The sequence below is a fragment of the Babylonia areolata genome, chromosome 1, assembly GCF_041734735.1.
Source record: "Babylonia areolata isolate BAREFJ2019XMU chromosome 1, ASM4173473v1, whole genome shotgun sequence".
Taxonomy (NCBI): domain Eukaryota; kingdom Metazoa; phylum Mollusca; class Gastropoda; order Neogastropoda; family Buccinidae; genus Babylonia; species Babylonia areolata.
The window spans coordinates 25353752-25413751 of record NC_134876.1 but is presented as its reverse complement, the minus strand read 5'-3'; the positions used below and the strand labels follow the sequence as shown (position 1 = coordinate 25413751).

At 42.5% G+C, this 60000-nt stretch overlaps 1 protein-coding gene across 2 annotated transcripts; it reads left to right on the top strand.

Moving 5' to 3' along the window:
* The first annotated feature begins 23232 nt into the window (after positions 1-23232).
* LOC143281038 (innexin unc-9-like) lies at positions 23233-55064 on the top strand. 2 transcript variants are annotated; one of them, XM_076585945.1, is made up of 5 exons: positions 23233-23413; positions 47490-47670; positions 48082-48237; positions 49722-50012; positions 50796-55064. In XM_076585945.1, coding segments are annotated over exons 1-5 (1239 nt in total). In that variant the 5' UTR covers positions 23233-23411; the 3' UTR covers positions 51405-55064. The 2 variants fall into 2 exon arrangements, with proteins under 2 accessions (XP_076442060.1, XP_076442068.1); XM_076585953.1 differs by lacking the exon at positions 23233-23413 and adding an exon at positions 46636-46829.
* Positions 55065-60000: the final 4936 nt, after the last annotated feature.

The window sequence follows — 60000 nt, the reverse complement described above, 5'->3', positions numbered from 1 at the left end:
AAAACGATCTGCACGTGTAAGTGGAGTGGCTCTTTGACAGCAGCTTTCCACTCCACAGTCTTTCGCGGAGTGACATAACATCATCCCTGTTCCAGTTGCGAGCGCATGCACAAACCGTCCGCTGTGATTATGCAAAATGAACCGTCACTTATAGCCTGGACTCTGACAAATGTCACTGCAACCTGGCCCACATGGAGAAGGGAGGAGGGGGGGGGGGAGAGAGATGGGGGGGGGAGAGGGTGGAGGGAGGGCCAGGGGGAGGAGGGGCAGGGGATGGAGGAGGACAGGAGAGGGGGGGGGGCAGCACGGGGGGGTGGGGGTGGGGAGGAGGAGGGGAAGTATTGCAGCAAGCCACCGCCGCTGAAATTGACACCATTGAGGTCCATCGTGCTTGCTCGTATTGTATTTTCAAAGTATATCACTGTTATTTATTTAGTTAGTTAGTTGTTTTATTTTATATTTCATGTTAATGTCTAACGAAGGAAAGCTAGGGTAGGCTGTAACGGCTTAAACATTGGGTTGATGCGGTGGTCAGTCCTGTTGTCAGTTGTTTTTTTTTGTTTTTTTTTTTCAAAGCCTGTGTTGTGCATCGTGTGGGTTAAACTGTCCACTCGCTTTGACGTCCCCGTGACACTGAAATAGCTGTGGACAAGTTGCAATGAAACCTCAGCAATGCATGACCTGCACACTGCTAGACATGTCACTGTGACCCAGCCTGCATGGCCCTGAAGACACGGGGGAGGGGGGGAGGGGGGGAAGGGAGAACAGGTGTGAGGAGGGTGGTGGCGGGGGGGGGGGGGGGGGAGTAGGATGGAGGAGAGGGAGAAGAAGTAATGGAACGAGACACCGCTGAAATGTGCACCAGGATAGTCCAGCGAGCTTGCCATAAATACACGTAACATGGGGGCCAGGGAGAGGAAGGGAGGGGGGGGGGGGGGCTCGGGGGAGGGAGGGGGCGGAGGCGGTTAGGTGAAGGGGGCGGATGGACGAGGGATCGGGGGGGATGAGGGGAAAGGGGGGCGAGCAGCTTGCTCAACAACATTTCGCGTTTGTTTTCAAGCGCGTGCATGTGAACCGGACATGTTAGTGCAACTGCCGTTGTCGGCTCACTTTTATGTCTGTCCCTTGCATGTTTGACTGCTGTTGTGTCTCTGTCTGTTTGTCTGTCTGTCTGTGTGTCTCTGTCTGTCTGTCTGTCGGTCAGTCTCTCTCTCTCTCTCTCACTACCTCCCTCCTGCCGTTGGCTGTGAATATGTGTGTTGACCTATTGGGTGGGTGTGCGTGTATTTCTGAATTGATTGTCACTTCACCAAGACGTTGTTTTTGGATTTTGACTGAAGTTTGTACGTGACAATGCGGTTTTTTTTTGTTTTCGTTTTTTGTTGCTGTGTGTGTGTGTGTGTGTGTGTGTGTGTGTGTGTGTGTGTGTGTGTGTGTTTAAATCACTTTGACACAACACCTTAAGCACGATAGTACTCAGGTTCACCTTGCTTCAGCAGGAATGAAACAATCACCTTCCCTGTCTTTCACACTGATGGCAACAACAATCACTGATCCTCGTTTAAAAAAAAAAAAAAATTCAAAAAAGGAAGAAAAAATGCTGATTCAGCTCAGCTTCTTCCTTCGCGCAGCGCCCTTTTAACTTTTTAATCCCTGTGCCCTCCCTCTCCTCTCCGCCCCCTCCCGCCCCCCCCCCCTGCCTTTGATCCCTCTTCCCTTCAGGTCACATCCCAGGTCAACGCCCAGCATTTCCTTTCTGTTTGTTCCCCCCCCCCCACCACCCTGACTGCAACACCCCCCACCCCACCCCACCCCCCTTCACACCCGCAAAAAAAAAAAAAAAAGGAGAGATGCTCGTGAATACACACCGCTATCAATTCAACGTGGATGGCTATATAATACAGGTTTCTGAAAGATGCTGTGTGTGTGTGTGTGTGTGTGTTGGGATGAGCGTAGAGGGATGGGGGGGTGAGGGGCGGGTAGAGGCCGGAGGGGAGGTTGGGGGGGGAGGGAGAGGGGACGGAGGTGGGGAATGAAGCCTTTCTGCTTTCTGACAGCGGTTGATGGGCGACAGTATACAGCCCTTTCAACTTTCTGCCCAGTGTGTCTGTACTGTTCCCAACAACGTGACAGGTCTGATGCGATTGGCGATGCTTCCGTGTTTCTGTACTGAGGCACAGGGGATCGAAAAAAGGGGAGAGACAAGAAATGGAAATGAAGAAAGAAACGAAAAATAAGGGGGTGGGGGTGGGGGGTGGGAGAAAGAATGAACGGGTGGGAGAGGGAAAAAGGGGTATGAACTCCAGTGTCCTTGGGTAAAAGAAAGATCCTACTATGCCGTGGGAACTTCATTTAGTTTGGTACTTGTGACCCCGAATGCTGTCGGGGGGGGGGGGGGGGGGGGGGGGGGGGGGGGGGGGGGCTGGGGGGGGGGGGGGGAGGCCGTATTGGGCATGGAGGTGTAAAGAGATAGACAGATAGACAAACACAGACAGACAGAGACAGACAGACAGACAGAGAGTAGATGGAATCCCTATGAAAGAAAAATTGTTTTTATTTGCTTTGGTCATTCTTTAATAATAAAACGGCATATATCTTCTTTTTTTTAATCTGTCTTTTCAGTTTTATCGTTTTGATCATATGGAGTTATTCTTCACATTTTGTTTTCTTTTTGAATATTTACGAAGATCAGAAGTTCATACAGGAACGTAATCAAACCGTGCCCATTTCGTATTCACATACGAAAACGATTTCCTATGTTCCAATATTATTTTTAAAATTTTAATTAACTGTTCATCATGAAACACTGATTTCTAGCTTCTTTTTCTTCCAAAAGAACAGTTGGTGTTTGTAGAGATACAGGGAAAGGGGGGGTGTGAGGGAACAGGCACACAACATACAGACAGACAGACAGACAGACAGACAAGAGAGAACTGAAAATTCAGTTTATCACATGCCTTCCTGACGATCGCTTTGAAGAGGCCTGAAGGGTTGTCTTTGTGGATGACTGTGTGTACCGTGCTCCCCGCAGGCACAGTAAACCTAAAAAAATATAATAAAAATAAAATAAAAAGAGAAGACCCCCCCCCCCAACCCCCCGCTCATCCCCGCACGTAAAGTCCCTCCTCCCTCGCCAGAACAAACTTCATCACTCTGCCCTTTTCACCTTTGAACCCGGGGTCGCAAGGAGGTAAAAGGTTAACGACCTTGCATGCGACGAAGACGGCCATCCGTCGCAGGTATTTAACCCCTTGGCTGTTGAATCATGGTGAAACGAGGTTCAGTGTGCCATGAGTTTGAAATGTAGTTACTACTTTTGTGTGCTTGTCCATGGTGTGACTTATCCATGGTGTGACTGATGTGTGTGACTTATCCATGGTGTGACTGATGTGTGTGACTTATCCATGGTGTGACTTATCCATGGTGTGACTGATGTGTGTGACTTATCCATGGTGTGACTGATGTGTGTGTGTGTGTGTGTGTGTGTGTGTGACTTATCCATGGTGTGACTTATCCATGGTGTGACTGATGTGTGTGACCTATCCATGGTGTGATTGATGTGTACTTATCCATGGTGTGACTTATCCATGGTGTGACTTATCCATGGTGTGACTGATGTGTGTGACTTATCCATGGTGTGACTGATGTGTGTGCTTATCCATGGTGTGACGGATGTGTGTGACTTTTCCATGGTGTGAATTATCCATGGTGTGACGGATGTGTGTGCTTATCCATGGTGTGACGGATGTGTGTGACTTATCCATGGTGTGACTGATGTGTGTACTTACCCATGGTGTGACTTATCCATGGTGTGGCTGATGTGTGTGACTTATCCATGGTGTGACTTATCCATGGTGTGACTGATGTGTGTGACTTATCCATGGTGTGACTTATCCATGGTGTGACTGATGTGTGTGCTTATCCATGGTGTGACTGATGTGTGTACTTACCCATGGTGTGACTGATGTGTGTACTTACCTATGGTGTGACTGATGTGTGTGACTTATCCATGGTGTGACTGATGTGTGTGCTTATCCACGGTGTGACTGATGTGTGTGACTTATCCATGGTGTGACTGATGTGTGTACTTACCCATGGTGTGACTTATCCATGGTGTGGCTGATGTGTGTGACTTATCCATGGTGTGACTGATGTGTGTGACTTATCCATGGTGTGACTGATGTGTGTGACTTATCCATGGTGTGACTTATCCATGGTGTGACTGATGTGTGTGACCTATCCATGGTGTGACTGATATGTGTACTTACCTATGGTGTGACTGATGTGTGTACTTACCTATGGTGTGACTGATGTGTGTGACTTATCCATGGTGTGACTGATGTGTGTGCTTATCCACGGTGTGACTGATGTGTGTGACTTATCCATGGTGTGACTGATGTGTGTACTTACCCATGGTGTGACTTATCCATGGTGTGGCTGATGTGTGTGACTTATCCATGGTGTGACTGATGTGTGTGACTTATCCATGGTGTGACTGATGTGTGTACTTACCTATGGTGTGACTTATCCATGGTGTGACTGATGTGTGTGACCTATCCATGGTGTGACTGATATGTGTACTTACCTATGGTGTGATTGATGTGTGTACTTACCTATGGTGTGACTGATGTGTGTGACTTATCCATGGTGTGACTGATGTGTGTGCTTATCCCTGGTGTGACTTATCCATGGTGTGACCTATCCATGGTGTGACTGATGTGTGTGACTTATCCATGGTGTGACTGATGTGTGTGCTTATCCACGGTGTGACTGATGTGTGTGACTTTTCCATGGTGTGACTGATGTGTGTGACTTATCCATGGTGTGACTGATGTGTGTGACTTATCCATGGTGTGACTTATCCACGGTGTGACTGATGTGTGTGACTTATCCATGGTGTGACTGATGTGTGTGACTTATCCATGGTGTGACTGATTTGTTGAACAAAAGTAATGCACGTCCCACGAGAAAGAAGTCCAATAACAAAATGGCTACTGACATTCATGGCCCCGACCTATACGCTCTTGAATTATCACTGAGGTGACGATCCTTCGCGAAAAAAAAAAAAAAGCATACTCGTAAGCAGCATAAAAAGGGTTAAGTGAATACTTGTTCAGGCAGGCCCGGTGTGGCGCTGAGTCCGCTCACGTGACGTGTGTGACGCGATATTGAGGGACCAGCTGAACGTGCGAATGATGGCTGCGGTCACAGTACTAAGAATGATTCGACTAACATTTATAGCGATTGTACTTATCACCACTCAATTGTAGTTATCACAATCATTGATTGACAGGATGAATAACAGCTTGCTGTCGTCGTCGTCGTCGTCATCGTCATCGTCGTCGTAGTAGTAGTTGTTGTTGTTGTTGCTGTTTTTCTGCATAAACCTGCTGATTTTTAGTGAGTGAATGAGTGAGTGAGTTAGCAGAGCTGTAATTCATTCTGTCACACACACACACACACACGCCCACACACATATATAGATAGATAGATAGATACACACACAGAGACACACACACACACACAGATTTATACATATATATATATATATATATATATATATATATTAGTTACTTTTTTCTTCTCTCTCTCTCTCTCTCTCTCTCTCTCTCTGTGTGTGTGTGTGTGTGTGTGTGTGTGCATTTTTGTTTCTTTTTGCTGCTGTTGCTGTTTTCCTGTCTTGTTCTTGCACGGACAGTAGTAAATCAATGTGCAGCCTGGAAGACTGCCAGGGTCACATGGTCACAGGCGGGGTCAGGTCAGGTCAGGGGGCAGACGGGAAGAAGGGGGACAACATGACTGTTCTTTGTCACACAGTGCGCCATGTGGATTGTTCTTTGTCACACAGTGCGCCATGTGGATTGTTCTTTGTCACACAGTGCGCCATGTGGGTTGTTCTTTGTCACACAGTGCGCCATGTGGATTGTTCTTGGTCACACAGTGCGCCATGTGGGTTGTTCTTTGTCACACAGTGCGCCATGTGGATTGTTCTTTGTCACACTGCGCGCCATGTGGATTGTTCTTTGTCACACAGTGCGCCATGTGGGTTGTTCTTTGTCACACAGTGCGCCATGTGGATTGTTCTTTGTCACACAGTGCGCCATGTGGATTGTTCTTTGTCACACAGTGTGCGCCATGTGGATTGTTCTTTGTCACACTGCGCGCCATGTGGGTTGTTCTTTGTCACACAGTGCGCCATGTGGGTTGTTCTTTGTCACACAGTGCGCCATGTGGGTTGTTCTTTGTCACACAGTGCGCCATGTGGATTGTACTTTGTTCTTTGTCACACTGCGCGCCCTGTGGGTTGTTCTTTGTCACACAGTGCGCCATGTGGGTTGTTCTTTGTTCTTTGTCACACAGTGCGCCATGTGGATTGTTCTTTGTCACACAGTGCGCCATGTGGATTGTTCTTTGTCACACAGTGCGCCATGTGGGTTGTTCTTTGTCATACAGTGCGCCATGTGGATTGTTCTTTGTTCTTTGTCACACTGCGCGCCCTGTGGGTTGTTCTTTGTCACACAGTGCGCCATGTGGCTTGTTCTTTGTTCTTTGTCACACAGTGCGCCATGTGGGTTGTTCGTTGTCACACAGTGCGCCATGCGGGTTGTTCTTCGTCATACAGTGCGCCATGTGGATTTTCTTTGTCACACAGTGCGCCATGTGGGTTGTTCTTTGTCACACAGTGCGCCATGTGGATTGTTCTTTGTCACACAGAGCGCCATGAGGTTGTTCTTTGTCACACAGTGCGCCATATGGATTGTTCTTTGTCACACAGTGCGCCATGTGGGTTGTTCTTTGTCACACAGAGCGCCATGTAGGTTGTTCTTTGTCACACAGTGCGCCATATGGATTGTTCTTTGTCACACAGTGCGCTATGTGGGTTGTTCTTTGTCACACAGTGCGCCATGTGGATTGTTCTTTGTCACACAGTGCGCCATGTGGATTGTTCTTTGTCACACAGTGCGCCATGCGGGTTGTTCTTTGTCACACAGTGCGCCATGTGGATTGTTCTTTGTCACACAGTGCGCCATGTGGATTGTTCTTTGTCACACAGTGCGCCATGTGGGTTGTTCTTTGTCATACAGTGCGCCATGTGGATTGTTCTTTGTTCTTTGTCACACTGCGCGCCCTGTGGGTTGTTCTTTGTCACACCGTGCGCCATGTGGCTTGTTCTTTGTTCTTTGTCACACAGTGCGCCATGTGGGTTGTTCGTTGTCACACAGTGCGCCATGCGGGTTGTTCTTCGTCATACAGTGCGCCATGTGGATTTTCTTTGTCACACAGTGCGCCATGTGGATTGTTCTTTGTCACACAGTGCGCCATGTGGATTGTTCTTTGTCACACAGAGCGCCATGAGGTTGTTCTTTGTCACACAGTGCGCCATGTGGATTGTTCTTTGTCACACAGAGCGCCATGTAGGTTGTTCTTTGTCACACAGAGCGCCATGTAGGTTGTTCTTTGTCACACAGTGCGCCATATGGATTGTTCTTTGTCACACAGTGCGCTATGTGGGTTGTTCTTTGTCACACAGTGCGCCATGTGGATTGTTCTTTGTCACACAGTGCGCCATGTGGATTGTTCTTTGTCACACAGTGCGCCATGCGGGTTGTTCTTTGTCACACAGTGCGCCATGTGGATTGTTCTTTGTCACACAGTGCGCCATGTGGATTGTTCTTTGTCACACAGTGCGCCATGTGGATTGTTCTTTGTCACACAGTGCGCCATGTGGGAGGGAGTGTGCCCGTGTGTCCACGGCTGTGTCTGTCCGTCCATCTGTCTGTCTGTCTGTCTGTCCGTCAACCTGTCTGTCTGTCTGTCCGTCCGTCCATCTGTCTGTTTGTCTGTGTCTGTGTGTCTGTCCATCCATCTGTCTGTCTGTCCGTCTGTCTGTCTGTGTCTGTGTGTCTGTCCACCCATCTGTCTGTCTGTCCGTCTGTCTGTCTGTCTGTGTCTGTATGTGCGTCCATCCATCTGTCTGTCTGTCCGTCCGTCTATCTGTCTGTCCGTCCATCCATCTGTCTGTCTGTCCGTCGGTCTGTCTGTCTGTCTGTGTCTGTATGTGCGTCCAACCATCTGTCTGTCTGTCTGTCTGTCTGTGTCTGTCTGTCTGTCCGTCAACCTGTCTGTCTGTCTGTCCGTCCGTCCGTCCGACTGTCTGTCCGTCCGTCTGTCTGTGCGTCTGTCTGTCTGTCTGTCCGTCCGTCCGTCCGTCCGTACATCCGCCTGTCTGTCTCTCTGTCTGTCTCCCTGTGTATCTCTGTCTCTCTTTCTGTCTTTCTCTCTCTGTGTCTGTTTGTCCGCTTGTCTGTCTGTCTGTTTCTCTATTGTGCGCACGCGCGTGTGTCTGTATCTATGTGTGTGCACGTGTGTGCATGCGCGCATCTGTGTAGTTGTGTATATTATGTGATTGTGTACGCGTTTTGGGTGTTAAAAATTCATGTGTCTCCGGCTTCCTTTAATGAGGTTGGCAGTTGAACCTGTGTGTAAAACCTGTCTGCTTTTCTGTCTGCACAGCTGGCTGTCACCTTTCGACTCATTGTTATTCATTCCTGTGTCTTCGTCACTCTCTCCTGCCTCACACACACACACACACACACACACACGCGCGCGCGCGCGCACGCACGCACGCTCACACACACACACACGCACGTACGCACGCTCACACACACACAAACCCGCAGGCATGCACGTACGCACGCTCACACACACACACACACACACACACGCGCGCGCACACACACACACACACACACACATAAACACAGAGACTTACACACACAGACACAGACACACACAGAGACACACACACAGACACACCCACACCCACACACACACACACACACACCCTCCCATACAACCCCTCCCTCCCCCGTAACCCCCCTCCCCTCCTCCATCACCAAACCAATTAAGACAGATCACCATGCCCTAGCAGCAGACAACAGACCATTAAAGCACGCATTAAACCGAACCCACTACCTTCCTTTTCTGTTTTTTTTTTTTAAAATCATTATTTTGATATATGCAAGCCACTTTCCCTTTCCTGAAATAAACTCTGTATAGCCTAGCCCAGCCTAGTTTAGCCTAGCTAACCGTTGGTGTGTAGATCTTTTTGCACTGGTGTGTTGTCAGTGGAGGTATGTTTTGGGAGTCAGTACACACGTGTCATTATGGAGGTGTGTTTGGGGAGTCAGTACACACGTGTCATTATGGAGGTGTGTTTGGGGAGTCATTACACACGTGTCATAATGGAGGTGTGTTTTGGGAGTCAGTACACACGTGTCATTATGGAGGTGTGTTTGGGGAGTCAGTACACACGTGTCATTATGGAGGTGTGTTTTGGGAGTCAGTACACACGTGTCATTATGGAGGTGTGTTTGGGGAGTCAGTACACACGTGTCATTATGGAGGTGTGTTTGGGGAGTCAGTACACACGTGTCATTATGGAGGTGTGTTTGGGGAGTCAGTACACACGTGTCATTATGGAGGTGTGTTTGGGGAGTCATTACACACGTGTCATAATGGAGGTGTGTTTTGGGAGTCAGTACACACGTGTCATTAAGGAGGTGTGTTTGGGGAGTCATTACACACGTGTCATAATGGAGGTGTGTTTTGGGAGTCAGTACACACGTGTCATTATGGAGGTGTGTTTGGGGAGTCAGTACACACGTGTCATTATGGAGGTGTGTTTGGGGAGTCAGTACACACGTGTCATTATGGAGGTGTGTTTGGGGAGTCAGTACACACGTGTCATTACTGCCAGCGTGTCCCCCCGTCCTTGGCAAGGCGACAGGTGACGTGATGATGACCTGTCTGTGTTGCGGTGTGCATGTCACCAGGGCGGCATGTTTGTGAAGGGCGTTTGACTGGGGTCGTCTGTCCGGGATTGTGTTGGAGAGAGAGAGAGAATGAATTAATGGTTTATTCATGTAGGCCCATGCCCCTCATGAAAGCGTGTCAGAAAAAAAATTTGAGAAGAAGAAGGGGGGGGGGGGGAGATAAACAAGGCAAATATCATTCTTTGTCAAGCAATATACACTTATTTAGCTAACTAGTATACTGCAGATAAATAACACACGCATACTTAACGAAACTTAGTAAAGTTATACACTTGTCATCAGAAGTGGCACAGGCTCAACAAATAGATTTTACGTGTCATCAGAAGTGGCACAAGCTCAACAAATTAATTTTACGACGTAAGAGTGGATCGAAGCTTAAACGCTTTGTACAGATAAATTGAGAAATTTCTGATTGTTTGTTCGTGTGTAGATGCCATAAGTAGCGATAATCTAAACTGACTAGGGAATTTAAAAAAATTCAATGGTATGTATTGTACTCTTAAATCATACATAACAGGACATGACAGAACAAAGTGCACTTCATTTTCCTTCCCTTTTTTACAAAGTGGACATAATAAATCAGATTCATTTGTCTATGTTCTTCAGTTTCCGAAATGTCAAGTCTAAACCTAGTCACTGCGAACTTTAAATGTTTATCTAGATTCTAGATTCATCAGTAAATAGGTTTGGACATCGGATATAGTACAAAAGGTTTTATAGGCATTAAATCTTTCACTGTTGTTATCATGGAAATCCCATTCTTGCCATCTACATACAATAAATCTTTCTTTAAAAGTCCGAAGAAACTCATCAATCCCCTCTACACCTTGATTAAGCAATACATACCCAAATCCAAACATAAACAGTTTACAGCGTATACTTGTAGCCCAGTTTCTTTTGCCACGGGCATCAAGTTCAAATAATATTTTGTAGGCTTTGTGAGGCAGTCTCTGTCTGTCTGTCTGTCTGTCTGTCTCTGTCTGTCTGTCTGTCTCTGTCTGTCTGTCTGTCTCCCTGTCTCTGTCTGTCTGTCTCCCTGTCTCTGTCTGTCTGTCTGTCTCTGTCTGTCTGTCTGTCTCCGTGTCTCTGTCTCTGTCTGTCTGTCTCTCTGTCTCTGTGTCTGTCTGTCTCTCTCTGTGTCTCTGTCTCTGTCTGTCTGTCTTTCTCTGTCTCTGTCTGTCTATCTCCGTGTCTCTGTCTCTGTCTGTCTGTCTGTCTCTCTGTCTCTGTGTCTGTCTGTCTCTCTCTGTGTCTCTGTCTGTCTGTCTCTGTCTGTCTCTCTCCGTGTCTCTGTCTCTGTCTGTCTGTCTGTCTCTTTGTCTCTGTCTGTCTGTCTGTCTCTTTGTCTCTGTCTGTCTCTCTGTCTCTGTCTCTGTCTGTCTATCTGTGTATCTCTCTCCCTCCCTCTCTCTCTCTCTCATATTATTTTTCATTTCTATTTTTTTTCAAAAGCAGACCATCCCAACAGCATAATGTTATCCGCATGACGTGTGTTGACTTTCAATCACCTCCTTTCACGCCACTAACGCAGAAACGAAACCCTGCCAAGCAGAGAAAGAACGGGGCCCTCGAGACAGCGATAGGTATAAACAGAGTTTTGATATCAGTACTTCAAAAGGCCAGTCCATTCACCTGTAATAATATTATACTTCAACGTATGAAGAAGAAGAAGAAGAAGAAGAAGAAAAGTCTATCACAACCTATTCAACAGGACCTGTTGATTCAAAGCACACGCCGGGAAAGGAAAGAGGGCCTTCAGTTAATGCCTTCACTGCCCGTGCTGTGGCCTGTATGTACGTGGCAACAGCACGCAGCCTTGTTTCGTACCTTGCGTGTGACTTGCAACCTGCCAGATACGATAAATAAAGCCCATTGTGCCTTTCGGGATCTGTTTCCCCCATGGGACTCGTTACTACTCGCAGGCGCGTGCAACCTGAAACATACTGTCCGTGTGTCTGTGCACTTCAACAACGTCCACAGTGTGTGTGTGTGTGTGTGTGTGTGTGTGTGTGTGTGTGTGTGTGTGTGTGTGCCGTGGAAGCTGAGATACATAGACTAGAAATGAGTGTGTGGAGGAGGGGGGTAGAGGAGGTGCAGGGTAATGTGTGTGTGTGTGTGTGTGTGTGTGTGTGTGTGTTGGAGCTCAAGTACGTTTATATGTATTTGACTGTGCTTTCATATCTGTGAAACTGCGTGTTTGGTGCATATCTGTTATGCATGTGTGGGTGTATGCGTGAATGTGTGTCTTCATGTTTTACATTTATTTGCTTATTTATCATCATTGTTGTCTTATTTATTTATTTATTATTATTATTTTATTATTATTTTCATTACTACTACCTTTTTTTATATCATAATTATTATTTATTTATTTATTTATGTAAGCTTATCTATATATTTTTTTTTTCTCAAGGCCTGACTAAGCGCGTTGGGTTACGCTGCTGGTCAGGCATCTGCTTGGCAGATGTGGTGTAGCGTATATGGATTTGTCCGAACGCAGTGACGCCTCCTTGAGCTACTGAAACTGAAACTGAAACCACAGTGCATAACCGATCAGGCTGAACTGTAGACACTGATTACTTCTAATGTGTTGTCGATATTTGTACCTTTCTCATTTTTATATAAATATATTCTAACATTTAATTATTTATTTATTTATTTATTTATTTATTTGAATCTCAGCCTTTGTCATGTTTATAAGTATGTCGGGTTCGACCACGGGCTGAGAGACTGTGGGGTGTGAGTGACAAGCCTTTGAAAGCACATGTAATTTCCAATCGGGTTGATAAAGATGTATTGTATTGTATTGTGTTGTATTGTTTGTACGAATTTCTTTATTTTGTTTGGTGAAATCATTTCATTTCGTGTTAACACAAACCTAGGGTAGCTCTCAAAGCCTGACTTTCGCGTAGGTCGGGCTTCTGCCTGTTAATTTCTTCTTCTTCTTCTTCTTCTTCTTCTTCTTCTTCTTCTTCTTCCTCTCCTCCTCCTTCTTCTTCTCCTCCTCATCCCCATCCTCTTTGTTGTTGTTGTTCTCTTCTTCTTCTTCTTCTCCTCCTCCTCCTTCTTCTTCATCTCATCCTCTTCCTCCTTCTCCTCCTCCTCCTTTTTCTTCATCTCATCCTCTTCCTCCTCCTCCTCCTTCTTCTTCATCTCATCCTCTTCCTCCTCCTCCTCCTTCTTCTTCATCTCATCCTCTTCCTCCTCCTCCTCCTCCTTCTTCTTCTCTCTCTCTTTCTTTTCTTCTTTTTCCAAATATGGTGTAGTATATATCGGTCACTCCGCACCTTGAAACAAACTGAAACTGAGACAGATGCGGAGTGCATTCGGTGCTTCCTTAAGAAAATATTCACAACTCATTGTCATTTGAAACCAGTGCGACCTTCCTTGTGTCTCTCTCTGTCTGCCTGCCTTTCTGTCTGTCTGTCTGTCTGTCCGTCTGTATGTATGTATGTATGTCTGCCCTAGTCATGTCGACGTTTCAGACCGGTCTGAAATGTAGCACGCTGACCAGTTGAGTTCTGATGTGTTGCATCGTATCGTATCGTATCGTATCGTATGGTATCGTATTGCTTTTTGTCACAAAGTATTTCTCTGTATTGAACTCAACGTGCTGTCTCCGTGAAGAGTGCTTTGTCACCCTACAGCTTCCCCGATGTTGTTGTTTTCTTGTGTGTGTGTGTGTGTGTGTGTGTGTGTGTGTGTGTGTGTGTGTGTGTGTGTGTGTGTGTGTGTGTGTGTGAATAGAATAGAATAGAATAGAATACTTTTTATTGTCATAAAACCTTAAAGTTTATAAGACACAATGAAACATAAACATGAGCATATTAAGAAGAGAAACATTCATGAACAAATTTCGCCAGCCTTGGCTGTATTTCTGTTAGAAGGATCAATTCACTAGGCTTTGCATTTGGACGACATATATCGAGTAGGAATCTGTCTGTGTGTGTGTGTGTGTGTGTGTGTGTGTGTGTGTGTGTGTGTGTGTGTGTGTGTGTGTGTGTGTGTGTGTGACTGTCTGCAGTTGAAGACCTATTTGTTTTACTGCCAAGTGGGTTTTTCTACAGGGTTTTACCAGGGACAGCCTTCTTGTTGCCGTAGGTTCTTTTACGTATGCGAAGTACATGCCGTGCCCTGGACCTTGGTTTATCGTCTCATCCGAAAAACTAGCACACGGATCGCTACTTAATATCTAGGGGGGGGGGGGGGGGGCGGTGGGTTAAAAATCCCGGTGTGGAGTGCATACGTTGTTTAATTTGAAAAATAATCATAGTTCACTGAAATTTGGTGTAGGGGTGTAGCTTTTAAAAGTTCTGAGACCGAAACAACTCCGTTGTTGTTGCGGGTGATGATGTTGCTGGCTCTTTCAGGATGAATTGCATCCCAGCCTCCTGGGCAGTGTGTGCCAGAGAATCCCCTCTTTTCTATTGCTGTCTAAGTTTTTGGCCTTTTTTCCCCTGATCTTTCAGCCTTCTCAACCCTTCTTGTTTTTTGCCTTGATGGTCCATTCACCGATATCTCATTTATCTACAGATTCTATATATATATGTCTATCTCTCTTCCCCCCCCCTCTCTCTCTCTCTCTCTCTATATATATATATATATGTGTGTGTGTGTGTGTGTGTGTGTGTGTGTGTGTGTGTGTGTGTGTAGATATATAGATATATAGAAAGTCTTGAATGATGTCTTTTTCTGGACTTGATGATAGGGTTCTCTTACTATGTCGCGTTCTTGTTTTCTTCCCCCCCCCCTCCCAACACGTGAGTCAAAGACACTGACTTTCACACTGTGTGCAGTGGGGGAGACTCTGCCTAAGGTGACACGCAGTGTTTACCAGTCCGGGAAGCCACTCCATGCAGGTGCTGATCGATCACAATGCCAATATTGGTTGACTGACTGAAGTAACCGTTGACTGCACACACACACACACACACACACACACACACACACACACACACACACACACACACACACACACACACACACACACACACACACACACACACACACACACACGCACACACACACACTTTCACTTACTCGCATGCGTACAGAGTAATTCTCCCCCCCCCCCCCCGGCCCCCCCAACCCCCCTCCAACCACTCGATTTTATTCCTACCCTCGTCTAATATCACTTACAGTGAAAAAACGTTAAACTAAAGATCGAACGAACGTTCCTGGCGCGCCACGGGCGAGCACTCGTATTGAATACCCAACACAGGCAGTTCTTCATGCATGCTTTAGCCTGGGCAGTCCACACCTATGCACGCGTAGTCCACTTGTGTATACTGACCACTGACCTGTATTGCTCACACACACACACACACACACACACACACACACACACACACAGGTACACGATTATGGAAAAAGGATTCTCCATATTTCATATTTACATAAGAACTAATTCAGTAATTGCTATTGTAACCTCAATAACTCAAACTCACCTCATTAATAATCAATATTTTTGGTACGTGTTGGTGCACAGATGTAGAGTCAAAATATTGGCAATGAATACATTTTATCATATCGTGTTGTAGACATTGCACACATACAGAGTACACCTTGTGCTGTAGACATTGCGTACCGAAGTCTCCTTGTATTGTGTTGTAGACATTGCATACAGGGCACACCTTGTATTATCTTGTAGACATTGCATACAGGGCACACCTTATATTGTGTTGTAGACATTGCGTACAGAACACACCTTGTATTGTGTTGTAAACATTGCATACAGAGTACACTTTATATTGTGTTGTAGACATTGCATACAGGACACACCTTGTATTGTGTTGAAGACATTGCATACAAAGTACACCTTGTATTGTGTTGAAGACATTGCATACAGGGCACACCTTGTATTGTGTTGTAGACATTGCAGACCGAGCACACCTTGTATTGTGTTGTAGACATGGCATACAGGGCACACCTTGTATTGTGTTGTAGACATTGCATACAGAGCACACCTTGTATTGTGTTGTAGACATGACATACAGGACACACCTTGTATTGTGTTGTAGATATTGCATACAGGGCACACCCTGTATTGTGTTGTAGACATGACATACAGGGCACACCTTGTATTGTGTTGTAGACATGGCATACAGGGCACACCTTGTATTGTGTTGTAGACATTGCAGACCGAGCACACCTTGTATTGTGTTGTAGACATGGCATACAGGGCACACCTTGTATTGTGTTGTAGACATTGCATACAAGGCACACCCTGTATTTTGTTGAAGACATTGCATACAGAGTACACCTTGTATTGTGTTGAAGACATTGCATACAGGGCACACCTTGTATTGTGTTGTAGACATTGCATACAGAGTACACCTTGTATTGTGTTGAAGACATTGCATACAGGGCACACCTTGTATTGTGTTGTAGACATGGCATACAGGACACACCTTGTATTGTATTGTAGACATTGCATACAGGGCACACCCTGTATTGTGTTGAAGACATTGCATACAGGGCACACATTGTATTGTGTTGTAGACGTTGTATACAGAGCACACCTTGTATTGTGTTGTAGACATTGCATACAGAGTACACCTTGTATTGTGTTGTAGACATGACATACAGGACACACCTTGTATTGTGTTGTAGACATTGCATACAGGGCACACATTGTATTGTGTTGTAGACGTTGTATACAGGGCACACCCTGTATTGTGTTGTAGACATTGCATACAGAGCACACCTTGTATTGTGTTGTAGACATTGTGCATTGTGTTGTAGACATTGCATACAGGGCACACTTTGTATTGTGTTGAAGACATTGCATACAAAGTACACCTTGTATTGTGTTGAAGACATTGCATACAGGGCATACCCTGTATTGTGTTGAAGACATTGCATACAGAGCACACCTTGTATTGTGTTGTAGACATTGCATACAGAGTACACCTTGTATTGTGTTGTAGACATGACATACAGGACACACCTTGTATTGTGTTGTAGACATTGCATACAGGGCACACATTGTATTGTGTTGTAGACGTTGTATACAGGGCACACCCTGTATTGTGTTGTAGACATTGCATACAGAGCACACCTTGTATTGTGTTGTAGACATTGTGCATTGTGTTGTAGACATTGCATACAGGGCACACTTTGTATTGTGTTGAAGACATTGCATACAAAGTACACCTTGTATTGTGTTGAAGACATTGCATACAGGGCATACCCTGTATTGTGTTGAAGACATTGCATACAGAGCACACCTTGTATTGTGTTGTAGACATTGCATACAGAGTACACCTTGTATTGTGTTGTAGACATGACATACAGGACACACCTTGTATTGTGTTGTAGATATTGCATACAGGGCACACATTGTATTGTGTTGTAGACGTTGTATACAGGGCACACCCTGTATTGTGTTGTAGACATTGCATACAGAGCACACCTTGTATTGTGTTGTAGACATTGTGCATTGTGTTGTAGACATTGCATACAGGGCACACTTTGTATTTTGTTGAAGACATTGCATACAGAGTACACCTTGTATTGTGTTGAAGACATTGCATACAGGGCACACCTTGTATTGTGTTGTAGACATTGCATACAGAGCACACCTTGTATTGTGTTGTAGACATGACATACAGGGCACACCTTGTATTGTGTTGTAGACATCGCATACAGAGTACACCTTGTATTGTGTTGTAGACATTGCATACAGGGCACACCTTGTATTGTGTTGTAGACATTGCATACAGGGCACACCTTGTATTGTGTTGTAGACATCGCATACAGGGCACACCTTGTATTGTGTTGTAGACATTGCATACAGGGCACACCCTGTATTGTGTTGAAGACATTGCATACAGAGCACACATTGTATTGTGTTGTAGACATTGCATACAGGGCACACCTTGTATTGTGTTGTAGACATTGCATACAGAGCACACCTTGTATTGTTTTGTAGACATTGTACACAGGGCACACCTTGTATTGTGTTGTAGACATTGCATACAGGGCACACCTTGTATTGTGTTGTAGACATTGCATACAGGGCTCACCCTGTATTGTGTTGAAGACATTGCATACAGAGTACACCTTGTATTGTGTTGTAGACATGACATACAGGACACACCTTGTATTGTGTTGTAGACATTGCATACAGGGCACACCTTGTATTGTGTTGTAGACATTGCATACAGGGCACACCTTGTATTGTGTTGTAGACATTGCATACAGGGCACACCTTGTATTGTGTTGCAGACATTGCATACAGGGCACACCCTGTATTGTGTTGAAGACATTGCATACAGGGCACACATTGTATTGTGTTGTAGACGTTGTATACAGAGCACACCTTGTATTGTCGCCACAGTGCAGCGCTATCCATTTCTCTCTGTCTCTCTGTCTCTGTCTGTCTGTCTGTCTCTCTTTCTCTCTATATGTCTCTCTCTGTCTGTCTTCTCTCTCTCTTTCTCTCTTTTTCTGTCTCTATCTGTCTGTCTCTGTCTCTCTCTTGTCTGCAAGTGTTTTTATTCTCCTATCTACATGGGTTCCTTTATGTGCACAAAGTGTATGCTACACTCGGGACTTAGGTTTTTGTGTGTGTTGTTGTTTTTTTTGTTTTTTGTTGTTGTTGTTGTTTTTTTGTTTTGTTTTGTTTTGTCCTGTCCAAATGATACGTGAAAATAAAGAAAGGAAGGAATTGTTGTTTTTTTAAAACAGAAAATTGATAAATGTCATTCCTTGATTTCAAAGGGTGCGCACATTTTCCTGCGTTTAGTTGGATTCCATGTTGAGAGTAGAATTCAGCGATCCATTGGCCTTTGCCTGGTGTTTGTGTCCTGACGCCGTTGAATGGTGGAGGTCGCGGGCACAGAGGGGTGGCTTGGCTTGGCTTCACGAAGGAAGATTGAGGACGGGGGTTGTTCACGTCTACTGCAGACTCACTGGTGGCTGACGAGGTCCACAGACTGCTGGAGAGATCCGCGGCCATCTTAGAGCTTGCGCATGCGACGGGCGCAATAACCGTGTGGTTAAAGCGTTGGACTTTCAATCTGAGGGTCTTGGGTTCGAATCTCAGTGACGGCGTCTGGTGGGTAAAGGGTGGAGGTTTTCCCGATCTTCCGGGTCAACATAATTATTTGCAGACCTGCTAGTGCCTGAACCCCCTTCGTGTGTATACGCACGCAGAAGATCAAATACGCACGTTAAAGATCCTGTAAATCCATGTCAGCGTTCGGTGGGTTATGGAAACGAGAACATGCCCAGCATGCACACCCCCGAAAACGGATTATGGCTGCCTACGTGGCGGGGTGAATAAACAAATCGGTCATACACATAAAATTTTAAATGTTAATATATATCATTGCTGAAATATGGTAACGTTGCTTTTGTTGTTCTCTTTCTATGCCAACCCCCCCACCCCCCACGCCCCCTCCCACGCCCCTCTGCCCCCTCCACCTTTACTCCTGACCTGACCCTTTTTCCCTCCCCCCTCCCCCCCACCCTGTTTTGACCACTTCTCGATTATCCAACCCTGAAGAAAGCCCAGGAAAACTGAGCAGCAGGGGTCAGTGGAGCGGGTAGACAAGCCCGGAGGAGTGACGCCACTTACCGGTGTTATCATCAGATAAGGTGACCCTCCCCGTCCTCTCCCGGTCCACGGAGCAAACAGACTGTACATAACTGACCACTTAAGTGTTGGTGACAGGCGAAAAACTTCACTCGGCGGGGATTCCATGGAACAACGGGTCCAGTCACTGTTCCATTCTGTCGAGGTTCAACAAAAGTGGACAGACGTGTCCTGACCCTCCCTACGTTATCAGACCTGTCTCACATCGTGGGAGTAACAAAACCCTTCACCCTGTCCCACACCATGACACGTACGTCACCTACTTATATCACACACACACGCGCGCGCGCCCGTACGCGCATTCACGCACGCACTCATACGCGCGCACACACACACACACACACACACACACACACACACACACACACACACACACACACACACACACACACATGCCTTTCATACGACACAATCTTTGAAGCCCAGGGACAAGATAAACCCACACAACATTCTCAGGCGTGGCTACTGATCTGATTTTATTTGTTTAGAACAGTGAGCCATGGCCCAGTAGTTGGTGACACCCAGATGTCCTTATCCTTGCAACAGATCCTGGTCAAAGTGGACTGAAACCAAGAAAATGTAGGAAGTTCATAATGCGTCACTTTTGAAGTCATTCGGTTTGATTACTGCTGCTGCTGCTGCTGTTGTTGTTACTAGCACTACCAAAGGCCCTACACAGATGCATATGATGAGGAGGTATACTGATGATGAAAGTAATGATGACTTGACGAAATGGTTGGATGGTTCAAACACTTTGGCTCCAATAATAGGCCTATGTCTTTGCTACTACTGTTGCTACTGCTACTACCGCTACTACTGGTGCTGCTTCCGCTGTTATAACTACCTCTGATGATGACAGTAATCAGTGATGACTTGATGAAAGCGTAGGATGGTTTTAACACTCAGGTCACTATTTTGTCTGACCCATTGCTTCACGTCTTGCCTTGAACTGTATGATACATCATGACGGGGCCAGTGCGTAAATTGTAGGCATATAGTCAGAGCGTGTTTGCGTAGTCTTTCTGTCGATCAGTCACTGTCTGCAGGCCCGAGCCATCTCCAGGTCAACCGTCTGCAGGCCCGAGCCACTTCCAGGTCAGGTCCATTCCCAGCGTGATGATGTGACCAGGTCCGGTCATACTTTGTCTGTATGGTGCAGGTTAACGACCTTCTGGCAAAAGCCGTCTTGGTCAAGTTGCTCGGGTCTTGGGTCTTGGATTTGTTGGACGATCTCCTGTAGACCTAGATTTGTTGGACCATCTCCTGTAGACAGAGATTTGTTGGACCGTCTCCTGTAGACCTAGATTTGTTGGACCATCTCCTGTGGACAGAGATTTGTTGGACCATCTCCTGTAGACAGAGATTTGTTGGACCGTCTCCTGTAGACAGAGATTTGTTGGACCATCTCCTATAGACAGAGATGTGTTGGACCATCTCCTGTGGACAGAAATTTGTTGGCCAATCTCCTATAGACAGAGATTTGTTGGACCATCTCCTGTAGACCTTGATTTATTGGACCATCTCCTATAGACAGAGATTTGTTGGACCATCTCCTGTAGACCTTGATTTATTGGACGATCTCCTACAGACAGATTTATTGGACCACCTCCTCCAGAAGATATTTTTTACCCTTCTTCTACAGACAGAGATTTGTTGGACCATCTCCTACAGACATAGATTTATTGCACCATCTCCTGTAGACAGAGATTTGCTGGACCATCTCCTACAGACATAGATTTATTGGACCATCTCCTGTAGACATAGATTTGTTGGACCATCTCTTGCTAACAGAGATTTGTTGGACCATCTCCTATAGGCAGAGATTTGTTGGACCATCTCCTATAGACACAGGCCCAGGCAGGAAGCAGCAGTCAACACGGACCCTCGCAGACTACTTTTCCTGGCGTGTTTCAACATGATGTTCACGCACACTGCGTTGGAAGTCTGAAGAAAGACCACCAATTCAATTCTGTTCAGTTCAGTTCGGTTCAGTTACTCAAGGAGGCGTCACTACGTTCGGACAAATCCATATATACGCTACACCTGACCACATCTGCTAAGTAAACGAAGTCGGGAACCTATTCACACCTGGGTTGTGTGACGAAGATCGGAGTAATTATAACGTAATGTGCCTCGCTTTCCCAAGGACTCAACGCCATGCTAAACCGACCCTGGAGCACAGGACCAGAATCCAGCTCAGTCCTAACCGCCACTGCAAAAGTAAACCGTGTCAAACAGTGTCTCGTCTGGATCTTTCCAGACTTTCAGAGATAGAGCATTGGGGATGTGATGGAGGGGGTGGGCAGTTGGTGAGAATCAAACGATATATCACAGCTGGCGAACTGAGTAGGGAACTGAGATGGAACAGGGTAAAAGATAGGACTGACCTTCAAATCAGATAGCAAATACATCACACACACACACACACACACACACACACACACACACACACACAGATAGACAGACATACAGAGACACGCACAGACACATGACACGATCGCGTTACACGCGCACACATACTCACAAATATACATACACACAACGGATGCGTGCGTGCACACACTGACACCCAAAGACACGCACATGATAGGCGCACACACATGCACGCCTGCGGGCGATCACACACACACACACACACACACACACACACACACACACACACACACATTGCGCGCTCGCTTGAAACTAACTTAAAGCGTCTGTGGTACAACAGACTAAAAAAAAGCTAATCCTTAGAAACTCTGCAGTACTAATGACAGTTTTGTTGTTGGTTTTTCTTTTTTTCTTTCTTTTCTCTCTCTCTCTTTTTTTTGTTTTGTTTTGAAAAGAGGTTAAAAAAAGAGAGAAAAAAAAAAAAAGAAAAAAAAAGAAAAAAAAAAAAGAAAAAAAAAAAAAAGAAAAAACAGCAGGCCTTCTTTTTCATCTGAAAGTTACGTACGACTTGCCCACAGGCAATGGCCGGGGTAGTGAAAAAAGTCGTGGTGTGCATTGCTGCACGACTGACGCTGGTTGTCTGGTTTGTACTGAATGTGTACACATACTTACGACTCAATATCACGAAAGCGTCATATATATATATATATATATATATATATATATATATATATATATATATATATATATATATATATATATATATATATATATATATATATAGTGATTATCATAGTTTGCTTTAAAAGAAATTACAAATAAAAAAGACGCTGAAAACAATCAGTATAACTGCACCAAATCCCACATTGAAACAAAACAACAAAAAATAATCTATCAACACATATTTGGTGTGAGATTGTATGACATTCAGAACTTTCAAATTTTTATCTGCATGGTGTATAATCCAGATTGTAATTCTCCATCAGTTTCTGTGTTTTGTTTAGTATTTATTCATTTATTCGTTTGGCAAGGGTGGTATCGAATCGGACTCAAGATCTTGCCTCAGGCAGGGTTTTCCCTTCTGCTTGTAACGAAATCCTTGACAGAAGTGCCGAACGTTTTATTCAGATGTTTCTGTTTCTATTGTGAAATCTCTACAACTATAATTAATTGTATTACATTCACACGTTTGTCATTTTGGGGTTTATTTTTGTGCTCTGGCCTAGTTTTCCCTTCTACTTGTAACGCTCTTGACAATTGTGCTGAACTTTTCCTTATTTTTTATTTTTAATGTATCTGTTTCTGTTGTGTGACATGTATTACGTTCACACGTAAGTCACTTTGGGTTTAAAGTATATCTACATGTGGACAGAAAAGAATTAACGCTGTCCAGTGGGTGTGTCAAGACTGTCGCAACTGTACCTATTTTTGGAGTGATCACCCTGGCCGACGAAAGCGAGGCTGCGTTGACAGTCTCAAGGGTGTGAGCAGGTTCGAGTGACTACGCTGGTGAAATCAAACTTTCACAAAACTTTCGCGACTTTTTGTTTTCAGCTCAAGTGTCAAGGGATTAGAGGGGAGCAAAAAACCAACGGCCCAGAATGTAAGTCAGCTTTATGTATTTTTGTTCTGTGTTGTGTTGAACATTCATAATACTAACATGTGTGACAAAGAAAGCAGACGAGAAAGCACTCTCCGTCCTGACGAGTCCAATGGCGGCTGTTTTGACACAAGTCAAGCCAGTTCGGTAGACAGGGGCTTTACCATGCGACATGCCCCAGCTGTGCCGTTGCTTTGCCCAACATGTATCATCTGTGAAGTAGAATTTTAGTCTGTTCGCGTGATAGTTGTAAGCCTGTGTAAACAAAACGCGCGCACACGTGATGTCTATCCCACAGGATAATAGACAAGACACATGCCGATGCAGAAAGGGGAGAGAGAGTGAATCAAACTGAATAAATTTTATTTTCTGATGGTAAAAGAATGAAGAAGACAGTAATTTTTTTTCATCCAGCCCTCGAAAGCGGAAATGATTATTTCAAAACAGTATGTACATTATAATTCAAGGACACAAAAAATAATAAATGAGTGGGTGTGAGAGGGGGGAGTGAATGAAAGATAGGGGAGTTACTCAGAGTAACAGAAAGTCACCAACTTTATTTGAAATGGTTGTTTCTGTATTAGCATGTTCCTTAGGTTGTCATTTGTTCCATTGGTACTATTTGTTCCACTGGTACTAATAGCAGTACCTCCAAACATTATCATATAGTGATACTGATACAACAATCTTGTCTCCAAACATGCTCTTATTAATTTAATTATTAAAAATCTGTAAAATAAATCCTATCATTATATAACTGATTTAATATCACTTATCAGTCAGTAATTGTGATTATTGATGTGCTTATGATTTACTGATAACCAATTCAGATATCACAAGGCATGTGACTCAGATATCTGTAAATTGTACTGTTCTTGTGTTTTTAAACCACCCTCACCCCCACCCAAAAGAGAGAGAGAGAGAGAGAGACTACATAACATGATATTGATGAATTATCAATAATGATAGTGGCATACTATTAGCAGTAGGAGTATCATCCAAGATCAGGAAGGTATCTTTAATCCTGCCAGTATCTATTATTGTATTAACTCTTTTTCATCAATTCATGCAAAAATGCTGAGAGAAGACAAAAGATTTGCAGTCTTTTGGTTTTAACTTCTTACTTCAGTTACTTGTCAGACTCAAAGCAAGCAAGTGTTCAGTGTGTTGTAAAAACAACAACACCCGAAGTTGTCTTTAAAACTATAACATGTTGGCATTGTAACAGAATATAGTTGTCTGAACAGCAGGGTAAAACAAATGGCCCTGTTGGGAATATAGTTATAATACTCACTGTATGGTCATACACTACACAGTATAATTGAGGCTGATTTACACAAACAGCAGGGGGGCTCAGGAACAAGGACTGATAGCACAGTATACATTTTGTAGCTCATGGAGTAGTAATACTATAGTACCAGTTAGTACAATAGTACTTAAAGTAGATGTAGTTAGTAATTCAGTTGCAGTTGTCAGTGGATCTGACTTCTGTTTTAATAATTTTTTTTATGTTGCATTGACATTTTGAATTTCAGTTCATGGACTTTGTTATCACTGTCAGTATCAGTATGTCTTTTATTATTTTGATCATTTAAAAAGGTTAAACATTAATTAATTTACTACAAATATATTTAAACAGTTTTGTGAAACTGTGACTAACAGCGTAAGTTATGATATTACAGTGTGAATGATCCATGAAAAAGAATGATAGATGAGATGTTTTATGTTTTCAAACAGTGTAATCAAAAATAAAAATGTTTGCATTATTCTGGTGGTTATTGATTTAAAGAATATAGGAGAGTAGGACTATATTAAAGATTTTGTTGTGTTGAAATTCTCTCCTGAATTAATCAGACTGTTGTATTATTGTATCGTGTGTGAGTGCATGTGCATGATACATGTAATGTATGCATTGAGTGTGTGATAAATATACATGTCCAGGTACTTTCTTCGAGGGGGTGGGGGGGGGGGGGGGTGAATGGAAAAAAAAGGACAAGTTGCATCTGCACAGGGTTTTGCTCACATGTTCAGATTGAATATAGACGTATGCATGCACATGTTTAATCTGTTTAAAATGTACTGGATTGTTAAACTGACACAAAAGACCAATACATTGACTATGATAGATACTGATTCAGGATACATAAATATTTCAGCAATTGTTGGTGTGTTCATTCATTTTTTCTTTTTTTTAATATCTTTTTTAAGGCTGTCATTAAAAAGTCTGCACACATGAAATACACAATAGTAGTTTATAGTACTGTTGAATGTTTACAATTTTAATTTTACAATGTTAATTTAAGGTGGATTTTGTGTGGTTTTGTTGTTGGTGGTATTTTGGTAATTGATATGAAAACTGTAACAGCTGTGATTGAGGTTCACTTGTACCATGACAGGTTAGAAAAAGATATATATTTTGTGACTGAATTTCATTAAATACATAAGGCTGATAAGGCACTTCAATACTGATACAGTGATTGAACTGATGTGAATACAACCATGGGCCACTGTGGATTCAGATATTTGGAGTGGATGGGTTGAGGTTGATAAATAAGGAGCCTATACACGTAATAGTTTCTAGAATAGCATGGGAACCAGTTGGTGCAGCGAACCAGCGACGGTGCAATCATCAGTTCAGTCTGAGTGATGCCCGCTGTGCCCTCAGACGCTGCAGTCACTGAGAGTGGTGTGGATGGGGGACGAAGCATTGACATGCACACTGAACCTGACAGTGGGATATAATAATAATAGTAATTATTGTTATTATTATTATTATTATTATTATATTTATATAGCGCTGAATCTTGTGCAGAAACAAATCAATGATGAAAAGGGAGGGCGCGCGGTCTGGAATGCAGGGAGGGGAACAGACCAAGTGGGGATGATGGGGGAGGGGAATAGACAGAAGGGGTGTGTTGGGGGTAGGGGAGGAGGGGGGTTGGGTGGGCGGGGGGGGGGGGGGGGGGGTGAGAGAAGGAGCCCTTTTTGTTGATGTGTATTCTGCAGTTATCTTTTCTGTTCGCCTCGCCGTTTTTCGAGAGAGACGAAAATGATTTTATTCCACGTCCAGGATCTGTTTTGCCGCGGAATTGACTGAAATATTTCAAGCGCCAGTAATGGTTTTGATCCCGGCTATACGAACGGGAGGAGGGAAGAGAAAACAGACGGTGACAAAGAAAGCACACGGTCGTGGGGTTCGTTCAGTGTGAGGTGTGGTTCAGAACAAATTAATACTTGGCTGGAAGGACCGACTCACCGAAAGACAGTTTACCGGCATTAACCGACTCTCCGGTGTGTGAGGGTTTAGAGTCAGTGTTTTGACTTGGTTTGCATGGGTGCACGCACGCAGACACACGCGCACAAACACGCACACACACACACACACATATTAACACAAACGCGCACGTGTCGCTCGCACACACACACACACACACACACACATTTTCACTCTTACATAGACTTGTAGGCAGATAGAGCATGCTCTTGAACTACAAACTGGTTACGCATTTCCTTTGCTTGAGAACTGACTCTTCATCGCCCTTTGGCTTTGTTCCTGACATACATGAGGCCGACCCGGCAATTGTGACGTGAAATTGAAAGATGTCTGCATGGATGAAACGTATTCCATTACACACACACACACACACACACACACACACAGGAGAGGGGGTGGAGAGATAGACACACGCACAGATTGGGAAAGGGGGATATAGAAAAATAGAGGGACGCGAACACGGATGAACTAGGAACCGTCAAGAAGTGCTGTTATACACACAAACACACACACACACTATTTTATCATCAGATTGATATGCGACAGCATGCGAATTGTTTTGAAGTGCTCGATGTACAGAGCTATCGGTCGTGACGCTTAGCGTGTAATACTTCACTCAGGCTTGAAGTATAACTTGTCTTTGGGGGGGGGGGGGGGGGGGGGGGGGGGGGAATGAATGTGTATATATATATATATATTTGTTTGTTTATTTATGAAATATATATTTATGTATTGATTTTTTGTTGTTGATTTTTTAAAACCAATTTTACTGGATATGATAGTGTTCGCGACTTAATCACACCATTCTTTGCACGGAAACAGTGTGGTCGGTCGTGACAAAAAGAACAAGAAAGGCAAGGCCTTCAAGACTCACTTGTGATACACTTTTAAAAAAATCCAAGTTTTTATGTATTGAGTATAATGCATTTACTGTTATATTTATATTTTTTTGTATTCTCTAAACTTGGCACTTTGATCTGATATTCGACCCAACAAAGGATCTGTCATTATTATCATTTTTTGTTCAAACAGGAACTTCTTTTGCTAAGCATGGAAGTTTTATTTATTGCAAACGTTTTGGTGTAGATAGCAGAACAAGGGAAATTACTCTGCTGGGGAACTTAGTTTGCTTTAAACTGATCTTTCTCATGTTAAACATTACATTTTGAAATTATACTCAATACATAAAAAGCTTGGATTTTTTTTTTTTTTTAAAGTGCATCACAAGTGAGTCTTGAAGGCCTTGCCTCTCTTGTTTCAAAATGTAATGTTTAAGATGAGAAAGATCAGTTTAAAGCAAATTAACTCCACTAGCATTACAGAGTAATTTCCCCTTTTTACTATCTGCACCAAAACGTTTGCAAAATAAATAAAAATTCCATGCTTAGCAAAAGAAGTTCCTGTTTGAACAAAAAATGATAATAATGACTGCTCTAGCTGTTGGGTCAGAATATCAGATCAAAGTGCCAAGTTTAGAGAATACAAAAAATATAAATATAACAGTAAATGCAGTTTGCATATAATTAGGCTTCATTCTTTATTTTTTTGTGCCAATCCCAGAAGCGCAATATTGTTTTAAACAAGATGACTGGAAAGAACTGGATTTTTCCTATTTTTATGCCAAATTTGGTGTCAACTGACAAAGTAGTTGCAGAGAAAATGTCAATGTTAAAGTTTACCACGGACACACAGACACACACACACACACAGAGACAACCGAACACCGGGTTAAAACATAGACTCACTTTGTTTACACAAGTGAGTCAAAAATAGAAATCAACACTTGCATAATTTTGCTAAGTAAACACTGCCCAACGTTCCGAGATAATATAAGAATAACTTTATTATCTCATTTAGAGAAATTTCATCAGGTGTGTCAAAACAAACGTGCCTAGACAATTACTCAACTAAAAAACATAAACATGACTTAATTAAAAAGTATCAGTAACATATAAGACGTTAATGTAAAAACTATTGCATATATTCACTTTATTAAAATGTGATTAATCATTATGGTAAACATATTGAAATACACCAAGGCTAACATTGCATGTATTATATTGCACATTGATTAAATCATTAAGATAAGATAGCAATAACTTTGTTATTACATAGTAATTATCAGTATAAGTATATCGAAAGACATGAACAGTGCACAATTTCTATTGCACATTCATCCTGCTTACTTTCACACACTTTTGAGTAAATGATTATCTAAGAACTTTAAACAAAGTGCAATCTATTATGCATGAGCTTTCACAGGTTCCCGCATGCAAGCGCTGGCGCGCGCGCGCACACACACACACACACAGATAGAGAGTACATACACACACATATAGTGACACACGCACGCATACATAATTCTCAGGAATTTAAAATGTTAATTGAACGTAGTGTAAAGGTCTTCTGAGCCATGAACGTTCTGTAGCGATGTCCAGATGGCAGCAGTTCATAGTACTTTGCTAAAACATGTGTGTCGTCAGTTATCTGCCTGGCTTTCTGAACCACTCAGTTACAGCTCTTGCATACTAGTTTGTCTCACTCCCACAACTTTACTGCACACACTCATGACAATTTAAAACTCGCTTACTTCTCACTCCGAAACTTCCATACCAGCACATAAATGAAACTGTCAGCACAGACTCAATACAACATCGATAGTAGCTCTGGAGAATCTTGGAATTGACACCAATATTTCTTAACTTCTGCAAACAAAATATTCTAGACTGACATTTCTCATTAATACAAACAACATTCCTGTCAAAAGCGAAATTATTGTCTAAAATTGTCCCAAGATATTTGTATTCATTAACTCGGTCCACGGTTTCACCATCCATGACAAGAGCAGGTATAGGCAAAGGGTCTTTTTGAAAATCTATTAAGTTCTTTTGTTTTTAGAACGTTCAGATCTAGATACTTCTCTTCACACCAGGAGCAAAACTTTTTAATTTCAGTGAAGTAAGTAGATACCACTAGATACTACTATTAGAGTTGGACAGGTCTTCAATAGCGATGTCGTCAGAATATTTTATGACAGGAATTTCCTTCTTGTCTCTGCAGACATTCGTGCATAGTGTAAACAGGACAGGGGACAGCACCGTGCCTTGAAGTACAGTTTTGAGAATAATTGACAGAATAAAACCAGGCGGACTGAGTTGTATTGTGAGGAAAGCATACTATCCAGAGAATGAGCTTTATGACCAACACCTAAGCCCAACAGTTTGAGGGCAAGGAGATGAGGTTGCTTTGTGTTGAAAGCAGAAGAGAGGTCAACAAAAAGAATACGAACGAAGGATCTAATCAGAATCATTCTATAACGCGGAAAATTTCCAGTCAGGTTTTGCTGTTGTGCTTTTTTTCAAGCTCTGTATCTTGTTAGATCATTTTTTTTTTCTTGACAAGAACAGTCGATTTTTTAAATATATTTTTAAACGAAGATATGGTATAAAATCATCAAGTTGGACAGTCGACATCTACAGTAAATAATGATTCAAAACACCAGCAAAAGCGGATAATAGGAACCGACTGTGTTAGGACAGAGTCTGGACTCTTGACGTTAAAGATTCACAGGAGAGATATAGGTGGTATCAATGTGGCCGCCGTCAGCGACCGTTTCCTTGATTTGCAGAAAGTCATCAGATGAGCAGCCCATTAAGCATTCTGTGATTAATATCGTCTAAGAGACATTATTATTTACGCAGTGTTTTTTTTTTTCTTTATTTTTGTTTGTTTTGTTTTGTTTTTATTATAATTTGTTATATCTGAAATTGTTTTCTTGGGTCCTGTTTTCGGATTATTGGTGAAACGTCATGGGAGAAACGTGAAAAGACCTGTTTTCAAAATCCCTTCTGTCATCACTGTATTTGACACAAGTCGGCTCGGACTCAGGCACAGAGTCAACCAAACCTTGCCATATGTTTTGTTGGCCAGCTGGTTGTTTTGTGAAAGAAACTTCAAGCAGTCGTATATATATAATCTGGGTAGTCTTTTAACTTTTCGAGCTCTGTATTACCACTTCAGGATGAAAATAATTCATTCAAAATGTCTTATAGATCTTCACTAGCGCATACATGATGTATTACACATGTTATTTTTCATCATACTTTAGGACAGACAAGTTGATACTCACGTTCGGACACAAAGATGAAACTCTCGAATAATTTGATAACTTTTTTTGTTCGCTGAATATCCCCCAAGTCATCTAGTTTCCGGCCTCTCCACACCCCGCCTCTCGTGTTTAAAGGAACGGTTACCCTTATTTTCGTTTGTTTGAAAAACAAAAATGCTTGTTGATGTCTCCTCTCACCGATTCGATCCACAACGCCTGCATCTATGCTGTCGCTCATCCACCAGCATGGTTTCATTTTGTTGTTGACACATGAATTCAGAACTATAGTCCGAAAATGGGAAATATGTCTGATCTGCGATAAGCATTGGTAATTGATTGTGCTTGCGTTTGTTTACGTGTTCTTATTATTGTGAAGTCTCCAAGCGTTGTATGGGTTTCATCTTTTTCATGAAACCCAGACGGTTGAGTGGTTAGAGAGGTGAACCCTTTATGTTAGAGAGGTGAACCTCTTGACTGCATCAGGACGTAGCACTTAGTCCATAGTAACGTCGCTGATGACATCATCAAAAGAAAGGACTTTCTATCTCTGGAAGGCTGAAATTTCACACATTTGTTCTAGAGTAGTACATATTCAGATCATTTTCTTTGTTTTTGGCTGGTTGTCGACTTGAAACGGCTCTTTCTCCTGCCCAATTTCCCAGGTTTAACCCAGATGCAGAGCTGCTGTATAGTGCTGTAATGTGGTTGTTTGAAAACTTGTGCAGAATGTCAAGTTAGTTCAGATCTAGAAATCCATGTCAGCTTTCACCTTCGGTGCTTTGTGAAAACAAAACCACTTTGAGTGCACATTCCGAAAACCGTGTGGCTGCCGAAATGGCGGGGTCAGGACGGTCCTTAGTGTATGATAGTCTTGTCTAAGACCACGAAGGCAGTTGATGAGGCAACTGCTGTCCCGATTATCTATCGAGACTAGAATTTGATTATGGAGGAGTGTCTTGCCCAAGTTACACCCCCATTCTCTGGGTCAAGATGGTTATAGGACAGTCGGCGTTGGGATGGTTTCCTATGGCCAACTAGGCCTTAAGGCTGCAGCACTGAGAGACAGGACCTTCTAAGTTTGAAGTCATATTCATTCACAGAAGACAAAGCTGCAAATAAATTCCCATTGTAGTGGTGAAACCATTGATCATACAGCTCTCACTTTGCTGTTGGCCCAACTTTAAGCTTATTTAAGCTTACTTTAATCTCGGGATCACATGTGTGAAGCCCACATGTAGATCTATAGGATACTGCAGTGAATGTGAGAGTTGTAGCCCTTGAACGCAGATCTGTGACATCCGTCGTGGTCCACTGGACGAAAGTGTACTGACAGCAAAATAACTGTTGTTTAAGCATCTTTGGTGAACATCTCGACAGTGGGTCGGGAAGTGTGTTCTGCAGTAAACTGTAATGGAAACTGTTGCTTTCTGTATGTCTGGCGCAGGAACCTGTATGATTTACACGTTGTGCTACGAAATAATCTGCAGACTCGTGAGGGGTGGTGGAAAGGATTGAAAATGAAGGTGGATATAAATCCAACTATTGAAATAGTTTGGTCAAGTAAGATCGATTTCAATAATTGATAATAAGACTTAACTCGATATCTGCTGCAACTGTAAAGCAAAGAAAATAAAATGAAATAAACTGATGTTCTATCAGAAGTCCTTGATGACCAGTATTGGCGTCATGATTTTTATTTATTTATTTTTTTTAAAAGTTTGTGAACAATGACTGGACTTAGAAAAATCAAAAGAACAATGTTTTTATAGGTGAATGAAAATTAAGTCAGTGTCAAGCAGAATAGCGTTGGAAATATTTGAATGAAAGAGAGAAAAAGTCGCAGAAGACGATTGTCCATTTTAAACTTATTCACGTGATGTTTAGAATTGCACATGCGCACCAGAGTTCAGTCCTTATTTTATCAACCATATCCAGTGGGTGTTACACGGTTGGATATCAAGTGTGAGTTTCCCCCAAAAGATAACACACACACACACACGCGCGAGCGCGCGCACGGTTTATTTCCAGTGGCATTCTTAGAAAACAGGAAATAAAACGTGCGTCAGTGATTCTGTGTGGGAAGGTTTGATGGTGGTGCAGTGCATCTGTCGATCTCATTACCAGTAGCTTCAGCATGGGAAAAGACAAAGACAAGAAAGATGGTGAAAAAAAGTAAGAACACTTGGTCAAGTTATAAAAAGTATTATCATTGGAAACGGTTTTCGCCAGTACTTGCTTAAAAAAGGAATTTTAGAAAAATGTATAGGCGCTTCGTTTTAGTGGTTTTTGAGTGATAATTTGCTGTCACTGTTTATTTGATTTGTCATACTTTTACGCATATATAATATATATGCAGTCGGCTCCCATGGCATGTCTTTTGGGTTGTTGATTTAGCATTAAAGTTCCTTTGACAGAGTTTGTGCTCCACGTTCTGGTATTGGAATCAGAAATAGTCAAATCAACTATCTTATAGCATCACTATTACACTATTACCTTAAAAGGTGAAAATGCAAGATCTTCAGCTTATGTAAACATTAATTTTGAATAAAAACGACATTGCGGTTTAAAGTAATCTGAGTGTGATTAACGTAGGCATGAGGACTGTTTTGTAGAGCTGTCTTTCAGCTACAATTATTATTATTATTTGATTAAAGACGATTAAAATACAAATCACACCATCAGCTTCGGCTCAGTACTGACTACTGCTCTATGTGTTTGCAATGTGTTTACTTGCTTTTGATAATAAAATCATGTCTAAACCAAATACAAAGAAAAAAACCCACAAAACCCCACAACTTCATATGACCTCCCCCCCCCCCACCCCCCTTTTCTTTTTAACCATTAGCACCTGTGTAGAAAGATGAGGAGATAGTTAATTGTCCGATGTAAAAATGTTAATACCACCGTATAACTCCATGACTTCCGAAGATTGAAGTCACTGACAGGTAATTCATTAACCGATAGGTTTGTGGTTCCATGAATAGTGTTAGGGAAAAGTGGCCAGGCCAGGGAGTTGGGTTTGGAAGTTGGGGGTGGGGTGAGGGGGGGGGATTTTTTATATTGACGGGTAATGTTGCGGCAAAGAAAGGGACCTGTCAAGACCTATTTGCTAGGGGAATGGACTTGAGAAAGTCCAGTCGGGTCGCACAGATCTGTCCTGTGTTTACGTTACCGATCCATCGTTCATAAGAGAGAGTAGTATTTCACAGACCTGCAGAAAAGTTTGCTGGTAACAACAACAGCGGCCCCCTGCTTTCGTTCCAATAAAAGGTCCCGTGTAATCGTGTCTCCTTGTTGAGTAATGTCTCCAGTAGTGTTGAGGGAGTTGTGGATAAATGCCAGCTGGGCGCCCAAGCACAACCTTCCTACTCCATGTTTATTTGGTGACTCTTTCTTCAAGGGCTGGCAGTGTAGTGGTACAGAGAGACGTGTAGTGGTCCACGGGCTATAAATGTACAAATCCGTGGTAGTGGTCACAGTCATGGAACGCCCAGCGAAGGAGGATGGGGGTGGGGGGTGGAGGGATAAAGTGTCAGGTGGGGTTAGGGGTAAAAGCCGCTCGGGGGGTGGGGGTGGGTGGGTTGGGAAGGGGATTTCAGGGTGGTGGAGGATTATTACTCTGACTACATCGCCACCACTCCTCCAGCTGAACGTGAACGTGGACTTCAGGATCTGGATGTGATGGTGGGACCAGGGAGCGTTGAAGCGGGGAGAGAGAGAGTGTTCAACGGTCTTACTTTTGAGAGAGGTTAAAAGTTGTTCATATGCGCAAAGAATCATATTTTAAAGGAAAATAAGATTTTCGCCACATTTTTTTTCTGATCACGCAAGAATACATTGTCCACAGGTTCAGTCTTCGATTTTGATTATCGATTTAGTTTTTTCCCCGTAAAGATTTATTTCAATAGCATGTCAGAAAAAAATCAATATAAAACCTTCGTGTACTGCCGAGCTATCGCAATTCGGAATGCAGAATAGTGCCAGTGCCGAGTAAGGCCACGGAGACGAGCGTGACCCGAGCAGTGAAAAATGAAAAATGATTGGTTTGAAGGTATTCCAGAGTTGGGGGCGAGGGGAGGGGGCGGGGGGTTAGTCTATCGTCAGCTATTGGGAATTCTTATTTGACTAGTTTTAATCTCTTTTTATGTTGCGCATGATCATTTTATGTTGGTGTTTACAACGAGCCTGTGATTGCACAAGGTAATTTCCATGTGGATTAATAAAGTGTTTTTGATTGGTTGATTGACTACTTCTTCTTCTTCTCCTGTCTCCTGCCTTTCCTCTCTACTAATGGTCAGCCTTCTCACGCACTCCTTGTGTTTATTATAAAGATAAGTATTTTGAGAAGAAAAAAAAAAAGGGGGGGGGGGGGGGGGGGGGCGTAGGTGAGGCGTGAAGGACAACAAAAAGGGAATGCGCTTGACCAGACGTACTGAGACGGTTCAACGGAACACGGGGGCGGGAGAGGGGCTGGGGTGAACGGATTAAGTTGAGTGGGAGGCATTGTTTGACCACCCTTGTCCATTACCAGTCCACACACACACCTTTGACTACCAGGCAGTGCCTTTTACTTCCTTTCTGAAGGGTCTTTACCCAATGCCAAGGGCCCGGTAGTCCAGTAAGGGGTTCCCCTCAAAACAGACGTGTCCCAGTGTGGTGTGGCCACTACAAAGGGGTCAGTGTGCGGCTTAAGGAACCGAGTGTTGATCCGTTATGTTCGATGGGCAGATTACGCCGGGCGGGTGGTGGCACATGTACAGCAGTGTACTGGGCATCATAATGATAATGGACCCGTTCAAATACCAGCCAGCTTTCTCGGTGTGAAGAGGGAAGGGGGTGGGGGTTCGAGTTGGGGGGTGGAAGGTGGTGCGGAAGGCGGGTTCAGGATTGCAAATTTACTGTTTTAATTCTTAGTATGTATCTGTGCATGCGAGTGTTTATATTAATTACTCTCCTGTGACTGGTTTTAAAAAAGAAAACGGTACGGTCGTTTTATTGAAGGAAAATTAGACAGAATGAGAATTTGAGTGTAGATACGTCGCCTGTGTATATGAGACACAGAGAGAGGCGGGGTTGGAAGGGGGTGGCGTGGTGGGGTTGGGGGCAATGTGCGACACAAAAGACGGCACATGGAACTGGGTGGGTGTAAATCCGGAAACCACCTACCTGTACCGTACCTCCAGCAGATGTTGTCAGACTTGTGGTTCAACGTGGATTAGCGTGGATTAACACAGTCTGCTGGTGGGTCAAATCCCCATTACGCGGTGTTACCTAAGTTGGTGCGATAATCCCGCATGCGCGCGTGCGCGCGCACACACACGCACATACACACACATACACACACGCACATACACACACGCACATACACACACGCACATACACACACGCACACACATACACACACTTAGAGCTGAGTTTGCGTGTTTGCAACATACACACTTCCCAAGGTGAGATATTTATGAGGTATTTAAAACAAACTGACATCATCTGATCAAGAGTAATTTCACACACACACACACACACACACACACACACACACACACATATATATATATATATATATATATATATATATATATATATATATATATATATATATATATTTGAAACATATAGACGAGTATAGATCTGACATTACATTGAGAATGGGTGAAGCCAAATAAAGTTGCATTGAAAATTGGTGAAACAAACTTACTTTTCAATGAGAATAGGCAAAAGAGAATGTTAACATGAGAGGTATTGCGCTTAATTTCGGGCTTGGGAGCACTGCAAATGAACTCACAACCTCAGGTTGGTGAGATGTCTGTTCATGCTGGGTGGATTTACAATGGTTGCTGTTTCTACCACACAAAGCTGTTTCTCCGCATCTTGACAGTTGTCGTGAACCGAAAAGCTTGACACGGGGGAAATCTTGCCCAGGGTTGCGAGGTTCCTTGTGGTCTTCCAATCTTTGGAGTGAGTTGATGGCTGACACGCACGCAACTGTCATTGTATGGTCTTGGTCCAGTGCCAGCCATAGAAATATGAGTAGTGTGTTGACTTAAGCACTTAAATTAAGACTGTTGCCATGATGCAGTACACACACACAACACACACACACACACACACACACACACACACACACGTGTATGTGTGTTTTTAGCGACCATCTTGAAAACGGGTGATTTAAGCGAACACAAAAGGTTGCTGTTCACATGAAATTTATTTTGATTATTATATATTAACATGGTCCAGAAGCACGTGTGTTTTTTTTTTTTTTTTTTTAAAGTTATTTTATTTTATATATATATATATATATATATATATATATATATATATATATGAAACCACGTTTATTGTGGAGGATTGAGAATACTCAGCAGCTTGCAGACTCTGTCGAAGAACATATGGCAACTGGGGACGATAAAATCTAAACCAGATCTATCAGACTGTTTGCATCATTGTCATATCAGCAATATAAAACAACAACAAAGCAAAAAGAAAAAAAGCTGTTATTCGGTCGTGAGTTTTGAACTCCTGCGGTAAGGTGCGGCAGATTGAAACAACTGGAATATTTTTTTGCTTTCCGGCCTGTGTGTCGGTGGCTTAACGCACCCGATGTCAGGACTGCTGCTGTGTCAGTCCTGTGTGGTATCGTTCTCCAGTCTCTAACCGCATTCTCCGTCCGCACCCAGTCCACGTCAGAATAATGACGCGTTATTATCTCAGTCGGGGCCGCTCGAGGAGTAAGTACTGCGAAGCGATGGTAGTTATCATCTTTCCTTGCCTGGCTCTTTTACATTAATCATCTTTCCGTTAATACACGTGCTCCCGGATGTGCGCGAGAACGTTTTGGCGAGTGTCACGAGGTTAAATGGATAAGGCGTACTTCGAAATTTGTATCACCACTGATAAACTACTGTACTTTTTTGTGCGTTTGTTGCTGGTGGTGTTTTTGTTTGTTTGTTTGGTGTTGTTTGTTTGCTTTTAACCAAGTTTGGCGTTTTGTGTTAGGTTTGACCCGTCCTTTTGTTTTATTATGAAACGATATGCTGGTAAACAGGAGTTATCTGCTCCGTGTTCAGTGTTTATATATACCAATCTGGATATAAGTTTTGCTGCAGAGTTTGCTGTTAGTTTTTCGCAACATATTTATAAATAAGAAGGAATTATTTAAAGACAACACGTTAATTTGAAAGTAACACACACACACACACACACACACACACACACACACACACACACACAATCAAAAGGTGTACCTATTGAGACAGTACTTTGATAAAAGGAAGAAGGCAAAGTAATTGAAGTATAACACAAACATACACACGCGTATAATATTCACACACACACACACACACACACACACACACACACATATATATATGCATGCATACATGTCCTGAGTCTTTAGCCAACCAAATCATGACTAAGGAGATGTCCACATACACCCATAAAGCAATAACTTAAGGTATAATTGATAACAGTCAAAGTTGGAGCCACTTGCTCCGTATTCAGAACAGGTAATTTCGGTATCTTTTCCTTCTTTGTTTAAATGAACGTCATTTCAATTTGAGTGATAGTAGACGGTTTATGTTTGTCGTCATGATGTCTGACAGGTCTCCACCCACCCCACGCCCCCGCATTCCTTCTCCTTTACTTTAGACTTTGGTGGGCCAGGGTGCATGTGCTGCTTCGTTGCCAAACGACCAGGGGTGGGTTGCATGAACAATTTTTGCAGCGCAAAGTTTGCTTAGTGTTGAGACTGTTTATGTAACTGTAACTTGTGAAGAATTGGGAACGTTCGTATTGCAAAGCAAACTTTGCATTGCTACGATCGCTCATGCAACCCGAGCCCGTGTGTGCAACTCGAAGTGCTTGACTTTAGGTAGGACTGTCACTATCTTCAGGTGCGATGCATTTTCTCCTAGGATTTAACCGTCGTTTTCACTGTTTGGGTCGTTGGGACTTAATCGTTATTTCCATTGTCTTTAGATCGTTAGGACATACCCATTGTTTTCACTTCTTTTCACTGTCTTTAGGCTGTCAGGACTTGACCGTTGTTTTCACTGTCTTTAGGACAGTTACGTCTTAAACCATTGTTTACACTGCCTTTAGGTCGTTAGGACTTATCCGTTGTTTGCACTGTCTTTAGGTCGTTAGGACTGAACCGTTGTTTTTATTGCGTCTCAGCGATTGTGGGGTGTGTCCAGATCCCGTCCTTTGTGATCAGACTGCGATTCTTGCGAGTGCTTTTGGTCACCTTGGGTCTTGGAAAACGTGTGAAGCACTTCTGCGGATATGGAGAACTCTTAGTTTTTGTTATGTGTGGAGAGAGCTGATGTCTGTTGTTTCAACAGAGTGGTCTTACTGGTTTTTCTCTGTCCACGGTGCTGCAGATGTTGTACACATTGTATACATATGGTATTTGCCTGCACTGATCTTGCTGAAGAACGAAGTCGACAGATGTGATATAACTGTATGTCGGTCAGTCGGTTTGTCTGTCCGTCCGTTTCTCTCTCTCTCTCTCTCTCTCTCTCTCTCTCTCACACACACACACACACACACACACACACACACACACACACACATAGGCACACGCTTGCTTGCTTGCAAATGTGTTGACATATGTTGTTAGGAGAAGAGGAAATAGCGTCTTACGGTGGGGTTTTGTTTTTGTTTTTGTTTTGTTGTTGTTTTACCATGGAGTTTCCGTCACAGAGTCTTGGGATCACCCATTCAATGTTTCCCGTCGTCTAGTCACCGGAAAGGTGGGCGCAGACACGGGGCAGACCAAGCAGGGGTCCAGTGGAAAAACTGCACGGATTATGACGGTCTGTTGGCACCGCTCTGCAATGCTACGCGCTCGTTGTTGCTATCACGATGTAACTGGGACGGATTTCACGGTCCGCACGCACGCACAGGTCAGCCCAGAACACAGAAGTAGTTGAAACATGGTCGGGATGAAGGTGGTTAATTGCTCACCAGGGTATATGTAGGCCGGAACGGTTACATGCCAAGATTTTTTTATTTTTTTTCCCTCAAGCTCGAATTCACTCAGTTTCAGTTTCAAGGGGGCTGTCTCTCTTCATCCCTCTTTCTTCTCCCCTTCTTTTCGAACTCTCTCTCTCTCTCGCGTGGGGAGTGAGGGTGGATAGGACAGCAAGAAGTAAATAGAAGTTGTCTTGAATAAGGCGACGGACACGTTGACAAACGCACAGCAGCAACGTATTGAGACACCTGTGCAGTTAATGACATTTTTTTGTGCGCCTATCTTAAAAGGTGTATGTATTGAACACAAAAAAGCCCAGCAAGTGGTGGGCAGGTGAGAATGGCGGGTGAAAACACCTTTATCTGCTCTTGAAGACAGCGGATGAATGGGAAGTGGTTTGCTGTGGACACTTGTCAGTGATGTTCATTTGATTTTGCGTGGGGTTTGTGTGTGTGTATGCGCTTCCTTTTCTCTTTTCTTTCTTTTTTAGCGCTGTATCATTGTGAAATAAATGCTCTTGAAGAGCTGAGGAATGTGTGGAAAAGCTTCATCTTTTCACTTTCTCAGTATGTCGGACTGCCTGTCTGTCTGCCTCTCTCTCTCTCTCTCTCTCAGACTATCAGGTACACTGTTTCTGTCTCATTTTTTCTCTCTCCCTCCCCCCCCCTCTCTCTATTTCTCTACCAGACACACTTTTCTCTCTTTCTCCCTCTCTCTCTGACTCTGTCTCTCATTCCCCTCCCCTCTCTCTCTCTCTCTCTCTGACTATCAGATACACTCTTTCTGTCTGTCTTCCCCTCTCTCTCCCCCTCTCTCTGTGTCTATGTCTGTCTGTCTTCGTGATGTCCCTCCGTGGGCGCTGATGGACTTCTTGAAAGAAGTGAACATTTTTGATCAGATTTGAAGGTTTTAAACTATGGAAGTCTTTTAAACGTTGAGTGGAAAGTTTGAAGTGGTGACTCGTTTTAAATGTGTTTTTTACCCTTGTAGTAGGTATTAACGTGGCGATAGCCTTGAGATGGCCTTAGTGGTCGGCGAGGCTCTAAGCACCATAATTTCATTTAATTTCATTTCATGTGTGTGTGTGTGTGTGTGTGTGGTGTGTGTGTGTGTGTGTGTGTGTGTGTGTGTTGTAAGAGTAGAGAGAGACAGGATTTCTTCCAAATATTTTTTCTGTGATGTAACTTCAACCTTTTTAGATTAAAAAAACATTCTTGAAAGAGGTTAAAATGTGTCTTTCCTGTTTATTTTTTAATATTTTTTAATACATTAATAAGCAATAAATTTAGTGTGCTGTGCGTGTAAAACGGACACAAGCGCAACGATGGAGACAGTGATGAGTGTAGTGAGGCCAGAACACAATAGGGATTGTCCTCTCCCCCCTTACCAGGCAGGCGGTACTGTATAACTAAGTTCTGATGTAGGCCACAGGTAGCGTCAGCTCCACGCACCCACACGTATACATGTATACACGTGTACACAGGTCAGGCAGGTGTCTGCCTGTCGCCGACTGCCAGGTAAACCAGATTTTCCCGTTGCTGTGGAAGGGGGTGATAAAAAAAATCTAGCTTTAGACACGCTCAGAGGTTTACTTCGATGTGTCGACTTTCTTTGGTTTGAACAATATTTTATATGAAAATGTCACATAAAATGAGTTCGACAGGAACGACAAAAATATATGATATATTAAGTCGTTCTATTTTCAGTTCATGTCCTGTTCCAGATGCCTTCGATCTTCCCAAACCTTTCTCCGGACAATAAGACATTGTTGATTTCCTTTACAGTGGAGAAGTTTGATATTTCAAACAACGGTCACCTTACTGAAAAGCTTTGTTTTTTGTTTGTTTGTTTTAATTTCAGACCTTTACAGATGAATTCAATGCTTTAAAACTACCTGTAGCATGAACATCCACACAGAATTTCTATATAGATATACAATAAGACCACACACGCACGCGCACGCACGCGCATACACATACACACAAACACACACATTTAATCTCTCTCTCTCTCTGTGTCTCTGTCTGTCTGTCACTGATGAATTACGTAAAACGGAGATTTAGGGGGTAATACTGCGGGCCAGTAGAAAGTCGTTTAAATTTAAAGTAGGTAAAACGATATCACTGGTAAACAAAGCCATACCATATATATAAATAACAATTTGTCCCCGTTTGCTTGGTCGTGAAATTTAAACTCGTGTGCATCTCTTAGTGTGTACTCGTTTATCCCGTAGAGATTTGCTTTGCGTGTTGATGTGCAGCGGAGATATGCGGGATTCAGGTCACGAACAAGTGCACAATATTCCTCCGTTTGTGTGTGCGAATTCTTGCTTGACACGCGGTGTAGATGTTGTTTATTACACTCAGGACAAAAGCGTGTAGGCCAACCACCGTTTAACGTATCATTTGCGGTATGCCAGGCTGATTGCTTCTGTGGCTCTGTGGGCTTTGCGAATGTTGGTGACATTTCGTGCCATTATTATTCAGTGGCCGATTCAGTATTTGTGGCTTTGTTGTTGCACAGTTAAATGAATTTCTCTTATTGGAGCTAATGTATTCTGTATTCTACCTTTATCACGGAGAATTACAGGTCTCAAGAAAAAATAGTTAAGAAAAATATCAGTGCTGAAAAAAAAAAGTTATCGTCATTGTTCCTTGTTTTACGAAGAAAATTTGGCCTGTGTGTTTGCGTGCGCACGTTTAACTTTAAGTCTGTTTACTCGGAAGTCACTTCCGCGAAAGCATCATATTTCGCCCTGTTAAAATACCCTAAGGAAATTACAAGTGTTCTAAGAAGCTGAATGTTGTTTCTGTGCAGCGTGTGTGTATGTGTATGCTTGAGAGAGAGAGAGAGAGAGAGAAGCGAAGTAGGCAAAACGGGACAAATGGTCAGACACTGTAGAGGCCATTGAGGTCGGCGGTGCGATCAGAGTAGGCGTAACGGGAACAGGGGAAGACCTGCACCGTGATATTTGATTTGCAAAACGATAAACAGCAGGCTGCAACGATCCCGGTACTGTTCACACACAGACAAGAACGTTTGGAGGTTAGGGGGAAACGACAACAAAAACAACAACAACAACAGCAACAGCAACAACAACAACAACAACAACAACACACACACACACACACACACACACACACACACACACACACACACACACACATGAGGTTAGGGGGAAAACGACAACAGCAACACCACACACACACACACACACACACACACACACACACACACACAAAACAACAACAACAACAAAACAGGTGCATGTCAGAGGTGCATACATTACAAAAGGGTTCCGTTTCTCAGTGCACTGCCTCTCACCTCCTGCAGAGCCATCTTAATTGTGTTTGCTGGGAGTACATAATCTCCTTTGTGTTTCTTGGTGGATCTCTCTTTCTCTCTCTCCCTCTCTCTCCCTCCCTCCCTCTCTCTCTCTCTCTCTCTCTCTCTCTCTCTCTCTCTCTCTGTGTCTCTCTGTCTCTGTCTCTCTCTCCCAGCACTTCACTTCCCGAAGGAAAAAAAAAAGAAGCAATATCCACACACGCACACACATACACATATACATACATATGCACACACACACACACACACACATACACACACACACACATACACACACACACACACACACACACACACACAAAATGCACAAGCCAATTGGTTGTGAAAAGACCACTTGTTCGCAAATTATGTCAGTCTCACACAGTTACAGTCTGCCTACACAGCTGCAGTCTGCCTTTGCCTATCAGTCTGCCCATCCTTTCCTGAGATCATCCCTCCACCCCCCCCCCCCCTCCGTCCCCCCCCCCTCTCTCTCTCAACCACTCTCTCGAAATCTCTCTGTCACTCTCTCTCCCAGGCCCCCCCCCCTCCACACACACACACACCTGCCCCCACCCCAAGAATGAGTTTGTTCTGACATATGGAACACAGAGATATGATTATCAGTCAAAGAAGGAAGGAAATGTCGAGATGGGGTGTTGTTTGTTTTGCAAGCTTTTACAGTCTTTTTGACACACTGAGAGCTGGGCATGAGGGGGTCAGAAGAGATGTGGGTAGGGGCCGTGGAGGGTGAACAAGGTTTATCATTTATTGTTGTTTATAGTTAATGTCCAGCCGACCGTACAGGGCCATATCCGGACTGTCAAACCATACTAATGCTCGGCTACGTCAACACAGAACCTGTCACATCTGTTAAAAAAAAAAGAGAAAAAAAAAGACAGTGATAAAAAAACTGTATAGATATTATTTTAATCAACAAGACAAACCCACATAATACAGTTCATGACACATTCATTATCATAACCATTAGCTACCTAGGGCAAACACGACTAGGCCTGTGATGATCAGCCCTTCTGCTATCATCCCCAGATTACAAAAAAATTGTAAAAAAGGAAAAACCAGTGCTGAACAAAAAATACCTTTAAAAAATGAGGCCATATATGCACTGCAGCACGGACAGCCAGTGCCCATCCCGATTTTACTACCAAACTGCCAGAGCAAATCAGCACAGAGAGTAAATCACAGACTGTGGAAAAGAGAAGAAAATAAAATGTCAAGGCTTGCTCAGAAATAAAGAAAGGGGGCTGGACTGGGAAGGCAGAGAAAGGAGACAACAATGAAGGCAGAAAAAGCAAAAAATAAAGAGAGCAATAGAAAAGAGGACATTCTAGCACATATTTTCCACAAGGCGGGGATGCTCTTGATACTGAAAGACCCCCTGCATGCCATGGGGGAGGTGAACTTGGTGTTTCTGAGGAAAGCAAGAGGGACAGAAAGAGTGTGGCTGGGATGTTAGTGTGCACAGAAAAAGAGAGAGAGGGGGTTTAGACAGCACACATAAAAGCCAAACACTGTCCTGAGTCACTCTGGTTCCACTTGAACAGCTCTTCCATTTTGCAGTCATGACGAGTTTTACCTCGCTTCGGTTCACCAGCACAATACGTTCAAAGCAGCTCGTAACACTTGTAGGAGTTCATCATTTTGGATCGTAAACTTCTACACTGCAAACAAAATGGCTCATAGCCCATGTATGTTGGTGTGTCATTGAAGTAGACATTTTTCTTTGACAGCCGACCACACAGGATCACATATATATCAGGGCTGCATTGAAATATGTCTGTGTGTGTGCTTGTGTGTGTACACACACATATGTTTTGCTCACATGTACGAGCATGTCTGTGTGTGTGTGTGTGCGTGTGTGTGTGCACTCATGCATTAATTTTGTATTAGTTCAGTTGACCATATCCCTGTACATACATTATATACACTTGCAGAACTTTGTACACCACCATAAACACACTCGACATACTCACACACATGTGCATGCACAACCCCCTTCCCCCCCCCCCCTCCCACACCCCCAACACACACACTCACATACACACACACATACACACACTATGTCCCTGTGTACAGAAAGGCACAAAAACATAACTGACATGAAGTAATGCCATGGGATAGGTATTGGGACAACAGAGGAAAAGGATGTGTTGACGTACATACCACAATAGGCAAAATTTTAACCACTGTATTCACACTCCCAGTGACAGAAAACATGGGGAAAACTGCACTGTTGGGAGTGTCCCTGCGTTTATTTGCTGCACATAAGAGAGTAGGAGGGAAAACACACAGAGAATCAGTGTTGCGTGAAGCATTTGGTTACATGGCTGACGTCGTTTCACTTTTGTTTCATTTTTGCGTGGGTGCTTGCTTGGGTCCCTTCCATCCTGGTGCATTTTGAGCCTGTGTCTTGTGTAACTTCTTTTGGTTCTTTTGTTTGTTGTCCCACCATTGCAGTTTTCAAAAAAAAAAAAAAAAAGATTGTTCTGCTTGGAAATTATGCACCACTCTCATGCACACATGCATGCTCCCCATCCCCCTCTCCCCTTCACACACACACACACACACACACACACACACACACACAAACACACTCGCTTGCACACACACACATGCATGTGCATGCACACACGCACATACATGCTCACGCACGCACGCACGCACGCACACACACACACGTTATACCGATATACACATACACACACACACTCACAGAGTGACATGTATATATATATATATGCACACAGTTAAGCTCACACACACACACACCCTGCACACCACACCACCATAAACCACACCACATCACACCCAAAAAACACCAAATAACTGGACACACACACTGAAAACAGTTGAGCAAAAAAAAGTTACATTGATATTTAGGTTGAGAAACAGGTCTTCAGGATAGCTTTTGACAAGATATAACCATAGGTATTTCAATTATTTGTATGTAAAATGTGTTGAAGTTTTGAACTTTGCAGGTGATTGGGGTCCAGAAGGATAGGTGTGGTGTGAGAGCTGTCATGAACATGGGGGAAAGACGCTCCTTACTGAGCATGACAATTTGACATGGCCCCATAACCAATAGTTACAATCCCCCCAGTTTCCCCCAACCCCTCACCCTGCTTTTGTGTTGGTGCATACACACACAAGTGGCTTACCCATTTTTCCATACAGTATACAGTGTATGTGTGTCGGGAGGAGATTTCCTCCATTACACACACACACACACACACACACAGATATATATATATATATATATATATATATATATATTTTTTTTTACATACACACACACACACACACACACATATTACACACACACACACGTGCGCACACACACACACACATATATATATATATATATATGTGTGTGTGTGTGTGTGTGTGTGTGTGTGTACATTTCCCAGATTGTAAGGACCGAGGGTTATTTCATCAGAAATCCATTGAATATGTCTTTCTTCCTGAATATTGTGTAGACTGACTGAGTGGTCTACCACATTGAGGAGAAGGGGGGACAAGGAGGAAGGGATAAGTGCACCTCACTCTGACACCCACACCCACACTCTCACACACGCACACTCACTTCACTCAAGTTCACTGTGTAATTACCAAGATATTTCAGTCCCCAGCTCTGTCACTTGAGTTTTCTTTTAGAGGAGGGGTGTCTTTTTGCTGGAAGTGTTATCTGGCTGTGCTGTGTGAAGTTTGGATCACCTGAAATGTAAATTGTGTGGGGTTTTTTTTTGTTTGTTTTTTAATTGTTGGTGTTTTCTTTTGGGGGTGGGGTTGATTTTTTTTATTTTTTTATTTTTTTTTTTAAGAATTTTTTTCTTCTTGTGTCTGGCTTTGTGGAAGGTATCTGAGTGAAATGTTTGTTCATAGACTTTTGTTTCTTGTGTGTGTCTCTGCATGTGTGAGAGAGAGGAGACACTCAGAGAGAAACTGTCAGAGATTTTGCTGCAATGAACTTCATAAAGACTAGTATATATAAGTTAATTTCTTTGTGTTGGAAGCATTTGACTTTTAACAGTTTGGCATTCTTTGTCTGTTGTTCATTATTTTATTTATTGATTTGCCTGCGATACTGACTTAAGTAAATGACATTGATTTGTTATACACTTTGTTTTGAAAGTATGCTGTGTCATTCTGATTCTTGTTTCTTTTTTCTTTTTTTCAAAAATTCTTATGACATGCTATGTTTATTTTGGTTTGAGAGTATCTGATTTGGAACATGTCACAGCACACTAGTGTTATTGTAACAGGACAACAAGAAAATCTTATACATAGTCCTGCAAGTCATAAGAATGTCTTCACAAGTAGAAAACTTGAAAGTAGACTGTGGATGAATTTTAACAAAACGGTGCTATGTTGTGTGTTGCAGGTCTATAGGGTCAGTGATCGGCGGTGTCCCCTCGCTGAAGAAGCTTCAAGGGGCCAGCAATGATGACTGGATCGACAGACTCAATCATGTGTGGACGGTGTTTCTATTTGCCATGTTCGCAATCATTGTGTCGACGGGGCAGTTTGTGGGGGACCCTATCCACTGCTGGTGCCCTGCTGAGGTGAGAACTTTGACAGAAAGTCTGGCACCAAGGGATGCTACTGTCTTGCATCCACTGGTCTTTGTCAGAATTGATGGTGTCATCATAGGACGAGCAAAAATCCTGTGTGGTGTCAAGAGGTCAGGTGTCATATTTGAAGGTCCTAATGGGCCACAATAGTATTGCAATATGTGCTGACTCCATCAATCCTCTCCTCTCCTTTTTTTTTTTTTTTTTGATTCTTGTGCTGATCTCAAAGTGGTAACCCTTCAGAAAATAACTCTCTTCTGAAAAGCCTGGAAATTATAACTTTTTTCACAGTCTATGGAAATGTTTGTTCCAGTATTTTTTATGTGTGTACATGTGTGTGTTTTTTTGTTTTTTGTTGTTTTTTTGATGGGCGGACATTGAAGGCCTTGTTGCTGTGTGCAGTTCACGGGAGCCTATGTAGACTATGCTAAGAGCTACTGCTGGATCAAAAACACATACTACATTGCCATGGACGAGCAGATACCTCTGGAGACCATCAAGAGGGAGAACGAGGAGCTGACCTACTACCAGTGGGTGCCCCTCATCCTGCTCTTCCAGGTCAGTGCTGCCTGCTGTCAGATGTCTGGCTTTCAGAAAACATGCTTCTCATTTCTATAGCTACTCTTTGCTGGTTGTTTTTGATCTCTGTGTCATTTGATGTTAGTGTTTCATACTTGTTCATGTTCTGTCAAATTTTGTTTCTGTCATTTTCCTTCTGCATATCTTTCACTTTGTTATATTTATCATGGATTTGCTTATTATTTTATTTCATTTAATTATTTTATTATTTTCATATTATTTAATTTTATTTCATGTTAATGTTTTACGAAAAACCTTTGGTGGGCTCTTGAGGCTTGACCAGCTTGTTATGTACTTTGTGTGAAGGTCACACATCTCCTTTTTTCTTTTTCTTTTTGTATGTGTGTGCAAAGCAGATATGACTTAGCGTGTATGGATCAGACTCAGTATGCACACTTTGACACCTTGAAACAAACTACAGGGTAGGCAAGAGAAAAGAGAAACAACAGTCCAGTGACGTTCCTCTGTGCTGTTGATGGTGACATCAACCATCCCTTCCTCTGTGCTGTTGATGGTGACGTCAACCATCCCTTCCTCTGTGCTGTTGATGGTGACGTCAACCATCCCTTCCTCTGTGCTGTGTTGCAAGCCTTCATGGATTAATCTGTACACATTGACAACTTATTGAAACTGAAACTGTGTTGTAGCTTATTTGCATCATTCCGCATGCTTTTGACACCTCATTGAAACTGGAACTGTAGCGTATGTAGATCATTCTGCTCATTGACAATTCCTTGAAACTTTTTAATTAAAGTTGTGGTGTAGTGCACACTTTGACCCCACCTTGAAACTTACAGAAGTGGTGTAGTGTATATACCTGCATGCATTGACACTCCTTTGAACTGACACTGTGGTGTAGTGTATATACCTGCACGCTTTGACACTCCTTCAAACTGACATTGTGGTGTAGTGTATATGGATCAGTCTGAACACTTTGACACCTTGAAAATTTAACCATGATGTATGTTTAGATCATTCAGCATGCTTTGACAGTTTCTTGAAACTGAAATCTGTGATGCAATGTATATGGATCAGTCTGGTGCTTTGACACTTCCTTGAAACTGGAACTGTAGTGTAGCGTTTTTAAATCATTCCGCACACTGACAATTCCTTGAAACTTAAAGCTGTGGTGAAGTGCACACTTTGACACCTCCTTAAAAGTGAAACTGTGTTGTAGATTGTATGAATCAGTCTACATGCTGTGACACCTCCTTGAAACCAATTAGAATTGAACCTGCTGTGCTGCAGGCATTCATTGTTCAGTCTATACATTTTGACACCTCATTGAAACCAACTGAAAGTGAATGTGCTGTGTTGCAGGCATTCATTGATCAGTCTGTACATTTTGACACCTCATTGAAACAACTAAAAGTGAACGTGCTACATTGTAGGCATTCATTGATCAGTCTGTACATTTTGACACCTTATTGAAACCAACTAAAAGTGAACATGCTGTGTTGCAGGCGTTCATGTTCAAGTTCCCCAACATCGTGTGGCGGCTGTTCAACGGCGGGTCTGGCATCAACCTGGACAAGGTTGTGGAGATGGCAGAGAAAACTCAAATGGGATCACCAGACGACCGGAAGAAGACGATCGAGCATATCGCCCTGTACATGGACCGATGGTTGGAGACGCACCGCGAGTACCACTGGAACATGCTGGTCCGCGCCAAGCAGACCATGGCTCGCTTCTGCTGCTTCTTCTGCAACAAGAGGGCAGGAACCTACCTCACCGCTTTCTACCTCACCACCAAGGTAAAGGGGCACTGGTAGGAGTAATGATAATGTGTATATGATATGTATATAATGATGTATATTGTTACAATTTTTGCGTAGCACCTTTCCAGTCTCACCGTTTCCTACCACCAAGGTAAAGGAAAGGGGCACCGTGGTGGGAGTAATGATAATGTATATTAAAATAAATTTTGTATCAATCCTTTCCAATCTCGCCATTTTCTACCTCACCACCAAGGTAAATGGGGCACTATTTGGAGTGATCATATTTATATCCAGTTCTCACCGTTTCCTACCTCACCACCAGGGTGAAGGGTTCACTGTTGTGGGAGTAATGTTAATATATATTATAATTTTTATATACAACCTTTCCAGTCTCACCACTTTCTTCCTCACCACCACAAGCTCAATGGTTTGGCAGTAAAAGGTAGAAAACGTCATACATCACTTCATCTTGCCCAGATGTGTATTTAGTAGATAATCGCAGTGGAGGGCACTGTGGCAGGATCAGTTAGGATTGGACTTCAGATCAAGTGTTTGTTCACCAGTATTCAGAGTTCGAGGCTGGTTAGCTTCCTTGGGAAAAGCACTCCACCTTAGTTTTCCCCACTCCATGCTAGGCGTGAATAGATACATGACTTTGATTGGTGAAAGTTAAAAGGAGCAGGATTGGGCTCCACCTTCCTGTGTCGAGGCCAAGACACCGTGGATATGAATTCAGTGCCCTTATGGTGGTGAATGGCTACGGGACCTTTTTTTATGTATAATATAAAGATAGATATATGTGTGTGTGTGGACGTGCAGGTGCTGTATGCAGTGAACGTGATCAGCCAGTTCTTCATCCTGAACGCCTTCCTGTCCACGGACTACAACCTTTACGGCTTTGAGGTGCTGGCCAAGTTAGGGCAGGGGGATGCCTGGAAAGAGTCCACCCGCTTTCCCCGAGTTACCCTCTGCGACTTCCGCATCCGCCAGCTGCAGAACATCCAGAACTGGACGGTGCAGTGCGTGCTGCCCATCAACCTATTCAACGAGAAGATCTTCATCTTCATCTGGTTCTGGCTTGTCCTCGTTGCCTTCCTTACCTGCCTCAACCTTGTGGCCTGGTTCTACCGCGTCATCGTGAAGCGCAACCGCTCGGCGTACATCAAGAAGTACCTGAAGATCAACAACGAGCTGCATACCGGGTTCGACAAGAAGCTGTGCAACAAGTTTGCCGAGCAGTACCTGCGTGACGATGGCGTGTTCGTGATGCGAGTCATCGCCAAGAACTCCACGGACCTGGTGGTCACCGACCTGGTGGACAAGATGTGGAAGCTCTACAAGGGCAAGTCAGGCCCCAAGCCCAGCGAGGAACCCACTGAACCCACTCTGCCCATCGACAAGGAGAAGGAGGCGCTGACCGGGGAGTAGGGGCCAGGACTGTAGGGTGACCACTAGCAGCAAGGCTGGACTGGCAATCTGGGCTAGGGGTCTGGATACATGTTACCACATGTTCTATATATAAGAATGGTGACTGACAACCTGACCTGTGAGTTCTACTCTTAGAGAAAGGACGTAAAATAAATTTAAAAAAAGAAAGAAAAAAAAGAAGATGAAGACTAAATGTAAAAGGATGCAACATTATCTTTTTGCGTTTTTAAAGAAGTGTCTGGTCTAGTTTCTTTGGATTGAGGCTTTAATAACAGTTTTAATGATCAGTGAATAAAATGTAACTTGTTTCATGCTGAACACTGCTGTCAATTTTAACACAAGAAATACGAGAAAAAGTCTAAAGAAAGGTGTAAATCTTTACAAACTGACAGGTTTTTGACAAAATCAGATATATCTTGAACTGGGTCGAGCTACGTATGAATCATTGAATGTCTTGAGGTAGTTATGGTTGAAAACTGGGGCTGATTGCAATGAATAGTGCAAAGGCAGGGATGCTAGAAAGCTGAATTTTTTTCGATAGTTTCAGTTTCTCAAGGAGTCGTCACTGCAGACAAATCCATACACCACATCTGCCAGGCAGATGCCTGACCAGCAGCATAACCCAACATGCTTAGTCAGGCCTTGAGTGCATACGTATGTATTTGTGTTCCTATCAGAGTGGATTTCCTCTTCAAGACAACATTCTTGTTGTCATGTTGGTGTTATTTCAGTGCGCCAAGTGCATGCTGCACATGGGACCTTGGTTCATCGTCTCATCCGAATGAGGAGACGCTCAGTTTGATTTTCCAGTCACACTGTGGTGAAAGGGTGAGAGCAGGATTTGAACCCACACCCTCACAGACTCTGTATTGGCAGCTGAGTGTCTTAGCCATTCTGCCGCCTTTCTCCTCGATAGCAGTGATTATCAAAACACTTCATTAGCTTAGGTGAACTACTTAAGTGAGTGGGAATATTAAGACCTGGAAGGTCACTTCACCTCTGTTTCAGCACGCAATAAGAGTGACTGACAGAATGAGACAGGTCTTGTGTATTGAAAGTATGTTTCTGAGGGAAAAAAAGATATAGGAAAACAAAGTTCAGCTGACCCAGATTGCACTGTAAAGATGGGAAACCCTATCATTAAAATTTTTGTTTGTTTTATGTCGAGGTTTTTTCTTTTTTAATTGATAGCTACAAGAGAGATCTCTTTCGTTTATGATATTCTTCCCATTGAATCTGTATATTCAGTTGTATGGGGTTGTTTTTTTTTCAAGATGTGGTAGTTTTTTTTTTATTATTATTTTTTTTTTAATCTGATATAAATAACTGTATGCTTCATATACTGTTTACACTGAATCCAGCATCCTGAAACAAGAGAGAAACACACAGGGCATGAGCCACAACCTGGGCAGTTTCTTTGATATGATACTGACTGTGACATGAGAGGTGGAGGTGGTGGTGGGAGAACTTTTCTTCATTTCCAGCGTTGTGAACCACTTGTTGTGTCAGCTTTTGCAGTTGCTTTTAGAGAAGAGAATGATGTACTTCCTTGTCTGGTTTTAACTGTTTTTAACTGGTCTGAATGCACTGAACACAATGAATAGTGTGCTGAATGTGATTTTCTTTTCTTTTTTTTTCTTTTCTCAAATAATTGGTCACCTGTATAATTTTACTTAGATGGTTGTGTTTGCTGTTGTGTTTTCCCTCCAATTTCATTCTGAAAATGATTGAGATAGAGATTTTATATATACTTTTCTTGTCTATTTGGAGACTTTATTATTTTTTCAGATGATTTTTTGTACAGTTTGTCTTGACTGATCATCAGTTGAAATGTGTGCTGGTTAGTGATGAAAGTCCCAAGATCATGGATAACCACACTTGTAGCAGTCACAATGGTTTACTGGCTGTAGTTTAGATATTCTTTTTTTAGGAAAGAAAAAAGATGTAGAGAATGTTCCTGATGCTTGTAGTCGTTAATCAGAACATGAATTAATACATCGATCTTTGTGACATAAAAGGCTACAGGTGCTAACAGTTTTGTAACCTTTATTTTTGTGGGATTTTATATCATGCCAATTTCATGGGCTTGAAATGAAGTTAGCATAGAGAAACACGAAGCATTATGTTGCAACCAAAGTGTGAGATTTCCTCCTTTTTCTCTCCTTTGGTTTAAAAAAAGAATGATTGTATGTAGAAATTACACACTCAAGATATAAATTGTACGAATTCTGAAAAGTGTGATGTGTTTTAATTTTTTTCGCTTGTCTCTCGATATTTTGATGTACATCTAAATTTACAATCTTTTTGCATTGTTTATCTTTATGATTTGATGTTGTATAAATTTATGCAAAGTGGTGTGTAGTTTTATGTTTTATATACAAACCTATTTCATTTACAATGAAACAACAGCACGTCTGGGCTTCCAAGTGTACATAAAGGTTTTCATTTGTTTTTTCTTTGTTTTGTTTTTTTGTTGGTTTTTTTCTTTTCTTTTTTTTCATCACTTTGTCACAGAGTTTTGATGTAATACAGCATGTCAGTGTTTTATGTCTGGACTGTAACATTATGCATGGATTGGTGGAAATGGTACTTGATTTTAAGAAAGTCTGCTGCTGTGAATGATTGATTGTGGTATGTAAGCTGACTTGCTGATTGCTCAGCTGTACATGACCTATCCTGGTAACCCTGATCAAAAGTGTTAAATTTCCCTTAAAAGTCAGTTTCCCCAGTCTGTACCATAAGATCTTATGTTACCTTTTTGTGTGTGTCATATGTGCTGTGTTTTTCATGTCATGTGAATAGGTGTACATGTACATGGCACATTTTACACTTTATAATTTTGAGGTTGTGGGATATAATTGAATCACTGTAAAAATATGTTTTAAAAAAGAAAAAGAAAACTTGCACAGTATATGTAAGAAATGTACTGAAAGTGAATGAATGCTGCCTTGTATTTGCTTTTTTTTTGTGCCCAAAATCAGCAGGTAAAAGCCATAGCAGAGTGTTGTGCACAGTCACTTGACTCAGTTTGGCCTTTCACTCTCGTTTCTTGGCACTGTGGAAAAAGAGAGAAGTTATACTTTAAGCACAGTGTCTTTTCTTTTTCCTCTTACTACTTTCACACACTTTCCTCTGTTGGCAGGATTTTTTTGTGTTTTGTTTTTTTGTGTTTGGGTTGTTGTTTTTTGGTCACCATGAATAAGCATGTGGACAGTGCTGCACTTCTTGGCTTCAAAGGTCTCAATTCATGGAGATGCTGCAGTGACCTGTGTCATTTCAAGTGAATTATTCTCCTTTGCTTTTCAGAGCAACACTCAGCTTGGTGAGAACAGAGAGGTATGATATTGTACTGGTGGATATGTGTTGATGGATGAGTAGTTGTTTGTGTACCTGGAGACGTTGTCAAAACAAAAATGTTTATTACTGTTACCCATCGAAACAGAAGTGTTTATAATCATTACCCACCGTGGTTGCTGACATTTACGCACAATGAAGCGACTGTAGAAAGAGAGAGTGAGGGAGTGTGTCATTTTCTTCCCTTGAGTGGAAGTTGTTTTTTGTTGTTGTTTTTTTTTTTTATTCATCTGATGTACCAATGTATTTCATAAAGTGTTGTAAACTATTTTGTGGTATACCACTGATTACTTTTTTCTTTTTTTTGGGGGGGGGGAGGGGGGGGGGGGGGGGGGGGGGGTGTCGTCTTTCCCTCAACATAAGTGTTGATCTCTCATACAATAAGAGACAGGGTTCTCCTCATTTTCTCTTGCTTTCAGCTACACCTACGCAGTGTGTTTGTGTGAAATGACTGCTTTTGCATAATGTAAGCAGAATAAGTAAAATTAATTTCTTTTTCTTTTTTTAGGCGTTTATTTTTAGTAGTAGTATTTTTCATTTTATGTGTAATTTATATTTTCTTGTAAGATCAATTATCGCCTTTGATTATAATTATAACAGTATGAAGTTCCACTAACAAGTGTTTGTGTGATGTTTTTTTGTTTTGGTTTTTAACAAAGCAGTGAAGTAAACTATTCTCTTTTTCCCTTTAAAAAAAAAAAAAAAGATAATCAAGCTTGATTGAACTCGGATACAACAATCTTCAGAGTGGCGTTCACTGAATTAGTTGCTGTCCTCAACACCTTTCATTACCACGTTTTGTCATGGTCTCAACACTGTGAGGTTTTTGGGTGTTTTTTTTGTTGCTGTTGTTGTTGTTTTTTTCCCACCCACTAATTTCAGTCAGGTAGTGATGACTGCATGTAGAATGGCTTTCACAGACGGCCAGGTTGAACAGTGCCAGTGTTTGAGTGGAGTGAGAGCAGTTCTGCTGAGAGTAGGGTGGACTGTGCTGACACACTCCTGGAGCCAATTGCATTGCTCGGACAGAAGAGCCCAGGATGGTCGTAACCCGCTACTAACTGTGTTGTATGGAACTGACCAGTGGTGTAGTTCGGTCAACGTAGGCGTTTAGTCACGTGTAACTGTCAAAAAGTTAGAACCAAGCAATGCAAACTGGCACCTGGCCACAGAACTCACTAAGTCTTTCAGTAGAGAAAGTCTGGGACATTGTTTTGGATGAGATGTATATAGGTTTTCTGTCAGGTTTTCTTTACTTTGCAACATGTTATGTCTGAACCTCATAAAGAAAGCTGCGTCTTTTGTTTTTGTCAGCTGGCTTTTTATGTTTAATGTTTCCATTTCATTTTCCCCCTCCCCCAACAACAACAAAATCTCTGAAACTGTGACACACTTGGGGCAAAAAATAAATCGGGCCAATGTGTGTTTCCTCTCAGAAAGATTACATTTGACTCAGTCTGGCAAGTGGCATCAGATCAAACCTTATCAATGTTTTGCAGTTGTTGGGGGGGGGGGGGTGGCTTTTGATCTTGGACCGTTGAGGGAATGGGAACGTCATGAAAGAAGTGATCTGTGCTTTTTGTGGCCAGTTATGGATTTTTTGGACAGTGTAAAAGGAACTTCTGTGTAGAGAATGTGAAGTGGGCAGTCTTTGTAGCTAATACATCTGATAATCAGGCAAAAGAGTTCAAGTTTCAGTTGCATAACAAGTAGTCCTTAACTTTGAAGCTTGTTGCGTTTGGCAGCTCAGGACTTTCAGGACTTCTATGCATTATTGTGATGAAGATGCAGCTTAATTAAACTCTCTTAGGTACATTACAGTGCACATTTGAAGAGAGAAGATTGACCATACATATTAATGAGACTGTTTTACAGAGAGTTTGAAGCCCTTGAGAGTTCGACACACCACTAGTCAAACTGGACCCGCTCTATGTTTTGTGGTGTGGGCATTGATAAATAAACACTTCATCAGTCTTGTATTCAGTACACTGGTAACTTGTCATGTTTTGTGGTGTGGGCATTGATAAATAAACACTTCATCAGTCTTGTATACAGCACACTGGTAACTTGTCAAGCATTTGTACTTTCCCTGCCTTTGTACTTTCCCTGCCTTTACGAAGTGGAGTTAAAAGTAGAGAGCATTGATGTGAAAACGGATACAGTGGTGCTAGAGACATTCCTAGGTCACAAAATGATCTCCTCTGACAGTATACATAACTGCTGCTGCCATCTGACAATGGTTTTAGGGTGCTAGCACCAGAACACTTGACCTTGAGGGCAAAAGTAATAAGAGTATAATTCAACTCTCCTTGACAGTTGTAAGCTAGTGTTTCTGGTCGCATCTTGCAAGCCTTTAGTGGAATGACTATGTACTTAAGATATGACTTCTATATGTATTTATGAAATAAATCAAAAACATAGCAAAACAAAATACAAATGTCCACCTGATTTGCAGTATCATACTGGAAAAAAAAAAGTTAGATTCAAGGTTCATAAGCAGTTTTTTTTTTTTTTTTTATAATTTGCTGTTGTTTTTCCTGTAAACATAACATTTGTTTCATGATTTTAGTTCAGCATGATAAAGACATATTTTTGACCTTGGCATTTAGCCACAGTTGTAGACTATTCCAAGTCTTCCTATAACCTGTTGACTTCAGTATTCCAGTGTAACTAATCAGTACATTCCCCTGAAAGGAGTTGAAATGACTGACATTCTCAGAATTCTTCCTGGGACCAAATAAAAAAAATACCTCATTCCTTATGCTTGTTGTCAGGTCCATTCCTGCACTGCACTGAAAGTGTTTCTTATACAGAATCTGCTGAAGCAAAATATTACCTTTTGCACTCCTGGGACAGAGTGGCTTACGTTCAGTGGCCTTACATTTTTTTCTGCAGATACTGTGTATTTTCAGATGGATAACAGTTGTTGACTTTTTGGTTGATGTTGATCATCAAGGCAGCAACATGACAATGAATCCATTCCTTTACCTTGCCAGTGTCCATGCGTGTTGAGGTCCTAACATGCTGATGCTCTGGCTGCTTCCACCTGGCTGTGTACTTACCATTGCTGAGAGATTTTAAAGAAAACAGAAATTTCACTGGGTTTGGATGTGTGAGTTCATGGGCTGTCCAGATGTTAAAAATATGCATACAGATCCTTGTATATGGTTGTAGTGGTTGATAGTCATTTTGAATGCACTTTCAATGTTTTGTTGTAAGTACATTTTTGTCTGCAGGTGTAAACAACGAATGCATGATTTTTTTGTCCATGTCTTCCTGTTATATCTGACTGGAAGTGTTCAGATTTCATTGTAATGGTTTTAACATGCTGACTTGATCATAATGATTCTTTTTTTTCCCAGAATGACATTGTTATCCTGTAAATTCAATCTTCTGCCATGCCATGTAAAAAGAAAACCCCCCAAATTAACCTTTTTTTCACTTGACTTTATTGTTTCTGATTTGCAGAAATTTGTGATCAGAGTGAGAATACTTAAATATCAGGTGTGGGTGCATATTTATTGTTTTTTTTGTTTGTTTTTTTGTTTTTTTGTTTTGTTTTTAATGCAGTGGCTTTTCCATTTAAGTGTATACTCTTAACAAGGGGGTCAGGATTTGAGAGGGTAGTGCATGGCCAGTACAGAGAGTTCTGATGGTGACCTGAAGTGATATAGAAGGCATCCAAACCCTTTTGTCATTTTCAAAAACTGGTTTTTGTGGGAAGAGAATGTTCAAAACAATTCGTAGAATGTATTGTTCATATTAGCTGCACATTAGAACATGCTGTTTGATATTTGATAGTTAAAAAAAGGGCAAAAAACCCCACATCTTAGTAGTACTTTTGGGGGAATCAGCAGTATTTATTTGTGGCAGAAGTTCATGAAGTTTGCAGAGCACTTTGTCCAAGTAACTATGTTGGGTATGTGGACATTGGAATGGTGATGCTTGTCCAGTGCTTTCCAGATAACCAAGCTTGTTCTCATTCCTGCTTATGTCATCAAACAAGCAGCTTTTTTCTGAACATTTTGTTGTATAGAACATTTATTTTATACTGGATTATACAGGGGCCAATTGTTCCATTTTGATTAATACTTGTCTTTGCTACTTGCCAATTAAAAGATGAAATAAATCAAAGCATATGTACATTTCATGGTGTGTGTGTGTGTGTGTGGTATGTGTGTGTGTGTGTGTGTGAGGAATGGAAATTTGCTGTGCATCCAGGCAGTGTTGGGTTGTGGTCTGTCAAACCAGGCATGCAAGCTCATTTCGTTGCGAGTTCTCTTGTCACTTCCACCAGTTTCAGCTTTTCAAAGAGGTGTCACTGCGTTCAGACAAATCTATATATGTTACACCACATCTGCTTGGAAGGTGCCTGAAAGCAGTATAACCTGACTTGCTACTCAGGCCTTGAGTGCATGCATATTCATGAACCTATCGGAGTAGTTTTCTTATCAATTTTGCCAGAGGACAACACTTATGTTGCCATGGGTTCTTTTTTTACTACTTGAATTGCATGATGCACACAGGACCTTGGTTTATCGTTTCTTCTGTATGTCAGATATCAATCAATTTGTCAAACTTGGGAGAATGGGCGAGGCTGGAAATGGAACCCAGGCCCTAATGGACACTGTATTGACAGATAAACATCTGAACTATTCTGCTGCTCATTGACCAAACTACCGGGAAGAGGCAGCTGATGATATATTTCGTCTCTTCGCCATTCTTCAGTTTCTGACAAACACACTGATGAATCTGTTCTGACTTGTGCGTGCTGAATATTTTTGTATTTCCAAACCTTACCCAATTCTGACAGGTACGAGATTTTTTAACCTACAGCCATGGGTCTGTTCGGTTCAAAACCCAAGCCCTGACCATCTTGACTTTAAGGGCTTTATGCTTTTTTAAAAATTTTATTTTTATTTACTATTATTATTATCATCATCATCATTATTATTATTATAATTATTATTATCTTCTTTTTGCTTTTTTCTCAAGGCCTGACTAAGCGCGTTGGGTTACGCTGCTGGTCAGGCATCTGCTTGGCAGATGTAGTGTAGTGTATATGGATTTGTTCGAACGCAGTGATGCCTCCTTGAGCTACTGATACTGGTACTGATATGCTAACAGGTGGTAAACTCGTCTCTAGCTCTGCCCTTTGCCTATTTGATCTTCTGCATGCACATACACACACGTTGGGAGTGGGGCTGGATAGGTCAGGCACCCCCAGCAGGTCTGAACATCT

Excerpts from the sequence above, each read along its gene's own strand:
- LOC143281038 (XM_076585945.1), top strand. Across the intron at positions 48,238-49,721 it reads CCCTCATCCTGCTCTTCCAG|GCGTTCATGTTCAAGTTCCC; the intron begins GTCAGTGCTGCC and ends GCTGTGTTGCAG. Across the intron at positions 50,013-50,795 it reads CTTTCTACCTCACCACCAAG|GTGCTGTATGCAGTGAACGT; the intron begins GTAAAGGGGCAC and ends GTGGACGTGCAG.